General features: G+C 43.3%; 4 protein-coding genes and 1 pseudogene across 4 annotated transcripts; 2 read left to right on the forward strand and 3 right to left on the reverse strand.

The window, feature by feature from the left end:
* The first annotated feature begins 307 nt into the window (after window positions 1-307).
* On the forward strand, window positions 308-3,728 carry LOC102714374 (B-cell receptor-associated protein 31-like). The gene is made up of 2 exons (XM_006654135.3): window positions 308-687; window positions 3,053-3,728. The coding sequence occupies exons 1-2, from the start codon at window positions 405-407 to the stop codon at window positions 3,433-3,435; spliced, it is 666 nt and encodes a 221-aa protein (XP_006654198.1). The 5' UTR covers window positions 308-404; the 3' UTR covers window positions 3,436-3,728.
* Window positions 3,729-7,153: 3,425 nt separating this feature from the next.
* Window positions 7,154-10,585, reverse strand: LOC102714645. The gene is made up of 4 exons (XM_040524685.1): window positions 10,180-10,585; window positions 9,437-10,065; window positions 8,151-8,666; window positions 7,154-7,655 (listed from the first exon to the last, which is right to left on the reverse strand). The coding sequence occupies exons 1-4, from the start codon at window positions 10,433-10,435 to the stop codon at window positions 7,485-7,487; spliced, it is 1,572 nt and encodes a 523-aa protein (XP_040380619.1). The 5' UTR covers window positions 10,436-10,585; the 3' UTR covers window positions 7,154-7,484.
* Window positions 10,586-11,252: 667 nt separating this feature from the next.
* On the forward strand, window positions 11,253-14,496 carry LOC121054421 (annotated as a pseudogene).
* A 12,400-nt stretch (window positions 14,497-26,896) lies between these two features.
* Window positions 26,897-32,055, reverse strand: LOC102722017. Its single transcript, XM_006655084.3, has 5 exons — window positions 31,622-32,055; window positions 30,859-31,484; window positions 29,725-30,240; window positions 29,171-29,596; window positions 26,897-27,429 (listed from the first exon to the last, which is right to left on the reverse strand). The coding sequence occupies exons 1-4, from the start codon at window positions 31,872-31,874 to the stop codon at window positions 29,468-29,470; spliced, it is 1,524 nt and encodes a 507-aa protein (XP_006655147.2). The 5' UTR covers window positions 31,875-32,055; the 3' UTR covers window positions 26,897-27,429; window positions 29,171-29,467.
* A 3,107-nt stretch (window positions 32,056-35,162) lies between these two features.
* On the reverse strand, window positions 35,163-39,840 carry LOC102722300 (putative pentatricopeptide repeat-containing protein At1g10330). The gene is made up of 2 exons (XM_015837477.2): window positions 37,784-39,840; window positions 35,163-35,919 (listed from the first exon to the last, which is right to left on the reverse strand). The coding sequence occupies exon 1, from the start codon at window positions 39,788-39,790 to the stop codon at window positions 38,321-38,323; it is 1,470 nt and encodes a 489-aa protein (XP_015692963.2). The 5' UTR covers window positions 39,791-39,840; the 3' UTR covers window positions 35,163-35,919; window positions 37,784-38,320.
* Window positions 39,841-71,860: the final 32,020 nt, after the last annotated feature.

The raw sequence follows: 71,860 nt of genomic DNA on the forward strand, positions 1-71,860 counted from the left end.
GAATGAAGAAAGTTATTAGTACATAATTAATTAAATATTAGCTCGTACAAATTTAAAAACTGATTAATCTAATTTTCAAACAACATTCATTTCTTTTTGCAAAAATTTAGCAATTGTGCGTATGTAAAAAGAAGAAAAAGTTTACCAAGATGCCACTTGCGAATGTCTCCAATATGTGTATTGTTTGTAAGATATTTGTTTATTTTATGACCTGTATCATAAACATATAAATATGATTCTAGATTAATTATACGTGTAAGAGTGGCAGATCACTCATATCCGTACCAGCCTAGCCCTCCTCGAGATCCCACCGGGCACCGCTTCCCCATCCCCCCCCCCCCCCTCTTGCTCCTCCGTGCCCGCCACCTGTTCGACGGATCGACGGAGCCGCCGCTGCCGCCACCATGATCCAGCTCCTCTTCACGCTGCTGGCCGCGGAGGCGGCTTTGGTGCTCGTGCTACTCTTCCGCACGCCGGCCCGCCGCCTCGCGCTGCTCGCCCTCGACCGCGCCAAGCGCGGCCGAGGGCCCGTCATGGTCAGGACGGTCGCCGCCACCATGATCGTCGTGCTCGGCTCCAGCGGCTACAGCATCGCCAAGATCCGCCGCCGGGTCGGGGATCTCGGCCAGCTCACGCCCACCGACCAGGTGCTCGCCAGCCGCCATCTCCTCGAGGCGTCCCTTATGGGTACGTGCTTGTCTTCCCCTGTTCTTCTCCGCGGCTAATTTGAACACGTTGATTGGGGATCTTTCGGTTGACTGGAAAATTCAAGCGATAAATGTTTATTAAATTGTCATGTTGTTATTATGAAGGACTTGGAATAATTACGTTGTGCTGCAGTGCGGGTGAAAAAAATTATTTGCAGGACGTCTTTATATTGTTCATCGAGTTATTGTTAATCTAATAATGTTATGAAAGTTATTCACCCAAAAACATTATGACAACACGATTTGACATTCTATTGTCAAAATTTTCATCAGTTAAATAAATTTGAGACTGTTTACTGTTTGTGAGAGTTGTGCTCTTTCATAGGCCGTACTTTTGCTAGGATACAGGTTGATTGTGCCCATTAAAGAAACAAAAACATGTATTGCAATGCAGTTGTCGATTTTTCTTTTTCTTTTTGTTATTAACGTGATGTTTAGCCCATAAAATTTTGTTAATATCATGGAGACGAGATGAAATTATTAAAAAGATATTATAGATGACATGTCCATCTTGGTTTGGTAAAGCCAAATGCACTCAATTGTTCCAGCCTATCTTTTCTGTTACCAGACAGGTGGAAATGGCCACTACACACATCTGATAGTATCCAATGAAACAATAACTTCTGATGTCGACACGTTCAGACATCTTGGATTGGCCTTCATATTTTTGCAGAAATGAATTATATAAGCTCAACAACTAGGAAAAAAGTACCTGAATGTTTGGTTTCATTCCTGGTCACAAGGAAAAATAGTTTGACTGAAAAGCCCATTTATGTATGCTAACTTCATGTTATAAAATTTGGTACTATTTCACAATTATTATCATTTTAAGTACCCACGAGATTTAATATTTCATCAGCATTTTTAATATAATTAACCATGATATCTGCTATACGTAATATTTGCTCTATCTGTTAGAGGTAATCACAATCCAATTCCATTGTATATTAGATCAATTTTGTATATGGCAGAGTATTAAGTTTCAAGTAAGAGACAAAATATAAGAATGACTACGTTAGATATCTATATGTAGATTCTGCATTTCACATATAGTCTTGCCAGCATCCACAAGAATCCTAGAATAGAAACTAATTATAGCAGATGTTTAACACTTCTTTTAAGCTTTTGTTATCATGGTGACCAAGAGTTTTATGTAGGTAAATCATGTACATGTTTGTAGCTTGCCAGATTGCTTATCACATAAATTTGCTCACTGAGAAGTTTCATATTATAAAAGCGCACACCTTCTTCTATCTTCACTTTTTTTTCAGAGTTCAATAGTAGCAAATGCTGTCATTTCAAAAAAAAAAAGATGATATTAAATGATTTGGGAATAATTTCAGTTGCTCCCACCCCACCCCTCAGCTATGATATCCTATTGATTGTTTTATGGGCCCATTAGGAATTGGCCTAATAGATCGAGTAAAACAAAGTTGTTTATTTGTTCTAATTTTCTTCTAGATATGGTGTGGTGTGTGTTAGGGAGAGTGGTGTTTTTCTTTTCAGTTTTCTTGGGGTTGGGGCGTTATGCCTGAGGTGAAGGGGTTAGTATGTTTCAGGTTTATCAGGATGGGAGCACAGTACACACAAGAGGGATGGAGGACGGACACTGCCTTTTAACTAGTAGAGAACTCAATCTCCAACCAATGAACAGTCTGCTCCCCTCTCAAATCCAATCTATCCATCCGTGCAATTGTGCTATGAAGGATTCCATGTAAATCTAATCATGCCATGCCTAGTCAACAACCAAGAAAGAGCCACTTGGCTTCTCGGCCAGTGTTATTGTCCCCTCCTGAGCATCTACGGCTTCACATGACAACAATTTTGAAGAAAACTTCACCTTGAGAGGCTATTGGATATGCATTAGCCATTCATTCTAGTCTATTAGAACAAACTGAATCTTCTGTTTCCTATTACCTCCGTTCTACTTCCACATTATAAGATTCATATATATGCTAATGAATCTAGACACATATACAAACTATATATAGATACATGGATAAATCTAGACAAACTTGGAAAGTCTTATAATATGGAATAGAGGGAGGGAGTATATGACAAGTATATGGCATCAAGACAGGTCCATTAGCTTTGCGCGGTTGTGGGGGTGGAATCTAATTCATAATTATTGTTAATTGGAGAGATAATATTTGGGTCTAATTTCTGGCAAACTCTGATATCTCAAGGTCAGATGGTCTTACTCCAATGTCTCTTTTCGGTTTAAAGATTGGTATGAACTCTGGCAAGAAATAAGTGGCATAAAATGGATATTCTTATGCTAATCTATTGGTGAAATTTTAGATATTGGATTGATTGAATGTTGACATTTCTCTGTTCTTTTGCAGGATACTCTCTGTTTCTCGGGATAATTATTGACCGGCTACATCACTATATCAGGGAATTACGGACTATGAAAAAAAACATGGAGGCAGTAACAAAGCAGAGCAGGGTCTTAGAAGAAGCAAAACATGGAAGCGTTGAGGGGATTCAACAATACCAGAAAGAGATTTCCAGTCTGAATGAGCAAGTGCAAGAACTCAAGCGTCTGTCCGAAAAGAAAACTGAGGAACTGAAAACAGCTGAAGCGAACGCCTTGGCTTTACAGAAGCAATCTGAAGGTTTGCTTACGGAGTATGAGCGTCTCATTGCGGAGAATGAGCAGTTCAGGAGCCAACTGCAGTCAATGGACCTCCGCATGTCACATTCTGATGGCAAAAAGAATACATAACTACACAACTGTGTGATGCGTGGAGTTTTTCTTACTGTAAATTTTCCTCCTGTCATGAATATCAAATGCTGCTGATGTACTGTGTTGTATTGAATATATAGGTAATACTACATATGGATGAAATATATCAGAGAGAGAGAGAGGGACTGTGTGTGTGGATAAGTAATACTGCGACCGTAGTTGTTTACCCAAAAGGATATATTGCCTATGACTACAGTGCTGACATCAATTTCTTTCTTCATGTATTGCTACTTTGGAAATAATAGCAAATCATTTGGCCTCATTGTTTCTCGAAGCCCTTTTTAGTCAATTATTCTTTGTTGATGTTAATATCGACTTTATCAAAGTTAGGTACTATAATAACTTGTAGATTGCAAAATTCTTTTCGGAAGAAGTATATTACAGGGCATTCCTATCGCAGTAAGAGCAAATTAATTAACCTGATTCTTGAAATTGCGTGTGACATACGTACAGCACTGCAAATGTTCTTCCAATATGTTCTGGCCACCTTTGGATGGTAGGAATTCTTGAGGAAAAAAAAATGGAGGATTCAATTCGTATAGGGTTTAGTCACTGTTCACTCATTTGGATTGAAGGAAGAATCATAGGAATTTTGAAGGAATTTTTCCCTTGCCCTTGATTTAATAGTAAATCTATAGAATTTTCAACATTGGATTTCTTTGAAACGCATGATTGTGATATCACACGGATAAGAAAAACGTATGAATGAAATACCACACACACGTTGAATTCCTACATGATTTCGAAACACAAGAAAACTTTAAAACTGCTTGTTGATTGACATATAGGAGAACACAAGAATTCAAGACACAGGATAGCCAAAATAGGATTGCAATAACACATGAATAAGAAAACCACAGTAATGAAATACCACACACATTGAAATCTAATAGGATTTAAAAGCACAACAAAACTCGTGCAGAGAAGGAATATATTCCATTTGTGCAACCGTGGCAGACCTATCATCGATTTATTTTTGTATCGGGTTTTGAGGAACCGGTCAGAGAAGTATTGGCACTGTCAGCATGCTTCCATTCCGGGGGCAGCAACAGGGCGATGAAGTCATGTCAACACCTTGTAGGCCATTGATATCGATGTACTACTGACCATTTCAAGATGTGGAAGGGCTCATAATTGGTGACCCTCCACTATCTTCGTTTGCGTCGCAATGATCGCCGGTGACAACTGACAACAATGCCATTGAAAATGAGCTCGAGGTGTGGAGGGTCTTCTTCCTAGCGCCCCTGTGTAGTTTTTAAAATTTTTTTCTAAAAACGTCACATCGAATCTTTACACCCCTAAATAGAGTACTAAATATATAAACATTAAAATTAATTATGTAGTTATGGGAAAATCGTGAGATGAATCTTTTAAGCCTAATTAATACGTTATTAGCCATAAGTGTGTGAAGTCATTCATTATTGCACAAATGAATTATCTTTGACGAATAATAAATCGAGCCATACATACGGATCACTGTTAAATTTATTTAGGCAAATATTACTGGTACGCCCCTACCAAATGAGTGATGTGATATATTCTGTGTTACAAACCTTCTTGACTGTATAAGCAAAAAGTAGATTTTGGGCACCTCGTCTGTGGAATACAAACCTTCAAATAATGGATGAGTCCTTGCGCGGTGTCTGACAACAATTTTTATATATTTATGCAAAGTCTATGATTTTAGGAGCCTTGTCGGTGGAATAGACTTTCAAATGTCCCTAATTTAAAGGTAAAGCACTGAGGAACCAGGCACAGCTGGAAGCTTACTTTTGCCGTAAGATGGTCCTAATAGGTCGATGTCGGCCTATAGTGTGTCAACTACCGCTAAGTCGCAGCATGCCGAGTCCGGCAATGTAACTGAGCGACTAGCCTAGCGTTGTCGAAGAGCGCCATCGATGGTGGTGGGCACATGACACGGCATTCACAATCCCCCCGCCCCCTCCACCCCGATGGAGCAGACGTGGCGTCAAGGCAGGGGCACCTTCCACCTACACAGACGCGGTGCCAACGCTAGCTTCCCTCCACCGGTGAATGCGAAGGCTTGATCTCTTGTCTCCTTGTATTCGTCAGCTCACCATTTATGGATGAAAGGAGTGCATCCAAATGATAGATTAGGCGTAGTTGTGGTGCCTCACACCTCGGACGGATAGCACGAGGAACGCGTCGTCCCGATACAGCCGGACCCATGCCACTGTTACAACCACCCCAAACAAAATTGGGGCCTACCACTTTGCAAACAACATCCGACCACTGCGTTTGTGTCCTACCTTTCTACTACTATTGGTTGGTTCATTTTTACCCGTTCAGGATGACAAACAAATAAAGCCCTAGTCCCACATCAAAATTGATAATACTAGTCAATATCCCGCGCGTTGCTGCAGAAACCAAATATTGCAAGAAACAACAAACGACACAAAGAGTTTGAGGGTTTGATAGAACAATCACCAAGGATAAAACACACATAATACATGTAATGTAATTGTAATCTTGTAGTGGTATGCAAAGGTGCATACATAATATAATATTAAGTTGGCCGCCAACATTTGTAGAAGACAAGACAATTACAACAATATATCAGAATATATTTTGCAAATAATACATGCACCGTATCATATATAGGCACAAATAAATTATTTCGGCAAGACTTAAAAGAAAATTTAAAACCATTCATTAAGCAGCAGGATTGGTAAAACAAAAGACTAAAACGTAAACATCGAAAGGATGAAAGGATGAAAGTTCATCCAACCCTCTCACTGGGCAGAGACGAGGTGCGTAGCGATTGAGTGACGTGGACAACAGTCACAACACGTGGCTGGGCAAGGGCAACACTGTTGTTTCTACGGTGACAAACACAGGACGTGGCAGCTAACTGCAACCAGTATATAAAAACCTTAAGCTTTATTGATAGGAGTACCATTTAAAGCTGATGGTGATGCTCATCCATGAGGCTAACCTTTTGAGTTGTGTACATGGAGAACCTAAAGTTATGACTTTGGTTGGACTAGTGAAAAAGCAGATCTAAAATGACTTGGGTGACCAATAAGTGATGAATTAATCCGCATAATTTAACTACTCCATCAGTTTAAAATAAAAATATTTATATCATTCACCATTTGTCCCAAAATGAAGCTGGACACGGTGATTAAGAAAGTAGAGGAGAATTATTTGATGAAGTTTGTGATTGGTTGAGAAAAGAATATAGATAAAATAATTAAATAGAGAATGAATGTAAATGGTTGAGTTGGGAAGGTACGTGGAAGAATAGATTTTTTTTGGACAAATAATGGATGATAAAAATAGCTATATTTTAGATGGACGATATATCTGTTTCTTTATTTTTCCTAATCTATCGTTCACAATTTGAATGACTTAGACTGTGTCTATGATTTGTTTGATAATGCATATATATTTTTTCTCTTATTCTTGTCGTTTTTTATCCAAATCAGCGCTGCCACTTACCACCAACGCACATTTGGCGTCACCTCCGTCCCCTTCCTAGTGCCGATGAGACCCACTGGCCTCTCCTCCTCTCGGATTGATATTCTCTTACATTACTTTACTTTGCTTCTGACGTAGTGGTTAAAATATAGACCCCCACAACCTTCGATCTCACATGTCAGTCACTGAATCAAAAGAAAATTATGTCGGAGCAGCTCTCTCCCCCTCCCAACTACCATTGCCACACCCCCTTCGATAGCTCCAGTAAATTTTCGGCACCCCGCCTCCTCTAAGAGCATTTACAACCTAGCCCCTAGACACAATGCCAAGCAATTTTTAGAATTAAGACCGAAAAAAGTCAAAGAAGAGCCTTCTACAGATCACAATAAAGGAGTACCCCAAATTTTCCCCACACCCCCTAGATCTGGTCCTGTAGACTAGAATTCCCATCCACCGTTTCCCGATAAGAGAGCATTCATCTGCCTCTCGAAAGCGCACGAGTAAAGAAGAGGAACATGGTATTATTCCAATAACTAACTAACAATTTTAATGTCAGTAATCATCATCAATTTACTGGTTCACCAACGCTAGAAACAGCGACTGATGAGTCCACCCTGCGACGAGCCAACACAGCCCTCCGGCACAAGGATGTCGAACCCACTCAGCGTCCACTCCGCCTCCGCGTATTTGCTGACGTATATCTCCGTCCCAACGTCCAGCGACGACCACCGCCTCTTCGCCGCCGGCGTGCCCGGATCCTGCGCCAAATTGCAACAACATCACACCATCAACCGGATAATCCATCGTACTTATCTTTTTGCTTATGCTTATGCTCCCTCCATATTTTTTTATATGACACCGTTGACTTCTAGGTCCACGTTTAACCATTCGTTTTATTCAAAAAAATTATATAATTATTAATTATTTTGTTATAATATGATTTATTATTATACAAACTTTAATTATGCATTATAATTTTGCATATTTGGATATAAATTTTGAATAAGACGAATGGTCAAACGTGATTCTAAAAGTCAACGGTGTTATATATAAAAAAATATGGAGGGAGTACTTATAAGTCAAAATTTGATTTTTTTAATTTAAATATTTTTTACAAAAGTTTATTTGTCTTACCTTTTAGCGCTAATAATACGTATATAAAAATTTTATGTATAAATTATTTTTTGTTTGTAAATATATAATTTGACTTTGACTTTTTTCAAATCATCCCCATGTATTGGAGATTAGAGTACCTGGTAGAAGTAGAGCGCCTGCGACATGGCGCCGACGTCGAGCTCCCACGTCCGGGGATCGCCGATCCAGCCCTGCCCCTTGGCCGTGGGGTACCCGAACTCGCCCCACACCGGGTGCGGCACCAGCTGCAGGATCTCCTGCGGCTGCGGGTTGCTGTAGGGGTCGCAGAAGGTGGTCGGCTGCTCGGCGGCGCGGGCGTTCCCCGGGGAGCAGTACACGTGGTACGCCGCGTAGGGGAACCGCGCGGCGTCGGTGCGGTGCACGCGGGTGCCGTTCCGGAACGTGTGCCAGGGCGGGCACTGGTCGACGCGCCTCGGCGTGCACCACGACGGCGTCTCCGGGTTGATGATCATCTCGCTGTACCGCGTCACGTCCGTCGCCGCGTCGCCGTCGCACGCGCGGCCGTCGTTCTTCCAGCAGCTGCCCATGTCCATGAGGTAGAACTGGCTGTTGGGACCTCCTCCTTGCTTCACCTCCAGCGTCAGCCTCACCTTGAAGTTTGGTGACTCGGGCACCTGGCATCACCGTGTTTCAGTCAGATTCTAAACATAATGCATACGAGCTACAATCAGTGTAAAAATATACAGACTAAATAGATGGGATAAATATTAAGGCCTTGTTTATTTTTTAATTTTTTTTAAAAAATATCATATCGAATCTTTGGACACATAAATATAGCATTAAATATAGATGAACATTAAAACTAATTATACGGTTATGGGGAAATCGTGAGACGAACCTTTTGAGTCTGAGTCTAATTAGGACATGATTTCCCTTAAGTGCTACAGTAACCAACATGTGCCAATGACGGATTAATTAGACTTAAAAGACCGTGGAATCTGAAATTTTTTTTATAACTAGATTATGTTTAATACTTTAAATATACGACCGTATGCGTCGATGTGGCTCTTCTTCTAAAATTTTTGTGAACTAAACGGGTCTTATTCTCTTGTTTCACGAAATGCCAAGGAAAAGTAACGAATAACAGGACAAATCTTTGCCTGTCGGCATGGTAAAACAAAGTAGCGAATGAATGCGACATGATACAAAATTTTCAACCAAATACAGAAGGCGTCATACCAACTACCAGTCGGGATAAGAGCAGACAATATCTATACTTTTTTTAGTGAGGTATATATAATTAATCATCAGATATCTTGTTGAAAATGGAAACCGAAAGGTGAAGGAAACTTATTGGATTTAATTTGGGCATGACACAGTTAACAGCTCAGTGATACTCTAGTGAAAGTGAAAAGGACTTCAGTATGGAACAGAATAGACTTACTATCTTGGTCATGCCTCTGGTGTCGTAGTGGTAGCCACCGGAGAATCCCGAGGTGGCGTCGGAGCGGAGGTAAAGCATCAGCCATGGATACTTGGGCGAAGTGCGCAGCTTGTGGTGGAACACCCACCCGCCGGCGCCGCCGCCGCCGCTCCCGAGGTCCTTCTCCCACGTCACCGAGTAGTACGACACTTCTTTGCTGCCGAGGTCCTTCGCGTCGAGGTCATACGTGCCGAACAGCCCGCCTCGGAGCCGCCCGCCGGCGCTGTCCAGCTCGGTGCGGTTGTGGAACACGAGCGGCTGGTTCATGCAGCCGGCGCCGCCGGGGCAGGGGAACCTGGAGGTCTGCGAGAAAGGCCGCGCCGGCCGGCCGTTCTCCGGGCAGATGGCTGCCTTGGTGTCCAGGTTGCCGTTCTTGAGCATGACCATCCAGAACTGCCACGGCGCTGGGCTGTCGGTCACCTGGCACAGGTCGCCCAGGTAAAGCTCCTTCGCCGGCGCGTACAGGTCGACGTCCGTGATGTTCGCCGGCGCGCCGGGGAAGGGGTCACCGGCACGGAGGTTGTTGTCGGCGTCGGTCACCCGGTGCACCACCTTGTACGTCGGCTGGCCGTGCTCGCCCACCCCATTCTCTGAAAAGATTTCACCATCCTCGCCGTCAATTCGACGAACTAAAACTTCACCAATCCTGCAACCGCGACAAGAATTCTACGAAATGGGACAGCAGGATGGAGTGATGGACCAACCGAGGTCGAAGCAGTCGGCGCCGCGGGGGCTGCCCATGCCGGGAGCCTCCCGGCCGACCTCGTTGCAGAAGTTCCAGGCTTCCCAGGCGACGCGGAGGCCGTCCCGCCGCATGCCGGGGTCCCCGACGGCCGAGACGTAGCCGCCGGCCCCGCTGCCATGGGTCGTGATGGAAGGCGCCGCCAAGCAGCACGAGACTGTGAGGGCGAGACCGAGGAGGGAGGCGGCCGCGGCGGCGTCCGCCACGGACATGGCCATCTGACGCGGAGATAACAATGGACAGAGGCAGCTGATCCGATCGAGGATGACAATACTGTGCGGGTCCACGTTGAGGCGTACAGCAGCAAGGGGTGTCCGTGGAGTGAAGTCAAGACAGCAGCAGAGTAGGCGTAGAAATGACCGGGGGAAGGTGACCTCCGGGGGCTGTTTGGATACAGCGATCTGGTCGTATCGGATATGTGAAGGTTAATTATGAGTATTAAATTTAGACCGATAATAAAATTAATTGTATAAATAAATGCTATTTTATTAGACAAATTTTTTAAGCCTAATTCAAATGTTCACTGTAGCATCACATTCGCTAATCATGGACTAATTAGGCTCAATAGATTCGTCTCATGAAATAGTTCAGAATATGAGGTGTGTTTTATTAATATTCCATATTTAATACTTCTAATTAGTGTCTAAATATCCGATGTGACATGGACTAAAAAAAGCTGGGAGTATCCAAACACACACTAAGTAGCCTACAAAGCTTTTTTAAGAACGAAACACACGCCTGTTTTTTAACCTATTGTAATTTCAAAATGTAAGCATTTATGGATTTTTTTTTTGAAAGCCACATATATATTATTATTAGAAGCAAGGCATGAGCTTTATCTCATAAAATTTGCTAGGGAAGACTCGCCACGGCCACCCCTCCCCACCGGCGGTGACGGCGCATGCGGACCGCGCACACGTCTCCGCGCTCCGGGCGGCATCGCCGTCGTGCCTCACGCTCGTGGCCTTCGCATACCTCCACCGCATGGGCCTACCCGCGCAGGGGAGCCGCGCGCTCGCGTCCCTACTCCGTGCCATGGCGCTCGCGCGTTGCCCGGTAGCCGCGGGGGCCGCGCACGGGCTCGCCTTCCGGGTCAGGGCCGACGGCGATGTCGGGACCGCGCTGGTCTGGGCCGACGCGGCATGCGGGCGAGTGGCAGACGCGTGCAAGGTATTCGACAGGATGCATGACCAGGACCTCGTCACCTGGGGTGTCATGCTTGACTGCGGGCGAAGATGAAGCAACCACGACTTACAGGCTTCATCAATGACGACGGCTCCTTCCCTTCCTCGAGCTCCCAGACTAGTGCCCCTCCCCATCTAGTCATTTTCAGTCCAAGTTGTCGTTGTGTTCAGTCTCTGCCTATCTCTTTAGCTCCCTTCCTTCTTGCCAGTTGCTTGCTGTTTTTTCACTCTCCTTAGTCTCCAACTCCAGTCATTCCTCCGTTTTTCTGGCTTGCTGCTCGGCCTTCGCCCAAGCAAGCAACATTCCACCACCATCCCGCACCCCCATGATTTGAAACCACCATGTTGTCCAGATACCATACTGGTATTTGCGACCCCATCAACAAAAGCTTGCGTTCGGCCCTGATGCTCACGGCCAAAATAAAGCCAACAGGCATCACGTTGTCACTAGAAAGAGTAGCCTCCCTCCTCTCCGGCTAGTTCGGAGCTTACCCTAAGCTTCCCGCGTCCGCCAGGTTACCAGAGGAGAATTTGAATTCAGAGTGGCATCAAAAGCAGTGACCAACGAGTTGCTGCTACGTGGAGGACTCTCATCAAGATGCATCGACATAGCATTCTCTCAAACCTGCACCAAACTTACCATTTCAGCTTCTTTCCCGCCACGCTCATCCTTAGGGACATGTGACAAACCGTATCTCTAACAAGATACAAAACAAATCCCACTTCCAGAGAAACAACATGATAGAACCACCGATACCACCTCCTAACCGAATGTTGTCAGTCGCTCTAAGATCTTGCATGGATACCCCCAATCGGCTTAGAATAGAAGAACTCATGAACCTGGTAGAGACCACTTTACCCCCTCTTTCTCGCAACAAAGTCATGATAACAAGCAGACAAACCCCTCGATTCTACCACCTGCAGCCATGCAGCACGTACAAACAATCAGCTCTGCTAACCGAAACATTCTCCAACATCCTAACCTCACCACCCTTCCCGCTTCATATAAAACCGCCCTAAGCAACCCAGCATCGAGCAGCACAAGCACTCCCCACAAAAAACATTAGCTAGTTTACCCCAACAGACCAAAAAACCTCCATCAAAGATGCTACCAATGTCTCTCCTACTCCCATCTCAAGCCTGCTTGTAGAGTCCCAGTTGTTTGCTGGTCTGTAGGTCCTCAGGCCACCGCCGCCACAGTTGCCCATAGTTCACCACCACCACACCCAGAAACCACTCCCACCACAAACACCTCTCTACCTCAACCCGACACAACATGGAGCTAGCAATTCTCGGGCGGCCGGTCTCGCTTGATGTCCACTTCCTTGCTTAACACGGTGCCATGGCTTCGGTGGGTTTTCACCGCAATTTTAATGGCGCCCGGGTACGCTTCGCTGCGGGAGGCATTGGCCAAACCTTTGGCATTTTCCTGCGTCAAGAGAATCAAGATAGAGCATTCAGATGAGCCCAATTAGAGAGGAAGGCCATGAAGTTTCCATCTCCCCCACAACAGAGGTGAAAATGCTTTCACTTTCAACTACTGCTACATTGTTTGCATCACGTTGGAGAAATTTCCTCTGGAGTTTTGGCACAGGAGGGGGATTGCTACCTGCTTGTCTGGTTTCACCAATCTAGTCAATATAGACCACGCTTGCTTACACGACCATGAATTTGCTGCAATCTTTGCCATGATCAAAGTAGAGGCCTTAGAACATATCCCCCATCACCTAGTCTTCCACAAATCAGATGAGACGGGTGTTATTGCTGACATTTTCATTAATGAAATTTGGGACAACAATACCTCCAGTCCATCGCCGCCGCCACCACCAAGACCACCCCATTGCAGGCAACCATGCTGGTCCACCACCCCTACACTGAAGCGACAATCTCAAAACCCAATCCACACCCAAGCAAACCCCGCCAATAGAGCTAACACCTTAAACTCCCAAAGCTCCTCCAGAACAATCTCAAGAAGCCTAGATCAGCTAGACAGCATGGCGCTAAGGGCAAAAAATGACTTGGCCAACAACCCTAGACTACATGTCTCATGGCCTTCTTACCTCTATCACCCAAACTATCGCCACAAACTTTCCCAGTTCGCACACCACATGCGACGGTCTACTTTGAGCAAGGCGCCTACAAAGTGACAGTGCATTTAAGCCCTAGCAAAAAAATTCCAGTTTTGGATTTATGCTAGACAAGTAGACACTCTAGATGAACCCACCTTTCCCTGCTACAGCATAACGACCAAAACTTTGCAACAATGACAGCAAGAACCCTCCTCTACACACTACTGCCCCAAACCAACACAACATCAAGTTTATTACCAGAAATAGACTGCCGCTATTCTACCAAAAATGTTATTCCAGCTAACCCAATTGCAGCCGAAGTGACACCACTCTCACTAACACCACTTCACGAGCAACCAGCCATACAACAGATCCCTATGCAACAAACCTTAGCCCTCTTACGCACAGAACCTCCGATCATTTTACCATCTGCACCCATCTGCACCCTGCCACCACTATCTCGGCCACCACACTACAAACCAAGCAGACACAGGATCCCGCCTCCTGATGGAAATCACACCTCTTGATGAAGGGTCATGCTGCTTGATCAAGAAACCTCTCCAAGAGCTGGTAGAATACTACGAGTAGAAGAAGAAAGACAAGCTTGCGGCACAAGAGGGACTCAAAAGAGCGCTCACTGCTCCAGAAGACCCTTGAACAGCCCAGCTACTTCCCACAGATAACACACCTCCACTGTCGGACTTAAATGTTACAGTATATGTACGAAGAAGCTCACGTATTAAGGAAGCATATAATGGGGAGTGGATTGACCCAGTTTAGCGAGCAAGCAGACACATGACCAATGCCAACACGGCTAGTTCAAACTCGAGCAACACGAGCAGAGGTTGAACAAGGCCACAGAAGAAAATAAGGAAGCTGGAAGGTATAGTGCAACTGTCGATCAACAGCGTGCCTAGCCCCACCAGCAAGAAAACCATCAGGCAGCTTGCATAGTTCTACGGGCTAAACGGAAATGAAGTTATCAAAAAAGCAAGCAGGAAGACCGATAGCAACGCCGATGTGTGACAAGTACCAGTGTGTGGCGGCACAGCTAGTTTTCAAACTAGTAGGCCTTGTATCCGCGGGAAGCCTCTCCAAGGCCCAACCGCTTCTACCTCACTCTATCCTTTTGTTCTGCCATTCTAGGCCTTTTGGCTTATCCAAAGCCCAACCACTTTTGTTCTTTCTCTTTTTCAAGATAGTCTCGCTTATGAAATAGTCCTCTTCAAGGACCGATCTAGACTTTTACTGTCTACTAGCAGTTTTCGGTTTATCTATCGAATTTATTTTCTTCCTTTTGTGAAGCGACAACTTGTGATTTTATTCGACTTGGGGCTTTTTTATCTTGGGCTTCTCTCCCCCTCCACTCTTCAGAGGATTACCTCGATCACATAAAAATCATAACTTGGAACGTACAAGGGCTAGGAGATAAAGAGAAAAAAGCAGCGATTTACTCAACCCTGCTAGAACAAAAACCAGATATAGTTTGTTTACAAGAAACAAAACTCCAACACATCAATAGTTTTCTAGCCATAGCCTTCCTACCATCAACGGGCAGCTCAGGAGGCCTAATCGTAGCTTGTCTAGATTCAAAGTTGCAAGGAACACCAGTTGAGACATCAACCACTTCCATAACCTGTAAGTTCAACTCAATATCAGACCAAACAACCTTCCTGCTATCCAACATCTATGCTTCACATAGTGATCTGGAAAGACAGGAACTCTTTGACACATTATCAAACATGAGGCTAATTAACCTGGGGCCATGGATGTGCATTGGTGACTTCAACATCTATAGATACACACACGAAAAAAATAATAACAACTTAAATCTGAGGGATATGGAAGCTTTTAACTACTGGATAAACAACGAAAACCTAGAAGACCTGGAAATCCCCAACAAAAGGTTCACCTGGACAAGCAAAAGAAGGAACCCCACATTAGTCAATTTGGATAGGATCCTTGTGGACACAGAGTGGAATCAGAGCTTCCCAGACTCAATGGCAAAAGCATTGCCGACAACAACCAAGGACCACACACCGATCATAGCTACTATATCAAAAGATATCCCACGCTCAAACATCTTCCGGATGGAAAATTTCTAGCTGCACAACCCTCAGTTCATCTCATTCGTTGAATCTAACTGGATCAAAGAAACGACACAAACAAACCCAATAACCAAATTCAGTCACAAAACTCGAAGACTCAGAGCACAAATCAGAACATGGATAAGGGGAAACAAGAACTTACCAAATATGTTAATGGACAATAATTCTACTATTCAATATCTGGACAACATCGAAGAATAGAGACAACTAACCAACATGGAATACTGTCTTAGACGGAATAGACAAAATAAAATCAAGGAATTAACTTGGTTCATAACGCTTAAATGGAAAAGGAAGGCAATAATTTGTTACTGCACCTTAGCGGATGAAAACACGAAGTTCTACCACATGGTGGCTACAATTGCTAGACAAAGAATAGCATCAAAGTACTTATTGAAAACAATGTGGAACATTTTGACAACTCAAAGAAACTAGAGATAGCAACAGCATACTTCACCCAAATATTCAGTGAACCCTCTCCCTCCGAAGGCAATGTACATTTACCTGATCTTTACTAGGAAGGGACTAACCTCCAGGATTTATGTGCCAACTTCACAAATGATGAAATCAAAAATGTAATCGCCTAGTCACCAAACAACAAAAGTCCAGGACCTGATGGATTCACAAATGAATTCTATAAAAAGTTTGAAACGACTCTAATGCCGGACCTCCTAGACATCTTCTAGAATTTCATGACAACACAATCAGTCTCAAGGGAGTCAACAGATCATACATAACTTTACTGCCAAAGAAACCGAGCCCTTAGGACATAAGATATTTCAGACCAATTTCTTTACTACATAGTCTACCAAAGCTAATAAGCAAAGTCCCGGCCAATAGATTGCAAACACACATAGCAGAGCTAATTGACCCAATGCAATCAGGCTTTGTCAAAAATAGATACATCATAGAGAACTTCATTTTGGCATCTGAGATGGTCCAATATGCCCTAAAAAGAAAAAAAAACCAACACTAGTCCTCAAATTGGATTTCCACAATGCCTTTGATATAGTAAGTTGGGAAGCTACTACAAGGGTACTGCATCACAGGGACTTCCATGACAAATGGATACAATGGATAAAAACACTCCTCCACACGGGTAGCACACAAATAATAATGAATGGGTCAGTGGGCGAAAAAATACAATACAAGAGGGGATGTCGTCAAGGCGACCCACTATCACCATACCTATTCGTCATCATCGCAGACGTGTTACAAAAGTTGATTCAAAGTGCTTACAAAAGGGCAACCTAACCCACCCACTAGACACAACTGGAGCACCACCAATTCTCCAATATGCCGATGACACACTGCTACTAATCAAAGGGACAGTCCAACAAGTAACAACAACAAAATAATTACTGGACTCATTCGCAAATTTCTCAGGACTAAAAATCAATTATCACAAGAGTACCCTTGTACCAAATCACCTAAATCCAACAGAAGCACAAGAGGCAGCACAGATTCTGCAGTGTCCCCTGAGCGCTCTACCATGCAATTATTTGGGGCTACCACTAGCCACAACCAAGATTTTTCACAATATGCTAATGCCAGTAATTGCAAAGATCAATAAAATGTTAGCAGGATGGCTACCCTTGTCATCAGGAGGGAGAATAACAATGATAACTTTGTTATCTTAGCCATACCAACATGCTACCTGTCATGCTGCCAATGGACAAATAAATCAATTGAGGCAATGGACAAACTCACAAGAGCCTTCTTATGGAAAGGAGAGAAAACAGTGAAAGGGGGACAATGTCTAGTTTCTTGGAAAACTATTATACTGACCAAAGCTCAGGGAGGGTTAGGTATCAAAGACCTGAAAACCCAAAACATGGCACTTCTGCTGAAAACTGGGAACATAATTCTCACTGAAAACTGCGAGCAACCAATAGGAAAATGGTTCAAAGACAAGTATATGAAGACCAACATACCATCACAAGTGAAAGCTGGTGACACTCCTATCTAGAAATTGATGAACACTAACATCCACAAATTGATAAATATTACCACAACTAAGCTAGGAAGGGGAAGCACAATCTCTTTCTGGAAGGATAAATGGACTACTGTCATACTCATGAATGCCTTCCCCATCCTATATTCATATGCAATAGACAAGGACTGCACAGTCACATCGCAATACCAAGACAACAGTTGGAACCTTAAACTACAACAAAACATGTTTGCTCAAAGCTGACCATCAACAACTACTCCCCAAATGAGGCAATCCCAGATGAAAGACAAATGATATACCCCATCACACATATAGCAACTTCAAGCTTATACCACATGATGACTTGCCATGGATCACTCTGGAGCTAATCAGAGTATATCTGGATAACCACCATACCGAACAACTGCAAAATGTTTCTCTAGTTAGCCTACAAAGATAGATTGAACACAAGAGCTAACATGGTAAAAAAGAAATGCAATGACAACCTACACTATGATCTATGCCTAGCCCTAGAAATAGCTGATCACATCATTCTAAGATGCAGGGTAGCAACAAATTTATGGGCTAAACCACAGCTATCACTTCCAGCCAACACATCCAGCTCAATAAGTCATTTTCTGGAGGCAATACATACACAAAACAATCGGATAACAGGCGTGGAGCCAATAAGGTTTGCAGCTTGCACATACACCCTCTGGAAAGTAAGAAATAAAAGAGTATTTGATCAACACATACAACCCTTACTAGAAACTCTGAGATAGATAAAAGATACCATCGAGCTATGGAGCCATCGTTCCAACAACAATACCAGAATGAAGCTAACTCAATGGAACACTCAGTACCTCTAGGTTTACCTATTCTCATCTTGCTTAATGCCTTTTTAATTCCTTTTTGTTTTCAGAGGAAGCTGACAACCCTTCCTCATTTGTACATTCCTTCCTCTGTACCCCAATCTTCTTTCACTGTAGCACAAACCCATTTTCTCAATGAAATGGATACAAGGTAGAGCCTCCTCTACCTTCTCACCTCAAAAAAAAAATTATTAGAAGCAAAATGCATGTTCAATTGGAGAAAGGGCTGAATAGAAGTTGTTCTTTCTAGAGTAGACAAAACATTCTCTGTTAGGCTGATCTAGGTGTGAGATGTTTTGACAGTTATAAGTGGGCGAGTGATATTGAATGTCTTTGGTCTCCTTAGCTAGCCTGTCCACCATTCTGTTAATGTCTCTTAAAAATCCATTAACCTGCATCAGACTTACAGTGATTTTATTTTGCATCTGACTCTAGAATAGGACAAGACTCCAAGTCCTAGATATGTAGAAAAGTCTTCTTTTTTGATTGTATCTACAACTGTTAGATTATCCGTAAGAAAGACAATTTCTTCTAGATTGAGCAATTTTTCCACTTCCATCGCCAAGAGTAGCGTCGTCAGCTTGGCATTCAAAGAGGATTAGCTTTAAGGACAAGTGCATTATGAATATCAGGTATATGAAAGAAGATTCTAATTCCCGCTTGATCATTCCCCAAGTACCATCCACATAATATTTGTCTCCAGTAGGTATATTTTCTATTGCCCTGTTGCTGTCAAGAAGCTTCTGTATGAATTAAGCATCGCTTCAGTTGCAAAATAGACCTACAAAGGCTCTTTAAATTTTCCTGCAAAATAGACCATTCTAGTTTTCCAAACGTGCCACATAATAATTAGAATTTTGCTCAAAGCAGCTCTATTTGGACCATTGTTAGTAATGTAAGCGATCACATGAGCCATAGAAACATGGTCATTAAAAGCATTGGAAGAAATATTAAGACCAAAAATCAACAAGGTTAGCTGGCTAAAGGGACAACCCAATATTAGATGAAAATTAGTTTCCGGTCGACCACATCTGCAACAGGCGGCAGAGATATCATCAACTCTATGATTTAGCCTCTTGGCAGAGGGAAGAGCTTCTCTGAGTAATCTCCAAGCAAAGGTTTAACTTTATGATGTATTAATTTGTCTTTCTAGATCAATTTAATGATCGAGAGAACTTGAGGACTTAGCTGATGATAACTCTGGTTTTCCCTTTTGATGAATTCTTTATATGCACTTTTGGTATTGTAGATACCACCACTAGTGTGCTTCCAACAAAGTTTATCCTCTGAGTTGTCACGAACAATTTGCACGTGCATAATCTTGTTGACTGCAATTTCTTCAAATATAGAATTGAGTTTTGGGATATGCCAGTTTTTCTCCAAAGTCCGCAAATCCATCACCAGAGTGGGTAAATGATGAGGCATTGGGTTAGTTTTAATGCAATAGTGATATTTAGAGTCAAAGTTACTCCAAGGCTAATTCCAAATAGAGATATTACCTTTAGCGAGTTGCCAGATAAGAGACTCATTGAGAACCTTTCTTATATTTAGTATTGAGACCCAATAAGCTGATTTGGGAGTATTAGTAGGGGAATCCCAAAAGGAGGTGGTGTGGAAATACGTACCTTTCAGAATTTGCGAAAGATGGTCTTGTTGATTTGTGACTAACCTCTAGGCCGAGTTTAGAATTGAGCTTTTGTTGATTGCTTAAATATCTGTGATGCCAAGTCCTCCTTGCCCTAGCTTGCAAATTTATCTGCATGATTTTAAGCAAAGAAGCTTCTTTTCTTGTCCTTCACCCCTACCCACCAAAAGGTCCTAATGATAGCCGTGATTTTAGAGATGAGTTTTTTGGGACGATAATAGTGGACATATAATAAATGGGTAGGAAAGAAAAAAACAAATTTGATTAAGGTTAATCTTTCTGCATGAGAGAGTCTGTTAGCCTTCAAGATCGTAAGTTTAGCTTTGAATTTGTCAATAATGAAATTGTAAGCCGCTACTTTGGTTTTGTTGGTCGCAAAGAGAGGATGTCCTACATGTCTAGTATTATTGTCAATATCCACAACAGGGAAAATCTGTTTAATAGAGATCGTGTTTTGTCTAGAGTCGAAGTACTAAAAAAGGTTCCTGACTTCTCCCAATTTGGGGCTTCCTGATTTGCATCAAAATTCATCAATGATGCTTCTGATTTTTCTTGCCTCGTCTTTAGTAGTTGTACTTCTGATAATGAGATCATCTACAAATAGAAGGGAATGAATGACATGACTAGAGTTGCTCAAACTAACACCCTAGATTTGATGATTAGATGATTATTATGTGCTTCATTCGGTTGTCGGGAAAGTTCATTTAAAGCTAGAAAAAAGAGATACGAAGAAAGGGGATAACATTGACAAATGCCTTTTTTTTTCCTTTGATTGCTCCATATGATTGACCATTAATGGTGACTGCAAGATTAGAAGTATTGGTGCAAGAAAGAACTAGATCTGTAAACTTACAATGAAATCCTTGGCCTTGCACAGCAGAGGCAATAAAATCCCATTCCAATCTATCAAAAGCTTTAGAGAGGTCAATTTTTAGGAGAAAAGCTTGTTGCTTGTAAGAGTTAAGTCTAAAAGAGTGGGTGATTTCATGATCAATAATAATATTATTTGCAATCCTTTTGCCAGGAATGGAACTATGTTGAGAATGACAAATAAGACCAGTAGGTTTATCTTTTATTCTATTAGCAATGAATTTGGCAATAGTTTTGTAAAGCAAATTGCAAAGGCTAATAGGTATGAAATCAACAAGATAAGCATGCCTGCTTTTTTGGGAACTCAAACCAAATTGGTTTCGTTTAATTTAGAAGGAAGATTACCTGTTTGATAGAAAGGTACATTCAGGCCATCTGCTCCTCGAGATGCATTTCTTTTCATGCCTTTAAGATCTGCTGAACTTCTTCTTTATCAGGGCATTGCCAATTTATTTCATATTGTGGGTTGTCTCTTGGATGGTAAGATTTTCTTTGGGTTGTCTATCTAAACCAAAAGGCCAGTGAAGTAGTCTATAAAAGCATTAGCTATATCATCAGGGTATGTAAGTAAATTATTATTCAAGATGATGGAGGAGATCATATTTTTTCTTCTTCTCTTGATGACAGATTGTTAAAAAAAGGAAGTGTTCCTATCTCTCTTGAACCGAATGTTTTTTAGCTCTCTGCCTGTCATAATATAAGATTTTTTTCATTAGAGCATCATGTTTGGTGATGAGCATTTTTTCTTTGTTAGCAAGATTATGTCTCTTAGTGGAGCTTTGAATTTGAGCAAGTTCTTCTATATTTGCAATTTGCTGAGACAAGGCATTTTCTTCATGCTCCAATTTACAAGACTGAAACCAAGAACTTTTCCCTTCCTAATAAAGGAGTTATCTGCATGCTCTAGACATTTTTTTTGTAAAATCTTGAAAATCATCCTTTATTAGCTACCAGTTTTCAAATTTGAAAGATTTTCTAGGTTTCCTAATGTTAGGTACAGTGTCATTTTTAGTTTATGGAACAACGATTACCTAAGACTTAGTAGAGTTGATGACACAACGGAGATTGACGTGGACGAGGGTTTCCGATCTTCCGAAAGGTTCTAATAAACACTTGAATTGGTGGAGTTGCGACACAAGTTGATCCAGCTTCTGAATGAACACACTCTTGAGCCCCACATTGCAGCACCACGTTTCCTCTATTTATCAACCGCGTCGAGACCCGATTGACCTCGCCGAGAAGGTCAATTCCTACTCGCGAGTCAAAGAACACAAACAATAACAAGAAAGATTGCAACCAAATTATAGATGAATAATTAAGCTGACAAGTTGGAGTCTCACAAACCCGAAGGATCAATGAAACTATTCTTGACAGATTAATCTAAGCAAAAACTCAAACCCTAAGTATAGCAGTGACTATTAATATGTGGAGTTAAGGGTCATGCAAACACCAGAACAAATACATGTTGTTGATGCAAACCCTAATGGGCTCCAACATGATACATGTTCCAAAGGCCCAAAATTTGGCAATGCAGCATGGGAATAGATTTTGTACGTCAACTTGTTCCAACAATTCCCCATGACTTATTGAATTTGGACATGGGACTAGAACCACTGGAAGTGTTATTTTTTTAGTTTTTCATCCATGTAAAGAACATCCCAATCCAAGCGCGTACGTGACCAAGGTGCTCGTTTCAATGTAGATTGGTCCTGGACTATGAAACATACTCGAAGTCAACTTGGTTTGGGCCTCCATTTTGACTTGGATGCCCTGGCTGGTCCTCTAAGTGTTTCCTTGTCCTCTCTAAGTGTTTCCTTGTCCTCTCCATTGTTTCTCATCATAATATAATCATTAGGTAGCAATCTATTCTCAAACTCATATAGAGAAGAACTTAGGAACAAAGTCACCTCTAAATTCATTGTCGTGTGCGAGCTCTTGTGATTGGACCTTGAATGACGAGCGAAGGATTGTGATTGTTGTGTATATCCGAATGAGTGATGTCCTCATCAGAGATACTGTATTTTTCTACTGCATAGGTGCCCTCCTACACCTTGGCAATTCTAGCTCAAGAAGGTCATGGCTCCTGTGGTGCCTTACAGGTTGGTGCCAAATGCCCTCATCAGCATAGCTCCCTTGTTCCAACTTTTTACCGGAAAAGCTTGTGACTTGATGAAGTTGAAAGTGACTTTCAAGATCTCTGCTTTGGTCCATCCCAGACCCACTAGAACTAGACGTAACATCCTTTCTCCCAAGAGCAATAGCCAACACAAGAGAAACAATAGTTTGAAGCCTAGCTTTAACACCCATACCTTGATTACTTGCATTACCTGAACTTAGAGATGAAGTTTGATCCTCTTAAGCCTTGAGCTTTTGCAGCCACATCTTGAGAAAAGGGGATATTTTCTTCCTCCAGAGTAGCCCTCTTATCATAATTATGAGGGTCATCTTGCAAAACTGGTGTGTTCACAGCTCCTTTGACAAGGTATCCCTCCTAGAAGCTTGTTCTCCCATTCCACTTTGAAGCCCAACCCGTCGAGCCCAACGAGTAGTTTTGTTTCTAGGCTTGTGTTCCCTTCTCTGACTGTTTTTCCATCTCCTCTCCATCTACTTGATCCAGAGTCTCCTTCACATCCAACTCCAGGAGCATAAAGACTTCCTCCATCCAAATATGATCTGGGCACCACCCATTGCCTCCAACCACCATTGACACCTGCTAAGGAGACGGTGTAAATAACCCCCTCTCTTCTTCCATCTCCATCAGGATAGCGCTCTCCTCGTCTAGCTCTCTTCTATTTAGATGAGGAGAGATCAATGGACATTGACCACTTAGTACCAACCTTGTGCCTTAGAGGAGAGGGAGCCATTAAGTTTTCTCACCCTGATACGTTAATCTCAGTCAATTTGTTTTGCCTTGTTTGGAGATGTTGAGGGTTTAATATTTGCTGCAAGGTAGGCTTTTAGTAATCTAAGAGGAGTGATTAAACTGTTGCAGGCTACTCAAAGGAATAGGGTTAATATCTTGCTAAAACTGATAGAAATTGTGAATTTGATTTTCGAACTGTAACTTCTTATTTGTCGGGATCACATATGGACCAACTTTATTTTTCTAGACTTCAACTATTGTGTCTGGTTGGTCCATCCCTTGAGAATGCTCCTGAGCCAATTGGCTATCTGCTACCGAAAATGTTGAGCAGAAGACTTCATAGTAACTGACAAATCAGCTTGCTACAAAGGTATATTTCCTTGTCCTTTTTCTTGCTCCTTTCTGCCATCTTCTACAAGCTTCTCCATAGGTGATCATGTCAGCTTGTTTGGCCCCATTGCAATTAATGCATTTGGTGGAGGAACACTGTTTGTCTTGTCCAATTGAGTAGAGGAAAAGTTTCTTCCTTGGAATGAATTGGATTCACCTCTTGCAAAATGTTACCGAAATCTTTCCACCATTGAATTCTTGTTCATCCCTTCTAAATCCACTAGAGCTTTAGGGGGAAATTAGGATAACTGGGTGATCCATCTCCCATACTTGTCCTAAACTGGTTCTCGGGTGTTTATCTTTTGCTAGATTATGATATTTTGTTTGATTGGGCAGGAGTGTATGTTGTGAAACATTAAACCATAGAAGGTACAGATTCTGTGAATTCTCTCATAGTAAACATAAATCTTGAGAGGGTCCCTACTTTTGATGTTGCAGTGACCTAGACTAGCTTTGTTACATCCATTTTCACTCTTAAGATTCATGAACTTGTAGTCTTTTCTTAGATTTTCTTCTAAGATTGGGGCAACAGCATGCAAAAGGTTCTCCTATTTCTTTAACCAATTTGCGAGCGTTATCTTCCAATCTTAGAGGCATAGGACCACCATAGAATTTGACAGTCACCACAATTGATTTAAATGTATAGGCTGAAAGTGGCTTAATCCTTTCATCCGTAGTAGGCTATTATAAGAGGGGAGAAGAAAGTGACTTGTGATACAAGAAGCACTGTGGCAGGACACAAACTATAGTACTAGGTGCTTTGCGGCATTGAGCCGACCTGATCTTTCCTCATTTATAGATATTCAATCTTCTATCAAAACATAACTACTTTTTATACTATTGATAGCTCAAATTGTCATAAAATCCTTTCTTTTTTTCAAGATTCATCATATTTTGTCGCCAACTACTTTCCCAACCCATCTTTGTTTTAAGTGACATGATACTCTTTTCTTCTATATCTTAATCATCGTTAAATAACATAGAAATGCTTATATTTTGGGACACAAATGTAATATTTTTGTGAACTTTGAAAGCATGAATTCATCTCTCTAAATTTACAAAAATATATCTAGATTTAAAACTGTCACAAGCTCCTTGTAAGCCCACGTGGTTCTTTGAGAGCCTTCTTGATATTAATGTGGTAGATGTCGAGACACAAGAGAGTGAAGTGTTAGCCATGTCAGTGCCTCATGGGCTCCTACAGTATGACATGATTCTTTTGCAACTAGTTGGCACACTTTATCAAGTTTGAAACATGGAGCTCACGAACTTAGATGACACATGACACAAGTTTTAGTAAACACCAATTTATTTTACTTTTTTAATATCAGGATGATTGTTTGTTAATATCTTTCCTGTCAGATAATTCTTAGATCATTCACTAAAACATACCTAGGTTTAGAGATGTATTCAAGCCTAACTGAAAGTAATGAAAAATAACCATTTTAGATGCACCATCTCTTCTCTTTTGCATTCTTATACATTTGTAATGGCATAATAGGATTTTGCATCTACTAATACCAAGTCAAGAATTTAAAACAACAAGAAAGACTCGATTAAAAATTCCTAGATGAATATAATGGAAATGGAATCACCTCTTAATTTTCTCATAATTGTATTTTGGTAGAAAAGTGCACAAACAATTATTTTGTCAAGATCAAAGAGTTCAACATTATCAGTTTGCCTATTTGACCCCTTTCTAAAATATTGACAAATTCAAAACATACATGAAATGTTGGTGATCTGATGAGACCAATACACGTTCTAACCACATTGTGTTGCCTGCCTGCATCGTCCGCCTTAACTGCGCTGTATGTGTTGTGCATTTTTGACTTATTTTGTGCCTTTCATGGACCAGTGCGCCTTGTGTTCCATTCTTGTGCTAGCTATGATCAACCAAAAGTAAGAAATCTACCGGCTGTGATTAGGTGCACCCAAAAATTATGGTTAGCTTGCTGGACTATCAATGATCAGTTGCCTCTTCGCAGTCCTTCCTACCTAATTTGTTTGTGCTAAGCGGTCTACCCTCCCGCCTAGGGCCCTAGAACCCAACAGTATAATGCACACGCCATATCTACCATGCGTACCATACCTTTTTTACTATAGTTAATGCAAAACAAACCAGCTCTTATTGTACAAGGCAATAAACCTACTATTTTCTCTCCATGAACATGTTTTGTGCGAAATGTCCTTCTACCCTCTTCTCATAGTTGCCGCTATGAGCGAAGTGTGCTTATCCTCTAGTCTAGACAATTTCAACATGAAATGCACTTTCCAAACCCATTTCATGGTGTACATATTAGGATTGTTTAGCCCTTTTTGAAATCTCATCAAGTCCAACACATTTTGACTTTAGCTCTAGCTTTTTTCCAGCTGTAAACCATACTCTCATGTAGCCATAGTAAATAGACCCACCCTCTAGGACCACGTGGAAGTTACCTAAACCATGCAAGAGTGTATCACGGTTCAGCATTAATACTTGGAAAATGTTGGCCTTTTCTCTCTTCATCACACGAAAATATTAGCCTGTTATCCCTTGATCACATGACCAGTGTGCCCCACCACCCCTAGGGGGACCCACCGATCAGTATCTCCACCTACCAAACCCCCAACTAGTTAGCACTAAGGATGGACATGGGTTGTCCCGCAGGTAATTTAAGGTCAGCTCTAGTTTAATAAAATAAACTAAGTTTCAACACAATAATATTTAGTTTATTTAGTTGAAATAGAGTCGACTCTAAAGCACTCATGGGTTGACCTGCCACCATCCCTAACCCACTATCACACGCCTACGGGCTCGGCCATCTCTGCCACTCGCCGCTGCCCTCACCCAAGACAACCTCCCTCTTGCCCACCTCATGGCCCGTCACCGCCCCATCTGCCTAAATTTGTGTCATCCCCCGTGAGAAACCACAGCAAGATAAAGAGCCCAACCACTATCGTGCATAGTCTCGCTTGTATCGTCGTTATCCTCTCTGGTACATTTTAGACCTCGTGGACGCTCGCCCAAGTTCAGATAAGGTTCCAACCCGCTCTAGGAACAACATGCATAAACGTGCGCAAGAGCCGACGCTTCTTATAGATAGTCATGGAGGCTAACTCCGGCCATCGCACCCTGCACCACTAGTGACCCTAGATTCACCATGAACCTTCTGCTTTTTCTCTTTTGGTCGCCGCCCCTGAAATCCTCTGCATCGCGAGTGCCCACGCGCCCAAACTTACCAGCCGCACCCGCTAACCACCCCCTCCGCTCCCTATCAATGACAGGTGAAGCCCACCTATAAGAGAGAGCGAGAGAGAAATGAGAGAAAATAGTAGGAAACTATTTTCTGTCAAACTATAAATTAGTTTAACTTTAAAGTTGTCTAAAACATTCATTTGAACTCCAAATCTAATGAAACAAATTTTGTGGTACTCCTAAATTTAACTTATTTAATCTGGTAAAGTAAAAGGTAGAACCTTTTGTACAAGAAGTTAACATAATAATTAAAGCTTTAAGAAAATGGTTTAAATATGAATTATTACCATGAAATTCATAGGAAATTCATCTATGTTCAGAAAATTGTGAAACTAACTATTAGACTTAGAAAATTATGTGATTTCTGTTTATCAGGTTATTTTACTCTAAGTTAAAAAATTTCAGTAAATTAAAAGTTAGCATAAATTGGGTATAAAATTTTATAAACAATATCTTCTACTCAGCATCTTGTAAAATAAAGGTCTCTTCACTAGTATTAATTCAAAAACAGTACTAATCCATTGCATAGATACCATTCATAGTAGAGCATCATGTATCTTCACTACTATTAATTTAAAAATAATTATATAATTATTAATTATTTTGTTATGATTTAATTTTTCATTGAAGATACTTTACATGTGACTTATATGGAAAAATTGAGTAAACCAAATAGTCAAAGATGATCTAAAAAGTCAAAAGGTATCAAATCAAAAGATGGAGGAAGAACTCAATATGTGAAAGCGGAGAGAGGATAATCGAGCTTTCATAGAGAAGAAAAAAGGAAAAAAAAAGAGGGAGAGAATTTCCTGTATGCCACTAAAATTATATCCGGTTCTTTCTATGTCATACAAACAATCAAACTTCATACCCGGTTCCTTCTATGTCATACAAACAATCAAACTTCCCTTTGTGCCATTCACTTAATTTTTTCTTCCTTATGTGTCTCTGCCGTTAACTTTTCCATCCAACTCTGTTAACTTATTTTAACTTATTTTGCTTACGTTCCTTCTATGCCACTACATGCCAATTGACCCGAAACATAAAACTAAAAATTGATATTTTTGTATAAAATTTAAAATTAAGATAGCAGAATTGAAAATTGATATTTTTGAATAAAATTTAAAAATTGATATTTTCGAATAAAATTTGAAAATTGATATTTTTGGATAAATTTGAAATGACCTGCAACATATAATTGAAAATTTTAAAAATATCAATTTCCCTACTTTGAAGAGTACTAAAGAGCAATATTTGACCTCAGTCTCTAACTATCATAGTCTGGATATTTTTTAAACCTTTTGAAAATTTCCAAAAACTAAAATGGTTTTTAAATCTCTGAAAAAAATTAAATGAGTAAACAGAGTGACAAAAAATCTCTGAAAATTTCTAAGTAGGAAAATTGATATTTTTCAAATTTTCAATTCTATGTTGCGGGTCATTTCAAATTTATCTGAAAATATCAATTTTTAAATTTTATTTGAAAATATGAATTTTCAATTCTGCTGTCTTAATTTCAAATTTTATTCGAAAATACCAATTTTCAATTCTATGTTTTGTGTCATTTGACATGTAGTGGCATAGAAGAAATCTAAGCAAAATAAGTTAATGGAGTTGGATGGAAAACTTAACTGTAGTGACACGTAAGGAAGAAAAAATTAAATAAATAACATAGAGAGAAGTTTAAACTTTTACATAATATAAAAGGAACCGAGTATAATTTTAGTGGTATATCGGGAATTCTCTTTATGTAATATAAAAGAATAATTTCAGTAGCGTACCAGGAATTGAGGAGCTGGACCAAGCCATGGCAAAATGGAGCCTCCCACGGGTGGAGAGCACTTGGCATGTGGAGCCGCAGATCTGCGTTGGACCACTGGGCCACCTTAGCAGGATGGGCATTGGCATGCGCAAAGGAATATGCATCAATCGGTCGAAATCTACAGGACCACAACCTACATTGTTCCCTGATGGTATACCGTGTCCCTTCAGTTTGTCTGTATAATGTATTCCATTAATTGATCTGTAATCTGTTGTACTTTTACACACGCTAGAAACAAGCGCGACCGACGGGTCCTTCACTTGCTGGGCACAAGAATGTCGAATCCACTCAGCGTCCACTCCGCCTCGGCATGGTCGCTGACATATATCTCCGTTCCCACATCCAGCGACGACCACCGCCTCCTCGCCGGCGGCGTGCCCGGATCCTGCAGCCATCGCACCAACATCCGTCACGTTCACCCTCACCGTTGAAATAAAATTAACCGTTCAAATACATTTAGTTGAACTAACATCAGGAGGGTACACGCACGCACGGCCATCCCACTGTTCGTACCTGGTAGAAGTAGAGCGCCTGTGACATGGCGCCGACGTCGAGCTCCCACGTCCGGGGATCGCCGACCCAGCCCTGCCCTTTCGCCGTGGGGTAGCCGAACTCGCCCCACACCGGGTGCGGCACCAGCTGCATGATCTCCTGCGGCTGCGGGTTGCTGTAGGGGTCGCACGGGGTGGCCGGCTGCTCGGCGGCGCGCGCGTTCCCGGGGGAGCAGTACAGGTGGTAGGCGGCGTAGGGGAACCGCGCGGCGTCGGCGCGGTGCACGCGGGTGCCGTTCCGGAACGTGTGCCACGGCGGGCACAGCCCGACCTTCCCCGGCGTGCACCACGACGGCGTCTCCGGGTTGATGATCATCTCGCTGTACCGCGTCACGTCCGTCGTCGCGTCGCCGTCGCACGGGCGGCCGTCGTTCTTCCAGCAGCTGCCCATGTCCATGAGGTAGAACTGGCTGTTGGGACCCCCTCCCTGCTTCACCTCCAGCGTCACCCTCACCTTGAAGTTTGGTGACTCGGGTACCTGACATCACCATGTTTCAGTCCTAATCTGGTCACGATTTTATTTTTTAAATGCTAGTAGTTTCAAGATCTATCAAATGCATCCTCCGACTCACGACAAGTGTGTAACTATTTATGTTTATCATTTAATCATCTGTCTTATTTTAAAAAAATAAAAAAATTATGATTAGTATTTTATTATTAGATGATAAAATATAAATACTATTATATGTGTGACTATTTTAATTATTTCATAATTTTTTCAAAAAAAACTTCAAATAAAAAGTACGGTTTGATGAACGTTCAACATGGAAACCCACTAATACAGTTGAGACGGGATACGGTTGTATTGAGATGGGCCGGTACCAGTCAGATCAGATCACGATGACATTACACTTGCAAATGAATATGACACGCTACAAAATTGTCAACCTAATTAATAAAGAAGTCGTCATACTAACTACCAATCGTACAAGAGCAGTTATTAGTTAGGAATATATAATTAATCATGTGTCATGTTCGTGAAAATGGAAAGCGGAGGAAGGTAAAGAAAACTTCATGTGGATTTAATTCGGTAGTGGCACGAGTCAGCGATAGTGAAAGGAAAATGACTTTAGATTAACAGAAAGAAGAGACTTACTATCTTGGTCATGCCTCTGGTGTCGTAGTGGTAGCCGCCGGAGAATCCCGAGGTGGCGTCGGAGCGGAGGTAAAGCATCAGCCATGGATACTTGGGCGAAGTGCGCAGCTTGTGGTGGAACACCCACCCGCCGGCGCCGGCGCCGCCGCTGCCGAGGTCCTTCTCCCACGTCACCGAGTAGTACGACACTTCTTTGCTGGCAAGGTCCTTCGCGTCGAGGTCGTACGTGCCGAACAGCCCGCCGGTGAGCCGACGGCCGGTGGCATCCAGCGCGGTGCGGTTGTGGAACACGAGCGGCTGGTTCATGCAGCCGGCGCCGCCGGGGCACGGGAACTTGCCCTGCGGGAACGGCCGCGCCGGGCGGCCGTTCTCCGGGCAGATGGCGGCGGCGGTGTCCAGGTTGCCGTTCTTGAGCATGACCATCCAGAACTGCCACGGCGCCGGGCTGTCGGCCACCTGGCACCGGCCCCCGAGGTACAGCTCCTTCGCCGCCGCGTACCGGTCGACGTCCGTGATGTTCGCCGGTGCGCCGGGGAACGGGTCGCCCGCACGGAGGTTGTTGTCGGCGTCGCTCACCCTGTGCACCACCCTGTACGTCGGCTGGCCGCGCCCATCCACGCCATTCTCTGCAAAGATTTCACCTTTCCAACCGTCAAATCGACAAATCAACTTATGCATCCCTCTCGTGACGGCGACATCTCTTGGATTTAACAAGAAAACCATATCTTGAGAGGATTAAAAGAGAGCAGGAGGATGGAGCAACCGAGATCGAAGCAGTCGGCGCCGCGGGGGCTGCCCATGCCGGGGGCCTCCCGGCCGACCTCATTGCAGAAGTTCCAGGCCTCCCAGGCGACGCGGAGGCCGTCGCGCCGCATCCCGGGGTCCCCGACCGCCGACACGTACCCGCCGTCGACGCCGTTCGTCGTGACGGTGGTGGACCGCGTCGCCGAGCAGCACGAGAGGACGAGGAGGAGGAGGAGGAGAGTAGCAGCGTCCGCAACAACGGGGACGGCCATGTGGCGCGCGGCAGCTGATGCGATCGAGGACGACGGACGACACTCACCGTGGGGTGCGGGTCCAGGCACACGCGTACACCATGTGGTGTCGGTGTGCTGGAACAGCTGATGTGAAGACAGCTAGACAAAAGGTGGTGGGCATTGAGAAAAGAGAGAAGGTGATAGATATGATAGGTACAATGTGTGTGTGCGCACCCTCCTGATGTTAGTATTTCTTATAATCAAATTAGAAGTATCTCTGTTGTTATTCATATTATGATTTGCGTCGGTAATCATTTCTTATTTAAAATTATCCATACTTTATTTTTCCCTTATCCTTGTGTCTTTATTCATTTCTCATCTATTCTCGTGCGTCAATGAGCATGATATTTTTTTTTTCTTTTTAATGTTCATACTGGTTAAATAACCTACAAATACTTATATCGTATCGTACTCATTTAAAAGTAGTGTTGGTTATAAATGTACCATCATCTAACCACTCTTATTATTTTTTTAAATGTCCATAGTACTTTATGTACACAAAAAATGATACTTTATAGCAATATATACATCAATGGATAGATATTATATGGAAAAAGTAATGGTAATGATAGGTTAATGATTATATTTTAATTAATATCCCGCTGCAACTAGTATATATAAAAGCCTCGACATCTATCTAATCACTGATAAGATTCTCATTGTGATATGATATTTTGTATTTTTTGCGTGGACTAGTTTCTTTTACTCCTCTTTTATCATGTTGTCAAAACCCTCACCATTTTGGTAAAATAATATAAAAATATGCCAAAATTTAAATTTTAGAGCCTATGTTGAAGTTGATTTGGTGTTATTTCATCTTAGTTTATTCTATATCACTTACTTTTAGAACAATAACACATATGTACCACTTATTTTCTTATTATTAATATGATGTTTTGTTTATGCTTACCGTAAGAACGCTGAAGCTGGTTTCTGCTATTAATTATCCTGGGATTGAGATTTGATAGTGGCGTCACTATCGGAAGGGTAGGTGTGGGCCGATTCTACTTCTATTACGTGCGTATGCACTTTTGTTTAGACTTGGCGCTGGTGGAAGTGGACTATTTCTGGGTATTAACCGTGGGCTGCTCGTACAAGCTCATAAACCATCATAAGATATATCCCACCATATTCTTCGTGAGAGATTTGCACGTACATTATGCATTTTTTATAAAGTTTCTACATGTAGTATATATCAAAATAAGAAAAGGTAATGAGCAATTCCCAAAAAGGTCAACTCATACATTATTGCCTACTGCAACGGAAACCCTTTCAAGGGATAACGTAAGTTCAACGGCCCATGGTATGACTTTTTTTTTGCAAATAAAAATAATTTGTGAATTAAAAATTTAGTGATATAAAAGCAAAGACTAAAAAATAGACTTTAATAGAAAAACCCTGATTAACTCTAATTTTAAGATTAAAAATTTAAAATTTTGCACATAAGTATAAGAAAAACAAAAAGATTGGATGCAAATCTTTGGTTGTATCCGACCATGTAATGAGCCACCAACCAGTTACCCGAACAACTCAAATTAAAGAAATCCTATGAAAATTGTGTTTTCAAACAAAGTCAAATGCAAGCACATTTTCAATGGACAATAGAGAACTCCGAAAAGAGAGGCACATTCAAAGGAAAAGAAAAGGCACAAAATGACAGAGCTTCAGTTTTCTGTCCTTGAGTAATTTAAATCGATTTCTATATAGCTGAGTTGTATTGTATAATTAGTGTATTTTGGAAGTATTTGTCGGTGGCAGAGTTTTGGTTCACACCACAAATCCTTCAAATATATATATTGTAAAATTCTATGTAGATTATGTATAGTAATAATGCAAGTGCAAAGATTACTATCCTGTTTATTATTTATGTTCATATTTTCATGTATTAATTTATTTTGTATATTGGATCTATTTAAAATTGAGATTAACAAATATGTTTCGAGCCGAACCGGTATAGAAATCGTTGAGAATAGCATGCTTGAGTAAAGTTTTCTTGGACTTCTGTTCTTGCGATAGCTAAACCATTATTTTCAAGCCTAACAATTTGCAAGTAACAACTAATTCTTCAAACATATTAGTCTCATCTTCTTGCTTATGCTTCTACTTATAAGCTGAAAATTAAATTTAAAAACTTAAATTTGAGTTGATTTTAAGGTTTTTTTTATCATAGTTTATTTTTAAAACTTTGCTTTTAAATCGCTAAGAAGACATATACAAAAGTTTTATTTATAAATTGTTTTTAATCATCAAAAAGTTTTTACACTTTAATACAAGCTAAATGATGAAGCTCTTTGATTCTGATGTAAATCAAATGCTACTTGTACAACTTACGAAACAAAATGATACTAGCGACTATTATAAAGTGCTTTGGACAAGTGCGAACAACTTATTTAGCTGCCTTTCTCCTTTTTTTTTCCCATGATAGATGATCTTTTTCTAAGATCACTCTTAGTACATATTGTAAAATATGAAACATTAATTTTAGAACTTATCTCTAGTTTTAACAAATCCTTGTCATGAGAACTGAATTGAAATATTCATAATTTGTTCCATTCTTATGTCGATTCCATTCTAGACACATGGTGATCTCAATTTATAAGATTTGCAAATGAAAAAAAAAACTCATGTAAAACTTCCACCTATGGCCAACAAACTGAATTGTGATAACATTCAGACGATCTATGAGAGACAAGAATGAAACGGTGATTACAAGACGTGGATTCGTGAACTTGTAAGCTTTTCGCCAAACATTAGTAGGCGGCAGCAGTAAAGCTTCCCGTGGAGTCATGTACTCCTATTTTTTTTTATTTAACGTCGTTGACTTTTTTATTTATGTTTGACTATTCATCTTATTTAAATTTTATCTAAATATACAAAATTATAAATCATAGTTAAAGTTACTGTAGTGATAAATCAAAATCATAATAAAATAGTTAATAATTATATATATTTTTGAATAAGACGAAGGGTCACACGTAGATAAAAAAAGTCAACGGCGTCAAAAAAAAAATCAAAGAGGGTATGTCACTGCTTTCCCATTCTTCTATATTATAAGACTTTCTGAATTTTGTCTAGATTCATCTACGTATCAATATATATATTTTATATATGTGTCTAGATTCATTTCCGCACATATAAATCTAGACAATATCAAAAAGTCTTATAATATAGAACAGAGTGAATATATACTATTCTATATTGCCAAAAGTTTTTCAGAATTTTCCATAACAATTTACATGGCATTTATGAGAGAAAAATGATGCACGTGCGAGGATATCCTTTGACATATTAGAATCCATTTTTGGGTGCATCTTCTCAGCCTAAAGAGCACACCCTAGATACCAGAATCAACAGGAAACTAATCCGACTACAGAAGCGACGATTAGGTGCACAGGCTAAAGCCGCGAGGCGCTCCTATAGTCCTATTCCTATAAGTTCATATGCCGGCCCAACCTCACTAGAAATATAACGTAACGAAAACTGCTTAGTGACTATTGAACTTATATTAAAAAAATAATGCACTTGTCTCCTAACCTGAATTGCTAATACACTACTAAACTTATATCAAGAAATAATACAATAATACACTAGTGACTAGTGAACTTAAATAAACAAAAGACTTGTATAAGTAGAACATTGGGCTCACCTAAACTACAGTGAGTTGGCCCATGGCCCGTGCTAGCCAGCTGTATTTTGGCCTGGGTTACCTTTCCACTTTGCACTGGATTTAGCACAAAAACTATATTTTCATGCCAATGAGATTTGGGAAATCTGAATACATCCACTTACCTTTGCAGATTTGACTGAACCACTAAGAAACTTCATCTGAGAATAGCCCTCTAAGAGCATGCAGGGAAGGAGGAAGGACACTACCAATCGTAGCTTCCGATTGGCTGCCATCGCAATGCCAATGTCAAGACTGGTCACCACAGTGGCCATGTCTTCCAGCACCACCGGCATGGTGCCACCAGCGAAGCGCTTGATGGATGAGGCATACATTGTCAGCGTCGCACTGATTGCACCACTGGAGATTGGACAAAAACGTGAAAAAGTTAGTTGCTAAAAAGTATGGATTTTGTCCCAAATGACAAATTAATTCAACATCTAAAAGAAATACCATACCTATTATGTTCTAGCAAACATCTAATCCCATGAATGGCATAGCTACTTCTGCATGTCATGTCATAGAAAACACTACACTGCTTACAACCACTATCTTCTTGATACGATACCTATTCTGTTGCAAACATTAAATCCCATGAATAACTTAAACTACTTCATGTCATAGAATTAAGCAATAAGCTCCACACCGCTTATACCTACTAACTTTTTGTTATGGGCTAGGGTTCATAGGAGGTAGACACCGCCGGAAGAATAGCCGGGCGGCGGCGGCTGCTAGGGATGAGAAAGGGACTTAAATTGGGGAAGACTAACTCTAATTCATTGCTTGATTAGAATGACGATACAATCCATCCTTATATAGATGGTGAGACTTAATCCCTAGGTAGCTAACTTTTTCTAATCTAAATTTATCTCTTAATCCTATCCTATTCGTACTGCTACAGTACCGGTTGCTATAGTATCACATGTACTGTTCACACGCCAGGGGATTAGGCCCACGGGCCTCGATCCCTCGGCCCCTACCTATAACACTTCTTCATACCAGCGCCAGTCTATCACATCTCCCATTCTTTTGCAATATCCATCTGGAAATATTATTTTAATCTTCATTCTTGTCATTTGTTTTCAATTAAAAAAAGAGGAAAGGCTAACAAGTGGGTTTGGATGACGTGGCATACGTCCTGGCAGAAAAATAATGTGCAGGCCACCATCTGAAAACCACTTTGCTGAGGGACTTATTTTGATGATTTTGATAGTTGACGGACAAATTCTCCCGATACCGAAGTTGAAGAACAAAAGTTAAACCACATAAGAGTTGCCAGTTGAGAGACCCAATGTAGACTATTTAATATAAGTAATTGCAACCAATGCAATATATTTACTTCCCTACTCCAATACATGCTTGGCACATCATAAGCTATCAAATACTCCCTCCGTTTTATATTATAAGACTTTTTAGGTTTGTCTAGATTTATCCATGTATCAATGTGTATGTTTTGTATATGTGTCTAAATTCATTAGCACCCATATGAATCTTAGGTAAGACCAGAAAGTCTTATAATATGAAACGGAGGTAATAGTAATTTAACGGTGTACAATAAATAAAAACAATAATTCATTTGAACCATTAAATATTCAAGAAACAAAAACATGTAGCAGGCCCCATTACATGAAATTTAGATGTTGTGTAGATGAACATAACTCAGTGTAGAATATCAGATAAAAGCAACATGAATCTCATTTGATTTTCCAGGGAAGGGATTACTTGTTACTATCTGTGACAATGAGGGAACACTATATAATTATGGATAATTAGGAGTATATAAAAGGAAACTTGGCAAAGAAAGCAAGGCAGACAAAAAATAGAATGATTATTGTAGAGTAGTGACATTTGCCAAGATAGCAACATTGCAAATATTTACTACACGCCTCTGCAGAAATCATTATATTTTTACAACCTTTGATGATTTGTCAGCATATTTTTCCCAGCTCACTGCTTGACTAAAATTTTAGCATAATACTATGAGGAAAGCTACAACTAGTGAGTGTTTTAAAAATCTGTAAGTGAGCTTCATAAATAAGGGTATTAGAATGAAAGTGATCATCTGTTAAGACTAACAAATTAAATATACTTAAAAATAAGAAACAAACAAAATCCTCAAGTCAAAATGGTGTGTACTGTCTTTAAAAGTAGCAACGCAATTTTTTTAATGAGATGTACCAAGGTTTCAACATTTATTATCCTCTGCAATGATACCTTTTCTCACCTTTGGACATGTAACTCGTTAAGAGGGGATGGTTGTAGAAATGGTTGATAGAATGTGATATCCAGTGACAATTTGTCATTTGAAAAGCCATTGGCATGCGGCCTCTATGGGAACAATGCCTATAGAGCTGGGTTGGGCAGGCCAACTTGGAATATGCCCTTTCACAACTGTCATCTCCATCTCTCAGTTGCATGGTTCTTGAAGCATTGCCGAGGCGTCTGAGTGCTGTCAGGAAGCAAAGTGTCACCACCGTCTAGTGTTCTTGTTGACTTGTTAATTTTTTGCCTTATTATCATATTCCAAAGGAAAATATAATCATATTTCTAGTATGCCTCTTGTGCTCATGTGTGTAAGGTGTCGCCTTAAACTCGATTTAAATGCCTAAGGCGTCACCTAGGCAATTGGGCAGGGTGGGACGCCTAGTCAACTTAAGAACTGCTCAGTTGCCACACAGCATGGGTTTTGTCCCAAATGACAAATTCCAATTCTGAAGAGATAATAGACAACTAAACTTTTTGTCATCTCCCGAAAAATTATTTATGTCGTATAATTAAGCACAACACTGCTTTGTCCCACTGTCTTTTTTATCCCAGCCTCCTGCATCACCTCTCCCATTCTTGTGGCAGAATACCAGTTCCCTTGTTCTAAATAGATGTTCCTAACAGTCACATATCGTCCAGGTTGCTGAGGACCAAGAGCTATTAGTTTCTCCCTGATCTGAGCAGAAAGCTCCATATTGCCATGGATCTTGCAAGCCCCAAGAAGTGCACCCCACACAGAAGCATCAGGAAGAAATGGCATCCTTTCTATAATTCGAATTGCCTCTGTAAAACAACCAGCACGCCCTAAAAGATCTACCACGCATCCATAATGCACCATCATTGGAACCACCTTGTATTCAGTAAACAACCCTTCAAACAAGTCTAACCCAGTCTCCACCAATCCTGCACGAGCACAGGCTGTCAATACAGCGACAAATGTAATATGATTTGGCAAGAACCCTTCACTTCTCATGATCTCAAACTTAACCAGTGCTTCTGTCTCCATCCCATGATTAGCCAATGCAGACAGCAGTGCATTCCACGTACAAACCTCCTTGTCTCTTACCAATCGAAAAGCATGGCTACAACATCTAAGCTTCCCGTATTTACCATACATGTCTATGAGTGCTGTGCCCAAGAACGCAGTGAACTGAACCTCATGGCGAACAATATACCCATGAACAGCCATTCCAGCTGCAAGCCCCTCCACTGCGTCCAAATTAGCACAAGCTGAAAGAATGCTTACGAGTGTGGCCTCTGCAAGCCGTCCTTTATACTGCAACAGAAATCCTCCGAACGTTTGAACAGCATCCCAGTGGTACCCATTCCTCGTTAACCCAGAGATGATCGTCGTCCACGACACGACATCCCTAGCCACCATATGATCAAATAAGTGGCGGGCGGCAGACATGTCGCCAGATAGACCCAGCACGTCAAGCATGGCATTACAGGTAGCCAAATCCGGAGCAGGAATTTCGTCGAACACCTTACGCGCGTCGCGCGGGAGACGGCCGTCACGGCCGTACGCGCTGAGGAGGGAGCAGGCCACGAAGCGGTCGCCCTCCAGGCCGCGGCGGAGGCACTGTGCGTGGAGAGCCGCGGTTGCGGCTTCGGAGCTGGCGCTGGACTTCAGGAGGGAGGGGAACGTGTGGCGGTTAGGGCGGACTCCGCGGGCGAGCATGGCGGAGAAGATCCAGAGGGGACCCCACCCCCATGGAGGAGAAGAGAAGCCGCGGAGGCGGAGGCGGAGGTGGGCGTGGATGAGGCAGTTGTAGGGGAAGGCGGTTGCGGCTGGCTGGGAGTGGGAGTGGGGGAGGTAGAGGGAGAGCGCGCCGGAGGTGAGGAGGAGGGCGTGGACCTGGAGGACGCGTCGCGGCGCGGAGAAGTTCTCCTGCAGGAGCAGGTCGAGTCGGGCGTACGAGCAACATGCTGCGAACGAGGCGGCGTGCCTCGAGCGGGCAACCATGGAACGAGCTACCCGCGGGCAGTCCGGCCGCGGCGGCGCGCGAAGAAGCTGCGCCGTGGCATGACGGTGCGGGACGGGAGGTGAGAGCCCGGCACGGGCGCGAGGCCAGGAGGCGGCCGGACGAGGGAAGCGGCGTCAGACCATGGGCTGTTTGGCTGCTGCTGCCATGAGGTAACATGCCTGAGCAGAGCTTGAGACTGGGATTTGCCTGAGGTGTGTACCGTGTGTTTAGCTCGTGTCCGTTGAGCAGAGAATGGGATATTTGGGTCTCCAAACGTAGCATTTCTAACTATGGGCTTCCTAACATTGGTTTTATGAAAATGGGCCTACAAACATTGGATGCTTCGTTTCCTACCTGCCAACGTATTTTCTTTCTTTTTAATTTGTATAAGGTATTTCTCCCGTACGACGTTTCGTCTTTCTCTTGATCGTTCGAGTCGAAGAAACCATGGAGGTCGCAGATCCTGGTCTAGCTCCGACAACCAGCAATACAGGTTCACCTACAGCTGGCCTGGTGTGCGGCCACCGACGGCGTCACTCCACACGCTACAGATCATGCCGTGCAGCAAGGTTTGGACGCCGCCCGTTGGTCGTCCTTTGCCCTAGCTCCACGCGATGCAGAGGACGACCATGAAGAGGAGCTCCGTGTAGAGGCTGAGGACGCCCACGCAAATCCCCCGCCGGTGAGCGCAATTGCCCCCAGCAAGGTCTATGCTGCCCACTGCTCCTAATCCGGCAATGGAGTGCACTCTTCCCGTACTTGATGTGCAAAGGTGATTCATAGTAATTATTTGTTTTACTTATACAATAAAATTCGTATGTTATTGTTTTTTAGTGATTGAGAAAATAGGTAAAGAATTGATTAAGATTTATTCATTAATGCTTTTAGGTTTGAACTAGAACCTTCAGAAAATATTGAGAGAGTTGATTGGGATAGCTTACAAATAGTGGACACACATGATGAGGAAGATCAAATTGCACTTATGAGTGAAGATTAAATGTATGACCTTTTAGACTTGAGAGAAGAGAGACATCCTTTATACCTCCATAGGAGGGTGTTGCTAATGAGGAATATGTCGATATTGATGATGCTGCCATTCCTACTAATGATGCCATACCAAGTGAGATGGTGATTTCATATGATAAGAACAACTCACCAATGGATATTGGTACAATGTACCCAACAAATGGAGGAGTTCAAGTTGGTAGTGCAGCAATATGCCATCAATAATGAGTTTGAATTAGGGACTGCGAAGTCAAATACACATAGATAGAAGTGTTATTGCAAGTCAAGTGATGGTTGCCCTCGGAAAATCAATGGCCGCAAACAAGAAGGGCAAAGCATTGTTGAGATGAATAATTTGATGTGATTAATATGATTCTCTTTCTTTTTTAAAAAAATTAATATGGTTCTCTTTATTTGTGTGTCTTGCAGGTGACAGTTTTGGTTGACCACCATACATGTGCTTCTACCATGAGGGTGAAAACTAAAACTCCGTCTCATGAGTGGGTAGCTAGCAAGGCTGTGACTATCCTTAGAGATTTTTCAAATATGGGTGCTAAGGAATTGCATGACAAGTTGCAGAAAGATGATAAGGTGGCCATTTCATATGATACTTTTCGGCTTGGTAGAGAAAAAGCTCTTGACAAAGTTTATGGTAAATGGGAAGAAAGTTTTGAGGTGTTGTTTAGATGGAAGGCCAAGGTACTAAAGAGGTGCCCTGTAGTGTTGTGGAGATTGAGGTACTAGAAGTCGATGGTCAAATATATTTCCATTTTTTTGTGCTATTAAATCATGCATATATGGTTTCTTAGAAGGGTGTAGGCCTCATTTGAACATAGATGCTACAACACTAAACGGAAGGTGGAATGGCCATTTAGCTGCAGTTGTAGCTGTGGATGGTCACAATTGGATATACCCAGTGGCATATGGTTTAATAGCTTCTGAAAACAGTGGATGGTCACAATTGGATATACCAGTGGCATATGGTTTAATAGCTTCTGAAAACACAAACAACTAGACTTGGTTCATGGAATAGTTAAAGAAAGCAATAGGTGATCCTCCACTCCTTGCCATTTGTTTAGATGCTTGCAAGGGCTTAGAGAATGTAGTGATTAGTGTTTTCCCCCAATGCAGAGCAAAGAGATTGCTTTTATCACCTTATGAAAAATTTTATGGAAAGGTTTAAAGGGTTTGGCCGGCTATATCCTGCAACAAGGGATTACAGACAAGAAATATTCTATGAGCATATGGCAAAAATTCTTAATGAATCATCGCTACCGGTGACATGGTTACAAACCCATTATAAGCTACTATGGTATAGGTGTGGCTTTAATACTACAATTAAATGTGATTACATCACTAGTAATATTGCAGAGTCGTTCAATAATTGGACAAGGGACCATAAAGTTTAATATAGCACCTATTGTTGACATTGCTGATAAGGTGAATATAGCAACTCTTTTATTCTACATGTATACATGTATTATATTTTGTAAACTTATATGTTTTAAATTACTTGTTGTCACACCCGGAGTTTTGTCCTAAGCCTAAAATCGTAAAAAGAAATTCGTAAATAATAATTGGCTTAATTAACTCAGGAAAAATCCCTCTAAAAGAAATTAATTTATTTAAATCGAGGTTCACAAATCAATTAACATGATTTAAACTCAAATTGCAGAAGTATAAAATTTGGCCAAACAAATTAATTTAAAACTCGGCAAAAGTGGGGCTTTCCTTTTTCCCTTCCTTCTCAAATTGGGCCGAAGTCCAATTTTCCTCCCCTTCCTTTTCTTTTTCCTTTTTCTTTTTCCTCTCCTCCTTCCCGGGCCGGCCCAGCCGAGCCGGCCCACCTCTCCCTCCAGGCCGGCCCAGCCGAGCCGGCCTCGCCCGCGCGCTCCTCCCCTCCCCCTGGGCCGCCGCTCGGCCCAGCGCGCCGCGCCCTCCGCCCGCGAAGTACGCGCCGCCTCCCTCCGCCTTTGCGCCGCTGACAGGCGGGGCCCACCTGTCAGCGACTGCGCTAGCGCCCTCGCCCGCGCCGCCGCGTCCGAGCCAGACACCGCGCTGCCGTCGCAATGGCCGCCGCCGAGTCCTCGCCGCGCTCGACTCAGTCTCCAACCACCTCTCTGCCGTAGCCGGCCTCCCCGCGCTATAAATCCCCTCCTCGCCGCCGCGCTGCTGCTATTTCCCCTCCGCCACCAAGCCGCCGCTGTGCCCCGCCGTTCACCGCCGACGTGCGATCTCGCCCTCTGCCGCTCGTCGTCGCCGTCCAGCCGCACCGTCGCCTTCGCCTCGACGTTGCCAACCCTCCTCCGGCTCCCGTCGCCGTCGGTAGGCACCCCGCGCCCTTCGCCGCCCCTTCATCCTCTCCACCGCTGCGCCCGACCTCACCACCGCCACCCCCGATCCCATCGCCTGGTCGTCGCCGTCCGCGCCGTCGATGTCGCCACCTGTCCCGCCTCCTCGCCGACCCTCTTCCGCGTTCGCCTCCGCCGGTAAGCGTCCCCACCTCCCTCTCCTCCTCTCCTTTGACCTCGCCGTCACCGCCGGACCACCCTCGCCGTCACCGGGCGCCGTGCGCCACCTCTACGCCGTTGCTGCGTTTCGCTCGTCGCCGCCATCACCACGCGGTTGCCGTGCCGCCGCTGCCGGCACCCATTGCCACCTCTCGCCGCCATGCGCGCGTCGCGCGCTCGTCGCCGTCATGTTGGCCGGTCACCGCTCCCCCTCTCGGCCGCGCCTTTGCGCCGCCGATTCGTGCGCGGTCGTCGCCGCGTCGCCGTCGTCGTGGCACCGCCGCCGTCCGCTAGCGCTGCCGTCGCGCCACCGTCCCTCGGCCGCCGACGCACCGCCCGAAGCTCCCGCCGCCGGCCGCGCTCTCCTTTCCCCCTCTGTTTCCCTCTCTCTGGCCAGACGGGCCCACTGGCCAGCCGGCTCTCCTTCCTCTCTCCTCCCGTGGGGCCCAGCCGTCAGCCTCTCCTCTCCCCTCTCTCCCACCGACAGGTGGACCCCACCCATCAGCGCCTCCTCTCTCCTCGCTGACGTCAGCAGCCCCATTAATTGCACAATAATTGATTTAGGACTTTTTCTGTTTAGTTAAAAACCCAGAAAACTTCTAAAATTCATAAGTAATTCATCTAGTCTTCGTTTAGATCCATTCAAATTTCATTAAATTCATAAAATTGTCAAGAATCCATTAAAAATACTTTCTTTTGCTGTTTCAGTAGAGTTTGTGCCTGTTTTATTTATTTTTGTGCTTTGTCGCTTAGATTCGGACCCCGCCGAAGAGTCGGTTTACTTCGAGATCGTCGCCGAAGTACCCCAGGGGCCAGAGCAAGGCAAGTGGCACTCATCTTTGATCATATTGAGCCCATTATTGCAAAGTTCCCGCTTTCTTTATTCAAATATGCATTGTTTTAATTAAAGTATTTACTGTATTTTTTTTCTTCGGGTAATCCTTATTATTACGCCGTTGATTATCCAACTTTATTCATTGCTAGACCAGGGGTAACTTGATTTGAGTTAGGCTTAGGTTAATGCTTAGCCGTGCTTAGAACAAGTAGCTCATGGGATCACCTTTAATCATGCTTAGTTCTGAATAGCGGTAATAATGATTCATTACCCAGTTCGGGTTAATGTCAACTAAAATATTGATAATGGTGGGCTGTGGGTGCATGGTTTTGAGAGTCGCACCCATGGCAATTAAGGACCGGTTCACGGGAAACCCTGGAAGTAATTAAGTGCTAACCACATGCCGAAATGGGTAAGGCGGGATTTGAAGCATGGCTTCGAACTATTTGACGTACCGAGGCAAGGGTAGGCGTGATGGAGTATGGACGGGCAATCGTGATGTAACGAAAGCCTCTGCTGCTTCCGGATCTACCAAGGCACAAGAGGGGACTGCCTGACTTGGTCTAAAGGAGGGGGTGAAACCTGAAGTGCGGTGCGATTAAATAGGGAGGGTTATGTGACGGGTCCTATCACGGTCTCCTTTCCGGTATACCATGGTGGTATGTCGGCGCACGTTTAAGTGTAGTGGAGTCGTGTCTTGTGGGTACAGTAGTACACCTCTGATCATAGTATAATCTATTCGAATAGCCGTGCCTACGGTCACGGGCGAACTCCCAGCTTCACTGTGATTAGTGAACCTTTAATCACTTGAGTAAACTGGTTTTCACTCAGGACTACTGCAACGTGGTGTAACGTTGAGTAGTGGTTGGGCCTGTTGCAACGTGGTGTAACGTTGGACAGTGTTGTGGTATTTTACAACTGTTATTTACTTATCCTTTACTGCATTCAATTATCTTTATTCATTTTAATCTCTGTTATTTGTTCAACTGCTGCTTTATTGCGACTAACCCTAGCCTGCCGTTGATAATCCCTATGCGTTGTTTATTACCCTCTTTTCCGTGTTACTTGTTGAGTACGGTGGTTTGTACTCAGCCTTGCCTAATTTCCCCTTCAGAGCTAGAAGTTGAGTCTGATGGAGGTGTCTCTCAGGAGTGAGCTGGTCCACCGTCGGAGCTTTGCCTGTGGACTGGAGCCGTACCCGCTGGAGCTAGTCTACCTTTCTTTCCGCTGCATTTCTGCTAGAATAAGTGTTATTTTCAGTTGTTTCTAAGAACGATGGTTATGTAATCAACATTGTCTTTTTGTGTACCCTGGCTGGTCCTGGAGAGGGATTTATTACACAATTAAGTTCAAAAATTCGTGTGAGGAATTTCTGGGCGTGACAAGTTGGTATCAGAGCCTCCTTTGACCGTAGGATCAGCCCAATGGAAACCCTAAGAGCCCTCTGCTTTTCATGTTTGTGCATCGTTTGCGAAAGTTAGAGTGTTTTGAAAATGGGTTAGTTCTTTTCAAAAGCGTGAGTCATTTAAAAAGACAAAACCCCTTTTGTTGAAAAGCGTGAGTAAATCGATGTACGGGTAAAACTTTATTTACTTTGTTTCTTTGATAATTTATTTATCTTGAAATAAAGTTTTGCATCTATTGATTCCAAATCCTTGTGTTCTTTAGATGCCTGACCACCCCTTCTATCACCGTGGAAACGGAATGGCTGGATTCGTGGCAGAGTTGACAAGAGTCTCATTCATGGCAGGATACCCCTATGAGCCAGAGTACACCACGATCCACCCTCTCGAAGGCGAGTTTCCCCACCGTGTCAGGTTGGAGCTACATGGAATCCCCGGTTACCTTGCTAACTTGGAAGCAGAAGGAGCCGGAGGCTCGCATAAGCATGCCTGCCAGGAGGCTGCTTACAGTCTGATGACAACGGTCAGGGCCAGGCACGACCTGACGTTTCGGCATTCGGCTTACTGGTATCACCCTGGTCGTGGACCCAATTCCATGGTCAGTAAGTTTCGGTCTGCCCGAAGTGAGCAAGACCCTACCTTCGGTAGGATGTGCACGGTGCTGCAGGGCCTCGACCAGATGCATCACGACCTCCATGAAGCGTCCAAGGCCTTGAACGACGCCAAGCCCACTCAGATCGTCCGTCTGCAGGATGAGATCGACCGTTTGAAGAAGGAGAACACTAGACTTAAAGGACTCCCGGAGCCCGGTGGTGCAAGGCTTCGCACCACGGCAAGGAAGCGAACCCGTGGCCGCCAAGAGTTCAGTCTTACCCCGGTGCCCCGGATGAACCAAGACCACTGATGCAGATGGTACCAACCTCTCCGACCCCAGTGCCCGAGGAAGGTGTCTCCCCTTTCAACGCTGCAAGAAGCCGCAACGGGACCGTCACAGTCTCTAGCAGCAGTGAGTCCGCTTCTGATGAAGGTGAAGATGGTCTCCCCAGCAACTCTAGGAGCCGTTCCGAAGACGAGGAAGAAGATTCGTCCCCTGTCGTCGATCGTCGCTCTCCTTCCGCGCCCTAGACGTCACCTTTAGCTTCGTTCTTAGTCATTGTGTGCTAGCTTTGGTGTGTTAGGTTTGCTTCACTTGGGGCTAGTGGTGAACCATAGCAGTAGTGGGGTTATGGTTGTACCGCCACGAGTTGTGTGGTTTTTAAGTGTGTTTCTTAAGCAAGACAATTACAGTTCATTAATTAAATAAAGCCATGTTTGCTTAGCCGTTTCTTTTTCTTCTTTCTCTTTCTGTTCCCTCCCGCCCCTGCAGATGGTGAACACTCGCCACGGCAACCGTGACACCGACCAGTCCAGCACCGGAGGACCGCCCCCATCGCCTCCACCAGAGAACCCGTCACTCGCTCAGATTCTTGCTAGCCAGACCCAAATGCTCGCTTGGATGATGCAGCAGATGCAACAACAGCAGCAGCAACACCAGCAAGTGCTACAGCAGCTCTTAAAGCAGAACCAGAACAACCAACAACAGCATGGACCACCCCAGTGCAGTCCAAGTTGCTAGAGTTTCTCCGTGTTCGTCACCCGACCTTCTCAAGCACCACCAACCCCATGGAGGCAAGTGATTGGCTCCATGCCATCGAAAAGAAGCTCAACTTACTGCAGTGCACCGGCCAAGAGAAAGTCTCCTTCGCCGCACATCAACTGATGGGTCCCGCCTCTGCATGGTGGGATAATTTCCTGGTTACCCGCACCGCTACCACAGAAGTGACCTGGGCGGAGTTCTGTCTTAACTTCCGCAAGGCCCATATCCCTGATGGGATAGTCACCCACAAGAAGCGTGAGTTCCGCGCTTTGCAGCAAGGTACCAAGACAGTGACAGAGTACCTTCATGAGTTTAATCGCCTAGCGCGATATGCCCCCGAGGATGTTCGCACTGACGCCGAAAGACAAGAAAAATTCCTCGGAGGTTTGGATGATGAGTTGAAGAAGCAGTTGCTTTCGGGCGACTATGCTGACTTTGAGAGGCTGGTCGACAAGGCCATCCGTCAAGAGGACCAGCACCTCCGGATGGATAATAAGAGGAAGGCCTCCTAGTTCAGGTCCAACCAGCTGCCTCCTCAGAAGCGCCGGTTCCACACCGGCCCCAATCCTCAGAATCAGCAGCACGGGCAATCGACCATTATTGTCCGCCAACACCGTCCCTACAATCCTAACAACTTCTACAGTGGTGGCTTGTCCCAGTGTGCTCCACCTCAACACGCTCTTCCAGCACCAGCTCCCCGACAACAGAACGCTCCTCCACCAACAGCTCAATCTCCTCCATCTAGGAAGGATGCAGGTGCAAAGCCTGGAGTGTGCTACAACTGTAGCGACCCAGGTCACTTTGCCGACAAGTGCCCGAAGCCGAAGCGCAGCGGGCAGAGATTCGTGCAAGCTCGTGTGAACCATGTCACCGCAGAAGAAGCACAGGCTACGCTAGAAGTAATACTAGGTACGTTTCCTATCAACTCCGTACTTGCTACAGTACTTTTTGATTCTGGTGCTACACACTCTTTTATTTCAAGAAAGTTTGTGGGAATGCTTGGGTTAAGAAGGGAAAAGTTAAGAAATCCAATGCGGGTTAGTACTCCAGGGCATAGCATGTTTTCGGACCTTTATAGCCCTAATGTGCCCATAGAAATCCAAGGGACATCCTTTCTAGCCAATCTCATCCTTCTCGAATCTAAAGACCTAGATGTCATTTTGGGAATGGACTGGCTTACCAAGCATCAAGGAGTGATTGATTGTGCCAAGCGTACAGTCACCTTGACCAGCGAAGGTTGTGAAGTGGTGACATATCAGTCGCCGGAGTCAGTGACAATTAGGACTTGTTTGAATTAGATGGAAGACGAAGAGCAACCCTCGGAAACAGTCAAAGATCCGAAGAAGTTGGAAGACATACCAGTGGTTTGTGAGTATCCGGAGGTGTTTCCAGATGATCTCACAACGATGCCGTCAAAAAGAGAGATCGAGTTCCATATCGACTTGGTACCAGGAACTGCACCAATCTATAAGAGACCCTACAGGATGGCAGCTAATGAGATGGCAGAAGTGAAGAAGCAAGTGGATGAACAGCTCCAGAAAGGTTACATCCGACCGAGTACCTCGCCTTGGGGTGCCCCGGTTATTTTTGTTCAGAAGAAGGACAAACTAAGAGAATGTGTGTGGACTATCGTGCTTTGAACAATGTCACCATCAAGAATAAGTATCCTCTGCCAAGGATTGATGATCTGTTTGATCAGTTGAAGGGAGCCAAAGTTTTCTCCAAGATCGATTTGAGATCAGGGTATCACCAGTTGAGAATTCGGGAAGAAGATATTCCCAAGACAGCATTCACTACTCGCTACGGCTTGTATGAATGTACGGTAATGTCATTTGGACTTACTAATGCCCCGGCATTCTTCATGAATCTCATGAATAAGGTGTTCATGGAATACCTGGATAGGTTTGTGGTTGTCTTCATTGATGACATTCTTATCTACTCCAAGTCAGAAGAAGAACATGAGCAACATTTGCAGATCGTGCTAGAGAAGCTAAGAGAACACTAGTTGTATGCCAAGATCAGCAAATGTGATTTCTGGCTACGTGAAGTGAAGTTCCTTGGCCATGTGATTAATGCCCATGGTGTAGCAGTAGACCCCAGTAATGTGGAGTCAGTAATCAAGTGGACCCCACCTAAGACGGTTTCCCAGGTCAAAAGTTTCTTGGGACTTGCGGGCTATTACCGCCGGTTCATTGAGAATTTCTCGAGGATAGCCAAGCCAATGACACAGTTGTTGAAAAAGGAAGAAAAGTTCAAATGGTCAAATGAGTGCGATAAGAGTTTTGAAGAGCTCAAGCAAAGGTCGGTGTTAGCACCCGTGTTGATTTTGCCAGATCAGATGAAAGACTTCCAGGTTTACTGTGATGCATCCAGATCAGGGCTTGGATGTGTGCTAATGCAAGAAGGAAAGGTGGTTGCTTACGCCCCTCATCAGTTGAGACCACATGAGGGTAACTACCCGACTCATGATTTGGAACTAGCAGCTGTGGTGCATGCCCTGAAAATCTGGCGACACTACTTAATTGGTAACAAGTGTGAAGTGTATACGGATCATAAGAGTCTAAAGTATATCTTTACACAGCCGGATTTGAACCTCCGCCAGCGAAGATGGTTGGAATTGATCAAGGATTATGATTTAAGTATCCATTACCACCCAGGCAAAGCAAATGTAGTTGCAGATGCTTTGAGCCAAAAGAATTACTGCAATGTTGCGGTATCAACGGAAGTTTGTGAGCAGTTACAGCAGGAGTTTGAACGACTAAATTTGGGTTTAGTCGAAGAAGGTTTTGTGGCAGCCCTAGAAGCGCAGCCGACATTGGTGGATCAAGTTCGCCAATCCCAAGCAAATGATTCGGAGATAGCCGAGCTAAAGAAAAATATGCGAGTTGGTAAAGCTCGAGATTTTTCAGAAGATGAACATGGGACAATCTGGATGGGAAACAGGTTGTGTGTACCAGATAACAAGAAGTTAAAGGAGTTGATACTCCGAGAAGCTCATCAAACCCAGTACTCTATTCACCCCGGGAGTACCAAGATGTATCAAGACCTCAGAGAAAAGTTCTGGTGGGTCAGTATGAAGAGAGAAATTGCAGAGTATGTCGCCTTGTGTGATGTTTGTCAACGAGTCAAAGCAGAACACCAAAGGCCAGCAGGACTGTTACAACCTCTCCAGACTCCAGAATGGAAATGGGAAGAAATCGGGATGGATTTCATCACTGGTTTACCGAGGACCGTTGCCGGTCATGACTCGATTTGGGTAATCGTTGATCGGTTGACAAAGATTGCCCACTTCATACCTATTCACACTACCTATTTGGGGAAAAGACTAGCTGAGATTTACTTGGCTAGGATCATGTGTCTACATGGAGTACCTAAAAAGATCGTTTTTGACCGAGGAAGTCAGTTTACTTCAAAGTTTTGGCAGAAGCTGCAGGAAGAATTGGGAACCCGACTGAATTGCAGTACGGCTTATCATCCACAGACAGATGGTCAGACGAAAAGGGTAAACCAGATTCTTGAAGACATGCTCAGAGCTTGTGCTCTCGACTTTGGTGGAACTTGGGATAAGAATTTACCGTATGCAGAGTTCTCATACAACAACAGTTATCAAGCCAGTCTGCAGATGGCGCCTTTTGAAGCATTTTATGGGCGAAAGTGTCGTACACCCCTCTTCTAGGATCAAACAGGAGAACGTCAAGTTTTTGGGACTGAAGTTTTAAGTCAGGCGGAAGAAAAAGTCAGAATAATCCGTGAAAGGTTGAAAACGGCCCAAACCAGACAGAAAAGTTATTCAGATAATCATCGAAGGGACTTAAACTTCGAAGCAGGAGACTATGTGTACCTCTGCGTCACACCCTTGCGAGGAGTACAGCGGTTTCAAACCAAAGGAAAGTTGGCACCCCGTCTCGTGGGACCATACCGAATAGTGGAACGTAAGGGAGAAGTTGCGTACCAGTTGGAACTCCCTGCTAACATGGCCGGAATCCATGACATGTTCCATGTGTCGTAGCTCAAAAAGTGTCTCCGTGTGCCTGAAGAACAGACCAACTCCGAGCACATCGATCTACAGGAAGATCTGACTTATGTGGAGAAACCAGCACGGATTCTGGAAACCATTGAAAGGAAGACTCGGAACCGTGTGATCAGATTCTGCAGAGTTCAGTGCACTAAGAAGAAGAAGCGACATGGGAAAGAGAAGATGAGCTCAAGGCCGCCCATCCGCACCTCTACGCCAGTACCTCCGAATCTCGGGGTCAAGATTCCGTTTAAGGGGGTAGGTTTGTCACACCCGGAGTTTTATCCTAAGCCTAAAATCATAAAAAGAAATTCGTAAATAATAATTGGCTTAATTAACTCAGGAAAAATCCCTCTAAAAGAAACTAATTTATTTAAATCGAGGTTCGCAAATCAATTAACATGATTTAAACTCAAATTGCAGAAGTATAAAATTTGGCCAAACAAATTAATTTAAAACTCGACAAAAGTGGGGCCTTCCTTTTTCCCTTCTTTTTCCTTCCTTTTTCCCTTCCTTCTCAAATTGGGCCGAAGTCCAATTTTCCTCCCCTTCCTTTTCGTTTTCCTTTTTCTTTTTCCTCTCCTCCTTCCCGGGCCGGCCCAGCCGAGCCGGCCCACCTCTCCCTCCAGGCCGGCCCAGCCGAGCCAGCCTCGCCCGCGCTCCTCCCCTCCCCCTGGGCCGCCGCTCGGCCTAGCGCGCCGCGCCCTCCGCCCACGAAGTCCGCGCCGCCTCCCACCGCCTTTTGCGCCGCTGACAGGCGGGGCCCACCTGTCAGCGACTACGCTAGCGCCCTCGCCCGCGCCGCCACATCCGAGCCGGACACCGCGCCGCCGTCGCAACGGCCGCCGCCGAGTCCTCGCCGTGCCCGACTCGGTCTCCAACCGCCTCTCTACCCTAGCCGGCCTCCCCGCGCTATAAATCCCCTCCTCGCCGCCGCGCTGCTGCTGTTTCCCCTCCGCCACCGAGCCGCCGCTGTGCCCCGCCGTTCACCGCCGATGTGCGATCTTGCCCTCTACCGCTCGTCGTCGCCGTCCAGCCGCGCCGTCGCCTCCGCCTCGACGTCGCCAACCCTCCTTCGGCTCCCGTCGCCGCCGGTAGGCACCCCGCGTCCTTCGCCGCCCCTTCATCCTCCCCACCGCCGCGCCCGACCTCACCACCGCCACCCCTGATCCCATCGCCCGGTCGTCACCGTCCGCGCCGCCGACGTCGCCACCTATCCCGCCTCCTCGCTGACCCTCTTCCACGTCCGCCTCCGCTAGTGAGCGTCAAGACCTCACCCTCCTCCTCTCCTTTGTCCTCGCCGTCACCGCCGGACCACCCTCGCCGTCACCGGGCGTCGTGCGCCACCTCTCCGCCGTCGCTGCGTTTCCCTCGTCGCCGCCATCACCACGCGGTCGCCGTGCCGCCGCTGCCGGCACCCATTGCCACCTCTCGCCATCGTGCGCGCGTCGCGCGCTCGTCGCCGTCATGTTGGCCGGTCACCGCTCCCCCTCTCGGCCGCGCCCTTGCGCTGCGGATTCGTGCGCGGTCGTCGCCGCGTCGCCGTCGTCGTGGCCCCGCCGTCGTCTGCTAGCGCCGCCGTTGCGCCACCGTCCCTCGGCCACCGACGTGCCGCCCGAAGCTCCCGCCGCCGGCCGCGCTCTCCTTTCCCCCTCTGTTTCCCTCTCTCTGGCCAGACGGGCCCACTGGCCAGCCGGCTCTCCTCCCTCTCTCCTCCCGTGGGGTCCAGCCGTCACCCTCTCCTCTCCCCTCTCTCCCACCGACAGGTGGACCCCACCCATCAGCGCCTCCTCTCTCCTCGCTGACGTCAGCAGCCCCATTAATTGCACAATAATTGATTTAGGACTTTTTCTGTTTAGTTAAAAACCCAGAAAACTTCTAAAATTCATAAGTAATTCATCTAGTCTTCGTTTAGGTCCATTCAAATTTCATTAAATTCATAAAATTGTCAAGAATCCATTAAAAATACTTTCTTTTGCTGTTTCAGTAGAGTTTGTGCCTGTTTTATTTATTTTTGTGCTTTGTCGCTTAGATTCGGACCCCGCCGAAGAGCCGGTTTACTTCGAGATCGTCGCCGAAGTACCCCAGGGGCCAGAGCAAGGCAAGTGGCACTCATCTTTGATCATATTGAGCCCATTATTGCAAAGTTCCCGCTTTCTTTATTCAAATATGCATTGTTTTAATTAAAGTATTTACTGTATTTTTTTTCTTCGGGTAATCCTTATTATTACGCCGTTGATTATCCAACTTTATTCATAGCTAGACCAGGGGTAACTTGATTTGAGTTAGGCTTAGGTTAATGCTTAGCCGTGCTTAGAACAAGTAGCTCATGGGATGACCTTTAATCATGCTTAGTTCTGAATAGCGGTAATAATGATTCATTACCTAGTTCGGGTTAATGTCAACTAAAATATTGATAATGGTGGGCTGTGGGTGCATGGTTTTGAGAGTCGCACCCATGGCAATTAAGGACCGGTTCACAGAAAACCCTGGAAGTAATTAAGTGCTAACCACATGCCAAAATGGGTAAGGTGGGATTTGAAGCATGGCTTCGAACTATTTGAGGTACCGAGGCAAGGGTAGGCGTGATGGAGTATGGATGGGTAATCGTGATGTAACGAAAGTCTCTGCTGCTTCCGGATCTACCAAGGCACAAGAGGGGACTGTCCGACTTGGTGTAAAGGAGGGGGTGAAACCTGAAGTGCGGTGCGATTAAATAGGGAGGGTTATGTGACGGGTCCTATCACGGTCTCCTTTCCGGTATACCATGGTGGTATGTCGGCGCACGTTCAAGTGTAGTGGAGTCGTGTCTTGTGGGTACAGTAGTACACCTTTGATCAGAGTATAATCTATTCGAATAGCCGTGCCCACGGTCACGGGCGAACTCCCAGCTTCACTGTGATTAGTGAACCTTTAATAATTTGAGTAAACTGGTTTTCACTCGGGACTACTGCAACGTGGCGTAACGTTGAGTAGTGGTTGGGCCTGTTGCAACGTGGTGTAACGTTGGACAATGTTGTGATATTTTACAACTGTTATTTACTTATGCTTTACTGCATTCAATTATCTTTATTCATTTTAATCTCTGTTATTTGTTCAACTGCTGCTTTATTGCAACTAACCCTAGCCTGCCGTTGATAATCCCTATGCATCGTTTATTACCCTCTTTTTCGTGTTACTTGTTGAGTACGGTGGTTTGTACTCAGCCTTGCCTAATTTCCCCTTCAGAGCTAGAAGTTGAGTCCGATGGAGGTGTCTCTCAGGAGTGAGCTGGTCTACCGTCGGAGCTTTGCCTGTGGACTGGAGCCGTACCCGCTGGAGCTAGTCTACCTTTCTTTCCGCTGTATTTCTGCTAGAATAAGTGTTATTTTTAGTTGTTTCTAAGAACGATGGTTGTGTAATCATCATTGTCTTTTTGTGTACCCTGGCTGGTCCTAGACAGGGATTTAATACACAATTAAGTTCAGAAATTCGTGTGAGTAATTTCTGGGCGTGACACTTGTGTATCTTACTGATAAGAGAAATGATCATGGTACTATGGAACAAGAGAAGAAATATCGCATTCAGACTACCTGACGATAGGATACTTTCAGCAATTATGCTTCAACTAAAGGCGAATACTAGAGGGTTGGGCCATTTGAAAATTGTACCTTTAGCTAATTGGAGTGCAGAGGTTTGGGACCATAGTAGTAAAATTGAGAGACATATTGTTAAGTTAAATCAATGAACCTGTACATGTCTTGAATGGCAACACACAACAAAGCCATGTCAACATGTATTGGCCATTATAACTAGCCAATGAGGAGTAGGCCTTGAATAATTTGTTCATGAGTACTACTCGGTGAATAGGTTCAAAGTTGCTTATGTTAGAGAGATTGAGCCAATGACAGATAAAACATAGTGACCACAAGTGGAACTACCATTTTTGGTTGGTGCACCTCTTGCTAAAGGATCTGTCGGAAGACGAGAGAAACATAGAAAAAAAGGATTCATGAAAGGTGGCCATGAGAAGAAAGGTGCAAAGAATGGTGAAGATTCCGAGGAAGGTGAAGGTGCCAATGGAGGTGACAATGCTAATGCCCAAACCAATGCAAAGGGAAAGAAACTGATTAGAGGACCTATTACTTGCAAGAGATGGTAAAAAAGGTCATAGACAAGGTAGTGCCAAATGCCTGGGACAGCAAAAAAGAGGCAAGTATTGATCTCCTTCGACTAAAACTTGAGCAAGCATGTCATTATAAAATTTATTTATTTTATTTTAGGAAGCAGAAGCAACCTAGTAAGAATGTTACAAAAGCTACGCCACAAGAGTTTAGCACACCAAATAGGCCAACAAGAGAAGATGATGCGGGATACTATAGAAAGGGTCACTAGAAGGTAAGCAATATTAACACATTTACCACATATATTTATGTATATCTAATTGTCATTCAATATTTCTATATTGCTGGCTTGTATTTTTATTTGGAGAGGGCAGATCTTCACAATCCACCGCCACTATTCTTGATGACCCCTAATGTGAGGACGTCCCAAAGCCTAGGTGGTGCAACGCTCCAGGCATACCAGCGCGAAATATCTGGATGGATGGGGTCTTAAATTAAACCCAAATAATTACGGTAACCATCCAACCTCATCGCAGACCCCGACATGTCTTGAAGAGGGCACTACAAAGGCTCTAAGCCATCGGATATGAAATAGAAGATACAACCGTTGGAATAGCCACACCAGTCATCTACGTCTTACGCTCGTCAACCACTTGATGCTGGCAACCAAAAGCGTACCCCAGAGACTCGATCTCAACAAAGACATATTCCCCGGTTATCTCAATCATTTCAATCCCATCCTCATATGGGACTAGTCGCCCAGGAATGCAACATGGTCTCATATAAATCATCTCAAGCATGATATCCTAATAATAAGTTGTTCTAAGCATAAAGCATAAATTGTCTTAATAAGGTTCTAAGTAGTACTTGGCGACAAGCCATACATACTGGTTCATGTGGTAAGCGTGCTAACGAAAAGCCCATAGGCAAACCGGCTAGGGTAAATCCCTCGTTAGAACCATCCTGGAAATCTACAACATCACAAGCTGCATCAAACTCCTCATCCAAACAGTGATTACCTGCAACAAGGTCTAAGCAAAAACAAGTAAAAGAAAACAAGAAATCAGTAATATACTGGCAAGTTGGGAACAACCCTAGCATACTTCATATCGGCCATATTCAAGGATAAGCTATGTATATGTTAATTTGCATAAATGCCAATTTTAGTTCACAACATGTTTCGCAACAAAATTTTATAACAATAGTATAGAGTAACTAAAACTTGTAATGTAAATGAATAAATAACACACATCTACCCCTCAAGGTAGATCATCACCACTTACCATCATCTCATCACCACTTACCATCATCTCATCACCATTCACCGAACTTTATCCAAGTTCACCAACAAAACATTCCAACCATTTTTCAAGTTCACGAGAATTTATCAAAATCAACAACTATACTTACGCACATCACCATGCCGCTCATGATCGTGAGCACGGCTAATCGATTAGTTTTAGACTCTGCAGAGTTTGTACAACTTTTAAGCCCACATGATATGGATCTCTTAAGTTTGTCCGATACCCGTCGATATCACCACACTCTACATTTTGAGTGTGATCAAGAGGTCATAACGAAACCGTTACATTGTTTATTGTCTAGTCTTGCACCAGCACGATATGTGTTTTACCCACGCTACTAGCAAAGTAGCGCCACTAGTTAGTGGGCCAACGCTTTAACCTAGCGCCACAAGGAACCCAGCACAGAATCCCTCACGAGCCAAGACACCGTTGTATTGGACAGACTGCCCGGTCAAATCATCACATATACCACAAGTCATTAATTAATTTCATCACAAACCATAGGAAGTTCCGATAAGTTACCAAAACCTGGTAACCCATACCCTTCGGCCTACCAAGATGCAAGACTAAACTATAAACAACTTAATAGGTTAAGGCTAGCCCATACTTAGCACCTGTAGTTTGTACTGTTTGCATTAGTTGGTGATATAGAGTGAGGTCCATAATCGACCCGGGCGAACGCTCCCCCTATCGGTGTACAACTACCACCATATGTACACCACTCGCCGTCCAAGTCTAAAAGCAAGTTATCTCCATTTTCAATTCACAATACACACACATTTAAAATTCTGTCCAGCAGCATCAAAATAAACATTTTCACATAGAACATTTATCAAAACGAGTAATTTGTAAGGCGGTAACCGAATATAAGCATATAGCGGCAATATAAGCATAGTATAATTCCAAAGAACACAATAATTGTTTTCGAAAGCACCCTATGGTTACAACCAGCAAGAATTCAATATTTCAAGATGTGTAATGCAGCAATTAGGTCATATCTACCATTCCCATATTTATATAGTTTCTTTTTACCAAAATTAATACTAGCTAACGTATGCATGTTTGAAATAGAATCATTTAATTAGCCCAATAAAACATAGGATCAGTATGGTCAAAGGAGGGGCAAACTTGCCTTTGTCTGCAAACCCGTGAACTTGGTCGTCAACAAACTCACCCTCTTCTTCTTCGACGTATTCTTCCTCTATGCAAATACGCATATACGATAAATACAAAAATGCATAAAAACAAAAAATGCCTAAAAATGCATGAAACTTATGCAGTCAGTGTGTGCTGGTCTCAGGTGGTCTCTAGTGAAGGAATTTTTATTTTGTCACTTTGTTTTGCAAAGATATGCATTTTTCAATCAAAAAGGTTTTAAAAAGGTTAAGTTTTAGTAAGCAACATTTTCGTATAGAAGTGAAAAAAATTCTTTTTACAAAGTTATAGAGCATGATTTTAGAAAGTCAACAGAAGTGGTTTCACAATTTTTAGAGCTATATTCAATTTGTTATGGATTTAACAAGTTGTAGGCAACATTTAGGGCAAAACAAAAATAAAGAAAAAGTTCGTATAGAAAGTACCCAGTTTTATATTTTTTGAAAAATAGTTCACAACTTTATGGATCTAACAAAACTGGTTTGACAAAATTTCAGTCGGGTCCACATGTCAGTGAGAGGCGTTTTGCAGAGAGACCCTCGGAAGTTGGGGAAATCAACCCGCACTACCTTGCCACATGGGCAGCAGACTTTATTAAGAGTCATTGTTATTTTGTTTATTTACAACAAGGTTCTTGTTACAGTAATATGTTTCTTGGGAGTTTTCAGATTGGACCCTAGAGTTGATTAAATTTAAGAAATGAAGTCCCCAGATAACTCATAAGTGTGTGCAGCCATGCTTGAGCTCGATCTACGGCTCGCCGGCGGCGATCGGTGAACCAAATCAATTCGAGCTCAAAAGAGAAATTGTAGATGACGTTCTTGCGCATCCGTGAGTGGTGGTAGTGAGGGAAATGATGGTCCGTAGCCCATGGAACATGAGCAACAGCGACGATGTGTCTAGGTATACCCATGCATGTGCATTTAAAGGCTTGGGTAGTGCATGCAAGGGCTTGATTAGTGCAAAGGGTTAGTGCATGAGCTGTCTCAAAGTACCAGGGTGCTCACCAAGCGGAGAATTAGAGGAAGCGAGGTCCACGGGAGCGGCGAAGACGGTGGCTGGCGGAGAGATCGGTGATGTCCACCACGTGCTTGACAAATTAGTTCTAGCGAAAAAGGGATACGGGTGAGCTCGGCAATGTGTGTAGATCACGTTACATAGGAAGGAAGAGAGAGGAACTCACCGGGGATGCAGAACGACGACAGCTAAGTTGCTGGAGCTGTGAAAGATGGCCGAGCTCTAGGCATTCTGTGCATGGGTTGTGTTTGCTTGGACTTGGAATGTGATGTAGGGAGTATGCCCTTGCTCCTGGTGCATTTGCTTGAGAAATAAGTAAGGGTGGAGTGGGCGAGTGAGAGAGAGAGGTGGCTGGTGCAATCATGTGTCCCTTGGGCATCCATTGGTTATGGGGGACGGTGGATGCTGTGATGTTAGAGTGGGAGGCTGCCATGTGGGTCCTAGGGGTGTGGAGCCCATTGTAAGTGAAAGAAATTCGAAAACTGGCTTGGAGGCTAAGTCAAGGAAGGTTGCCGGTCAAGGATCTTTGGAGGGGATTCATGGTAAATTTTGTGCAACAAAAAACCTGGGCTAGTGATCCTCTTGGTCGGAGGTGATGTGATGAGTAAAAGTGCTGAAGCGGTTTGTTCTAGAAGTCTCTGGTTTAGGCTTGATGGAGTGATGAACATGAGTTGACAGAGTATTGATTAGCTGCAGTTGACAGTGTAGTTAGCAGCTGATTCGATTTTTGGAGGGAGAGAAGAAAGGGTTAGAGAGTGATCCAAGGTTTGCCGCTCCTCAGGGTGTTAGGAGAATGTTAGTATTTGGCTGAAACCAAACTTCAAAAAGAAATTTTGAAATAAATTTTACAGAGAGAGCAAGTTTGAATGTGCTAAGCAGTTTTTCAGGATTTTCGAGAGATTTAGATAGATCAACGAGTTAGCAAACCTTAATGAAAACTTATGAAAATTTGTGGGTTGGCTTCTGACATGACAAGGTATTTTTGAGATTTTTTGCAGATTTTTTCAATGCATATAATTACCAAATTATTTTTTTTTTGACTATAGGCCTATCATTGCATGTGATGATGAGATGATTAAGATCTAAAAACAATTAAAATAACTTCACAATCACATGATGTATTTAAATTAAATTTAGTTCTCAGGTTTATAGACTTGGGTATGTTACACCTAAAAGAAGACAGCATATTGAATGAACAATGTTTTTGTGATGTGTGAAGGCTTTATTAATTTGTGATAGTATTAAACTCATGATTTTATTTCATATGAGATTGAACTTGTTTATTGTGATGACATGTAAACTCGTGCACTCTTGAATATTATGCACACTATTGTGCCCACAATATTATTTTGTGCTCCTATTATTTTTGTTCTAATTTTTATGGCTAGAATATTATTTTCCTCAATATGAGATTATATGCAGCAAAAAAAAGTGCCCAGGGGGCGGCGGGATGCTAGCCTGTCTTCCCACGTAACAACTAGTGGCAGCCAGCTAGCTTGCCTAGGCTGCGGCAACATGCATCGAGGCCAATTAGCATATTTTGGTACCATATACACGTTAAAAAAAGAGTAAATACATTTAGGGGCAGGAAACCAAGCGTCCAATGTTTCTAGTCCCATTTTAATAAAGCCAATATTAGAAAGCCTATAGTTGCAAAGTGGTACGTTTAGAGACCCAAATCTCCAATTTTCTCGTTCTTGAGATGCTAGCATGATAAAACATGCCTGAGTCTACTTGCCGGACTCACAATGGAAATCAATCATCTCGTAATTTCATGCTAGCGGCTCTAAGTTGCCTAAGTATAATTACTCCTATTATACAAGAGCTCCTTTTTCTTCCAATTCTGCTATTTTACATAATCACAAATCCTTTCCATTCTGTTCCATGGTTGCATCGATGATGACGGAAAAACCATTCCATAGACCCAGCGGTGAGCTTCTTATTCCTAAGCTAAAATCATCCTACATGCATCCTATTTAAGCTATCTTGTAGACCCGATCACTATTCTCGCAGAGCGAAGGCTCAAGGGTTTTTCTCAAATCCTCAAGGGAATCAATGTGTTTTGTCTCTCTCTGCGTGTGTTTCTACTGGAAAGTCTCTCAAAAGGCTTACTATCACGTTTCGTACTGCATGTGAGACCAATTTATTCAAAACCGGATTAGTAATATAAATGTGCATTAATATAATTTGAAGTAAAAGATAGAAGGAAAATTTGCTTGATTAGGGGTTTTTCATCGTAATTTATTATTTTACTATGTTTGCTTTTAGAATGTTAAAAGAATGTGTAAAAGTGTTACCTATAAAATATCCTTTTATTGCCTTTAATGCTAATATGTTTATGTTTGTTATAAGTGGAACGATGTGGGTGACTATATACCTTAAGCATGAACTCAACATCAATGTGTAAAGGGTGATTAATATTAAGACTAAAATAACTAGAATGATGAGGCGAAGCTACAAAGTGAGACGGAAAAGGAGCTACTGAGTGTAAGGTTAGAGAAGGTTAATTACCTTTGAGTTAAACCATGAATATATGAATGGATAGAGAAGCTAAAACAAATGGCATGAATTGCGAGAGTAAGGCGTTGGTGGCCGGCGCGACTCTCCCATATCTACAAGCTAGCTACTGCAGGGCTTGTGATTTTAGACAATGGCATTGTTTCTATCCTTAACTATGATGCCCCTTAGAGCAAGTATAATAGCATACTGTAACAGGGTAAATGTTGAGATGGAGTAGAGATGAGAAGAGAGAGGAGAAACGGGCTATAAGCTTACAGCCGGCTTAGGCACAAGAACTAAGAAACCCTGTGAGAGAGACAAGTAGGTGTTGTATTGATGATGAAGAGCTAATTAAAAATATGAGTGGGCTGAGAGAAATCTACAAAAAATCTTATAGCCAACTTACTGACTATATTATTTGGCTTGCTCTAATGAACATCATATAGGTTCAGCAAGATAAGATCCATACACGCATAATAGTTATCTGTCACCCTATATTGCATTGTCCATAATTGACACCTTTCAATATAAGGTATAGGTCGCCGAGGGGGACATAAAAGAAACAATCATGGGAAGGCTTACTAGTCAGCTCTGTCATATGAACATTAAACATTCGAAGATGTTAACTACTACGTATCTAATTAATAGCCTACTAGGACACTCTCTATTATACTCCACCCATGTTCATTTTAACGAGCGATATGCAAAAGAAAGGATAACAGAAATAATGTATAATACACATATATTGCGTAGTTAGCATTATAAATGTGCGGTCTTCCGGAATCTTGGCTACCCAAGCCCACAAGCATCTGACTAGAGATAAATCATCTATTCAGAGCTTCACCTAAAAATCCTAGACTAGTGAAGCAAACAATACATTACCTACATCAGCTATATTTATGGTAATAGTAAGTACATTAAATGAGTTCGTGTATTGGCAAGACCACATAGAATACATGCAAGCCATTCAATGAAGGCCATTTGTAGAGGATATATTGCAGAAAGCTAATTTTATTTCACAGGATTTTTGTAACTACATTTAAAACTCAGTTATAAATATGTACAGCTAGTAAATTAACATGACATTGTAATAAAAATTTCATAATAGATTATCTGCCTCCTTGGTAGAAAAGTTAGTAATACAACATTCATCTGTAATCAACTCATCATTAGGGAATCATAAAGCATCAAAATCACTTCAATTTCCATTCCCGAGTTCTGAAATCATCTCAAACCATAAAACTATACTCAATGAACATAGCCATGTCACTCATTGTCACATCCGAAAATTCATGAACCAGAATTCCCAAGCTGAATGCGCATTAAACCCATGTCCAGGACTAGCCAGGGCACAAGCAATAAGCAAGCTAAACTAAGACTTGATGGTCACAGTGTGACGACTCCACTCCAAAGGCATCCTACATGATAGGATCGAAGTTGACTCCTGCAAGTCGCCTCCAGCCGAGATGTACTGCATCTCTGGGTGGGGAAAGGTAAAAAAGCTGAGTACTACCCACGGTACTATTAACACCAAAATTTGGTAAATTTCCTTGTGGATTCAGTTAAGGAAAGTCACAATTAGCAGATGAAAATCTTAACAAGAAGAGACCGGATTCGAGAAGGAATCATGAAGACCAAGGCTTGTCGGCATAAATTTATCTATTAATTAGAGTTAGTTAGGATTTTTATTTTATCTCTAAGGGAGTTAGAGTCTGATCGAGACTTGTTTGTTTTCTTTTATCTATTAGAAACTGTGTCTTGTTACAGATAGAGTTTGTTTTTATCTATTAGGAGTCGTATGTCGTGTCCAACACGGACTAGCCTCTACCCGAGGGTATAAATATGTATGCTCGGGGTCATTGTAAACTATCTACACATCAATAGATCAATTACTCTCGGTGCATCGCCACCCTCTTCCGAGGTTTCAACTCCGACGAAACTTGGCACCTGATGAGGGGCTACATCGCTTCGATCTCCAACGGAGGGGTAAGTCCTACGTTCCAGCAGGCCACGATAATCGTAAGGCTAGATTAGGACAGTCTCGGTTCAGTCTGATCTTCTAATTTAGTTAGACGATTACTAGTTATCGTATCAGTCTTAACTTAGATTACTTTTATGTTTTGAGTTGATCTGGTCGACCACTTTGGGCGATCTACGTCGAGCTGATATTTGCTGTTTGACATACTCAATCTAATACTATCTCGGTTTGGTCCGATCAAGTAGAGTGTGTTTATTAGATGCTTTATATCAGATCGATGTATTTTGCTCATTGTTTTATCGGAGTACCAGCCGATAAGTTATCAGTCATCGGCTCATTGGCTTGATAGCGATCTAGATCTGTTTAGTATCTAGCTTGACATTGCTATGTATAATCTTGAACTGTCTCGGTTGGGTCCGATCTTCTATGATTATTCCTAGTAAGCTAAGTTAGATATTTTATAAATCTCGACTGATTGTCTGCCGTTTATAGCCGATAATCTTTACTATATGCTTATCATATTTACATCAATAGAATAGTCGATTGCTCTACTATATTTGTGAGGACGTCCCAAAGCCTAGGTGGTGCGATGCTCCGAGACATGTCAGCGCGAAATATCTGGATGGATGGGGTCTCAAATTAAACCCAAATAATTACTGTAACCATCCAACCTCATCGCAGACCCCGACATGTCTTGAAGAGGGCACTGCAAAGGCTCTAAGCCATCGGATATGAAATAGAAGACATAACCATTGGAATAGCCACGCCAGTCATATACGTCATACGCCCGTCAACCACTCGATGGTGGCAACCAAAAGCGTACCCCAGAGACTCGATCTCAACAAAGGCATATTCCCCGGTTATCTCAACCATTTCAAACCCATCCTCATGTGGGACTAGTTGCCCAGGAATGCAACATAGTCTCACATAACTCATCTCAAGCACGATATCCGAATCATAAGTGGTTCTAAGCATAAAGCATAATAGTCTTAATAAGTTCTAAGTAGTACTTGGCGACAAGCCATACATATTGGTTCATGCGGTAAGCGTGCTACCCAAAAGCCCATAGGCAAACCGGCTAGGGTAAATCCCTAGTTAGAACCATCCTGGAAATCACAAGCTACATCAAACTCCTCATCCAAACAGTCAATACCTGCAGCAGGGTCTGAACCAAAAACAAGTAAAAGAAAGCAAGAAATCAGTACATTAATCAAATTAATGTACTGGCAAGTCGGTGACAACCCTAGCATGCTACATGTTGGCCGTATTCAAGGATAAGCTGTGTATAGGTTAATTTGCATAAATGCCAGTTTTAGTTCACAACATTTTCTCAACGGAATTTTTTTTTAACAATAGTATAGAGTTAGTAAAACTTGTAATGTAAATGAATAAATAACACGCGTCTACCCCTCAAGGTAGATCATCACCACTTACCATCATATCATCACCATTCACCGAACTTTACCCAAGTTCACCAACAAAACATTACAACCATTTTTCAAGTTCACAAAGAGTTTATCAAAATCACAAACTATACTCATGACACTACACCATGCCGCTCATGACCGTGAGCACGGCTAATCGATTAGTTTTAGACTCTGCAGAGTTTGTACAACTTTTAAGCCCACATGATATGGTTCGCTCTAGTTTGTCCGATACCCGTCGGTATCACCACATTCTACACATTGAGTGTGATCTAGAGGTCATAACAAAACCGTTACATTGTTTATTGTCTAGCCTTGCACCAGCACGATGTGTGTTTTACCCACGCTACTAGCAAAGTAGCGCCACTAGGTAGCGGGCCCACGCTTTAACCTAGCGCCGTAAGGAACCCTACCCGGAATCCCTCACGAGGCACGGCACCGTTGTATTGGACAGACTGCCCGCTCAAATTATCACATACCACATGTCATTAACCAATCTCAACAAATCACAAGCCATAGGAAGTTCCGACAAGTTACCAAAACCCGGTAACTCAGACTCTTCGGCCTACCAAGATGCAAGGCTAAACTCTAAACAACTTAATAGGTTAAGGCCAGCCCATACTTAGCACATGTGGTTTGTACTATTTTCATTAGTTGGTGACATAGAGTGAGGTCCTTAATCGACCCGGGCGAACGCTCCCCCTATCGGTGCACATCTACTACCATATGTACACCACTCGCCGCCCAAGTCTAAAAACAAGTTTCCTCCATTTTCTATTCACAATACTCACACATTTAAAATGCTGTCCAGCAGCATCAAAATAACCTTTTTCACATATAAGATTTATCAAAATGAGTAATTTGTAAGGCGGTAACCGAATATATAAGCATATAGCGGCAATATAAGCATAGCATAATCTCAAATAACACAATAATTGTATCCAAGAGCACCCTATGGTCACAACCAGCAAGGATTCAATATTTCAATGTGGGTTATGCAGCAATTAGGTCATATCTACCATTCCCACATTTATATAATTTCTTTTACCAAAATTAATACTAGCTAGCGTATGCATGTTTGCAATAGAATCATTTAGCCCAATAAAACATAGGATCAAAGTGGTCAAAGGAGGGGCTGACTTGCCTTCGTCCGCAAACACCTGAACCTAGTCTTCAACAAACTCACCCTCTTCTTCTTCGACGTATTCTTGCTCTATTCAAAATACACGTATACGATAAATACAAAAATACATAAAAACCAAAAATGCATGAAAATGCATGAGACTTATGCAGTGAGTGTGTGCTGGTCTCAGGTGGCCTCTAGTGAAGAAATTTTTATTTTATCACTTTGTTTTACAGAGATATGCATTTAATAATTAAAAAGATTTAAAAAGGGCTAAGTTTTATTAAGCAACATTTTTGTACAGAAGTGAAGAAAATTACTTTTACAAAGTTACAGAGCATGATTTTAGAAAATTAACAGAAGTGGTTTCACAATTTTTAGAGCTATTTTCAATTTGTTATGGATTTAACAAGCTCTAGGAGACATTTAGGGAAAAACAAAAATAAAGGAAAAGTTTGTACAAAAAGTACCAAGTTTTATATTTTTCTAAAATAGTTCACAGTTCCACGGATCTAACAAAACTGGTTTCACAATTTTCGGAGTTAAAATGAATTTTCTAAAAAATTTTGAAGTTCTGCTCATTCTCAGCAAAAAAAAAAGAAATCATTTTTCAAAATTTAATTTCAGCCGGGCCCACATGTCAGTGAATGGCGTTTTCTGAAGTGAGGGGCGTTTTGCAGAAAGGCCCTCGTAAGATAGGAAATCAACCCGCACTCCCTTGCTACAGTAATATGTGTCTAGGCAGTTTTCGGATAGGACTCTAGCTTTAGTCGAATTCTCCGAAGGAGGTCCCTCGTCGGCTCAAACAAGGGGCAGCCATGGGTGAGTTGGATTTTCAGCTCGCCGGCGACGATCGGTGGCCTGAATCGATTTGAGCGCAAAAGAGAAAATGTAGAGGGAGTCCTTGCGCATCCGTGAGTGGTGGTGGTGAGGGAAATGGTAATCCGTAGCCCATGAAACACGAGCAATAGCGACGACATGTCTAGGTATGCCCATGCATGTGCTTGCAATAGCTTGTTTAGTGCATGCAAGGGCTCCGTTAGTGCAAAAGAGTTAGTGCACGAGCTGTCCCAAGGTACCAGGATGCTCACCAAGCGAAGAAAAGGAGGAAGCGAGGTCCACGGGAGCGGTGAAGACGGTGGCCGGCGGCGAGGTCGGTGGCGCCCACCACGTGTTCGATAGATTGCTTCTTGGGCAAAAGAGGCACGAATGAGCTCGGCGTGATACGTAGATCACGTTCCATAGGAAGAAAGCGAGAGGGACTCACCGGGGATGAAGAATGACGACGCCTAAGTTGCCGGTGCCGGGAAAGACGGCCGAGCTCCGGGCAGTCTGGGCATGGTATGCGTTTGCTCGGGCTTGGAACGCGATGTGGGGAGGATGCCCTTGCTACTGGCGCGCTGGCTTGTGAAATAAGCGAGAGTGAAGTGGGGGGAGTGAGAGAGAGAGGGGTGGCTAGTGAAATCATGGGGTTTCTTGGGCTCCCATTGGGCATGGAGGGCGGTGGAGGCTGTGAGGAGAGAGTGGGAGGCTGCCATGTGGGTCCTAGGGGTGTGGGGCCCACTTGCCATTGAAAGAAATTTGAAATCTGGCTTGGAGGCTAAGTTAAGAAGAGTTGGCTGCAAAGGATTTTTGGAGGGTGAAAAGAAAGGGTTAAAGAGTGATCCAGCGTGTGCCACTCCTCTTGTTGTTAGAAGAAAGTTAGTAGAAGACTTTAGCTGAAACAAAACTTTTAAAAGAGGTTTTTAAATAAATTTTACCAAGAGAGCAAGTTTGAATCTACTAAGCAGTTTTTCAGGATTTTCGAGAGATTAAAATAGATCAAAGAGATAGCAAACCTTAATGAAAAATTTTGAAACTTTGAGGGTTGATTTCTGACATATCAAGGTATTTTTCAGAAGTTTTGTAGAATTTTTGGATGCACATAAATACCAAATTAATTATTTTTGTGAATCTTGGTCTATTATTGCATGTGATGATGAGATGATTAAGATCCAAAAACAATTAAAATCACTCCCAACCACATGATGCATTTAAGTTAAATTTAGTTCTCGGGTTTACGGGCTTGGGTATGTTACAAAACCTACCTCCCTTAAACAAAATCTCGACCCCGAGATTTGATAGGATCTAGGAGAAGAAACTAGGAAAATCGGCTCTAAGGCGGTCTTCCCTTTCCCACGTTGCTTCTTCGGGAGTGTGGTTGCTCCACTGGATTTTGAGCATCTTGATTGAGTGGCTTCGCGTGTGTCGCTCGGCTTCCTCAAGAATGCGGATTGGATACTCCTGGTAGGAGAGGTCGGGTTGGAGATTGATGTCTTCTAATAGAGTGAGCTCCGTAGGAACTCGAAGGCACTTCTTGAGCTGCGAAACATGGAACACATCATGCACATCTGAGAGTTGAGATGGTAGCTGCAACTTGTAGGCAACTTGACCCCTCTTGGCAAGAACTTGATATGGACCAATGTATCGAGGCGCCAATTTCCCGTGCACCTGAAATCGACGAGTGCCCCGCAATGGCGAGACCTTTAGATAGACATAGTCACCAACCTCAAAGCTCAATTCACGACGGCGACGGTCGGAATAACTCTTTTGGCGGGATTGTGCCTCCTTTAGCCGGTTTCTGATGAGAGCGACGTTTTGCTCGGCTTCCTTGATAACGGCAGGGCCAAAGAGTTGTATTTCTCCCACTTCTGACCAGAAGAGTGGGGTTCTACACTTTCTTCCATACAAAGACTTAAAGGGTGACATTTGAAGGCTAGTTTGGTAACTATTGTTGTATGAGAATTCGGCAAAGGATAGACATTTCTCCCAATTGGTGTTGTAACTGAGGACACAAGATCTGAGCATATCTTCCAAGATCTGATTGGTGCGCTCAGTCTGACCTCCAGTCTGTGGGTGAAAAGCTGTGCTAAAGAACAACTGAGTACCAAGGAGCTCATGAAGATTCTCCCAAAACCGGGAAGTGAACTGGGGACCACGGTCTGATACAATGGCCTTCGGTACCCCATGCAAGCGAACGATGTGAGTCAAATAGAGCTCTGCCAGCTTTGCACCATTGTAGGAGACATTCACCGGAATGAAATGGGCAACCTTGGTCAAGCGATCAACGATGACCCATATGGAATCATGTCCATTAGAAGTCTTAGGAAGACCTGTTATGAAATTCATTCCAACTTCATCGAACTTCCACTCAGGAATTTGCAAGGGTTGAAGTAAACCTGCAGGACGTTGGTGCTCAGCCTTGACACGCTGACACACATCACAAATAGCAACATATGCAGCAATGTCACGCCTCATGGTAGGCCACCAATAAAGAGAGCGGATATCCTGGTACATCTTGGTGCAACCTGGATGGATGGACATGGGAGACTCGTGTGCCTCTGTAAGAATAAGCTCCCGAAGATGTTGAGTGTCGGGGACAAACAATTGCTTCCCATGAACAACAACACCATCATCATCTAAGGAAAAGATAGTTGGCTTATCACTTGCCATTTCCTTCTTAATTTCAACTACCTCCTGGTCAGCGAGTTGAGCCTCTTTTATCTGAGAAAGGAGGGTTGGTTGAAGTGCTAGGGCAGCAACAAAACCTTCTTCAACCACACCAAGATTGAGCTTCTAAAATTCCCATAACAACTCCGGTTGTGGAACAAGTTCGGAAGCAGAAATGTGGTTAAGTTTTCGGCTGAGTGCATCGGCTACAACATTGGCTTTACCGGGATGGTAATGGATGCCAAGATCGTAGTCCTTGATGAGTTCCAACCATCTTCTTTGCCTTAGGTTCAAATCTGGTTGGGTGAAGAAATACTTCAAACTTTTATGGTCGGTATAGATTTCGCATCTTTTACCGATAAGGTAGTGGCGCCAGATTTTCAAGGCATGAACTACGGCTGCCAATTCCAAGTCATGGGTTGGATAATTGAGTTCATGAGGGCACAACTAACGTGAAGCATAGGCCACAACCTTTCCTTCTTGCATCAATACACACCCGAGGCCATTGTGAGATGCGTCACAATAGACATCGAAATTTTTGTGGATATCGGGCATTATAAGCACTGGGGCCATTGTGAGCCTTTTCTTTAACTCTTGGAAACTTGCCTCGCATGCCTCTGACCATACAAACTTGTTCTCTTTCTTGAGAAGTTGGGTCAGTGGTCTAGCAATCTTAGAGAAATTCTCAATGAACCGGCGGTAATAACCAGCTAAGCCAAGAAAAGCTCGAACCTCTGTTACGGTCTTAGGCTGTACCCAGTTAAGCACACTTTCCACTTTGCTTGGATCAACTGCGACACCACCCCCAGATATCACATGACCGAGAAAGGCCACTTCGTTCATCCAAAACTCACATTTGCTGAATTTTGCATAGAGTTGATGCTCACGAAGTTTGTCAAGCACTAGCCTTAGATGTTGTGCATGTTCTTCCTCATTCTTCGAGAAAATGAGAATGTCGTCAATGAACACTACCACAAATTTGTCCAAGTATTCCATGAAAACCTTGTTCATCAAGTTCATAAAAGTGGCAGGAGCATTGGTTAGGCCAAAAGAAACTACGGTGTATTCAAACAAACCATAGCGGGTTCTGAAAGCTGTCTTTGGACTATCCTCCGGTCTGATCTTGAGTTGAAAATATCCAGACCTCAAATCAATCTTGGAGAATACTTGCGCACCGGTCATTTGGTCAAAGAGATCATCGATGCGGGGGAGTGGATACTTGTTCTTAATTGTCACCTCATTTAGTGGACGGTAGTCAACACACAGTCGAACCGTACCATCACTTTTTGGAGCAAAAAGAATGGGACAGCCCCAAGGAGAGATGCTATGTCGAATGAAACCCTCCTCTAGTTGCTCATCAATTTGCTTCTTGAGCTCAACCAATTCTTCACTGGTCATACGGTAGGGTTGTTTAGCGACAGGTGCCGCACCAGGAACAAGATCAATCACGAACTCAATGTCACGATCAGGTGGCATTCCTGGTAGCTCATCAGGGAAGACATCAGGATATTCACACACCACTGGTATTGATTCAAGCTCAGGTTTGATGAGAGAGTTGATACATGACTGGTATGAGGTGGCGGCTTTATTGGAAGTGAAGGTGGCTGTTTTCCCATCGCTGTTGAAAAAAGAGATGGTTTTGGAAGCACAGTTGATATTCCCCTTGTGTTTGGAAAGCCAATCCATGCCTAGGATGACATCTAATCCTAAGGAACTCACCTGGATTAGGTCGGCTGTGAAGTCTACCTCATCAATGAGGATAGTCACATTCTTGCATATTGTTCTGGTTTTGAAGGTTGACCCAGGGGATTGGATTATCATGGGGGTGTCTAAAAGTGTGTTGGGTATGTTGTTTTGCTTTGCTACTTTGGTGGATATAAAGGAATGAGATGCACCAAAATCAAATAACACCAAAGCAGGAACTGAGTGAACAAGAAAGGTACCTAGCACCACATCGGGTGCGTCAACAGCCTCCTCTGCGGTCGCGTGGTTGAGACGATCGCGCCCAAAGTTCTGAGCCGGCTTGGGAGCAGCTCGGCCCCCACATGGAGCAGCAGCAGGGACACCACGGGGCTGCGGTGCTGTGGGGCATGGAGGAAGAGCATTGGTGCGACGCGGGTAAGGACAGTTGTTGGAGTAGTGTCCCAACTTCCCACAGTTGAAGCAGTTAACATTTGCAGCACGGTTGTAGCCTCCGAGCTGTGGTGCACCACGGTTAGCCTACGGTGGCACAACAGCAGGTGGACGTGGAGCTGCGTACTGGGGACGCTGCGGTGGAACAGAAGTAGGACGTGCAGCTGGAGCAGGCTGCCAAGTGCGTGGGCGACTCGGACGGCTGACAGTAGCCCTGCGCGCCATGAACTTGCGCTTGCGATCCACAGCTACTTCCTTCTCACTTGCCTCCCAACGGAGGGACTTGTCAACAAGGGTCTTCATACTGTCGATCTCATGGGTAGAGAGACCGTGCTTCAGCTCCGGGCTAAGGCGATCAAGGCAAAGTTGCACCTTTCTCGCCACAGTAGTGCCTAGCTCATCAGTCGCATACCGTGCAAGGTAGTTGAAGCGACTGAGAA

Source organism: Oryza brachyantha, chromosome 5 (genome assembly GCF_000231095.2).
Source record: "Oryza brachyantha chromosome 5, ObraRS2, whole genome shotgun sequence".
Classification (NCBI taxonomy): Eukaryota; Viridiplantae; Streptophyta; class Magnoliopsida; order Poales; family Poaceae; genus Oryza; species Oryza brachyantha.

What these genes read in the sequence shown, in the direction of transcription:
- LOC102714374 (XM_006654135.3), top strand. Translation starts at nt 405, where the DNA reads ATGATCCAGCTCCTCTTCACGCTGCTGGCCGCGGAGGCGGCTTTGGTG. An exon ending in CCTCGAGGCGTCCCTTATGG is followed by an intron (nt 688 to 3,052) that starts GTACGTGCTTGT and finishes GTTCTTTTGCAG; the next exon opens with GATACTCTCTGTTTCTCGGG.
- LOC102714645 (XM_040524685.1), bottom strand. Translation starts at nt 10,435, where the DNA reads ATGGCCATGTCCGTGGCGGACGCCGCCGCGGCCGCCTCCCTCCTCGGT. An exon ending in CGCCGACTGCTTCGACCTCG is followed by an intron (nt 10,066 to 10,179) that starts GTTGGTCCATCA and finishes AAATCTTTTCAG; the next exon opens with AGAATGGGGTGGGCGAGCAC. An exon ending in AGGCGCTCTACTTCTACCAG is followed by an intron (nt 7,656 to 8,150) that starts GTACTCTAATCT and finishes AATTTGGCGCAG; the next exon opens with GATCCGGGCACGCCGGCGGC.
- LOC102722017 (XM_006655084.3), bottom strand. Translation starts at nt 31,874, where the DNA reads ATGGCCGTCCCCGTTGTTGCGGACGCTGCTACTCTCCTCCTCCTCCTC. An exon ending in CCAGAGGCATGACCAAGATA is followed by an intron (nt 30,241 to 30,858) that starts GTAAGTCTCTTC and finishes TGGTGATGTCAG; the next exon opens with GTACCCGAGTCACCAAACTT. An exon ending in AGGCGCTCTACTTCTACCAG is followed by an intron (nt 29,597 to 29,724) that starts GTACGAACAGTG and finishes CGATGGCTGCAG; the next exon opens with GATCCGGGCACGCCGCCGGC.
- LOC102722300 (XM_015837477.2), bottom strand. Translation starts at nt 39,790, where the DNA reads ATGGTTGCCCGCTCGAGGCACGCCGCCTCGTTCGCAGCATGTTGCTCG.